The sequence below is a fragment of the Mustela erminea genome, chromosome 18, assembly GCF_009829155.1.
Source record: "Mustela erminea isolate mMusErm1 chromosome 18, mMusErm1.Pri, whole genome shotgun sequence".
Taxonomy (NCBI): domain Eukaryota; kingdom Metazoa; phylum Chordata; class Mammalia; order Carnivora; family Mustelidae; genus Mustela; species Mustela erminea.
The window spans coordinates 8550895-8611894 of record NC_045631.1 but is presented as its reverse complement, the minus strand read 5'-3'; the positions used below and the strand labels follow the sequence as shown (position 1 = coordinate 8611894).

The following is a 61000-nucleotide window of genomic DNA, read 5'->3' as shown; positions in this document are numbered from 1 at the left end:
CTTTTATGTTAACAGGTAAGACAAAAATGAAAATGTGTGTTGGAACTTCACTCAACAGCATGAATGACTTCCAAAATGATTCTTGTGACTAAGGTTGGAGACACATTATTCCTGTCCTCATAGGACTCATAGTCTCATGGGAGAGAAGACATATAAAGACATATGACAATGGGATAATGACTCTGATGGAAACAGAAGGAAAGGGAGCCCCATGGGAGCCTATCGCTTCCCACTTGATCAGGAGGGCACAGCAAAAATGTAATGCTGGGCATGTCATTTAACCTCTAGGATCACAGTTCTTCACCTGCTAAACAAGAGAGCTAGAAGATGGTATTTAAACTTGGCTGAGTCTATGTACCTTTGGATCTCTGGATGTACTCCCAACAAGATGTGCCCTGCAATATTATGCTATGAGAAAGTCTATTCAGTTCAAAAAGCTGATGGTGATACACACCTACAAATAGCTTAGTAACAAAAGCAAAACATAACAGTGACAGCTGATATCACCTTACTAGGGTTGTAAATGATAAAATTCTCAACGGATGCATCATACGCTCAATCAAGTTTCCCAATCAGTCCTCTGTGAAGCACTCTTCTGTAAATATGAGTGTTGTATTCTGTACGTTAAGTCAACATGGATCTTATTTCCTGTTATAGGTTAACATTGCTGTTTCCAAAAGTACTGATAATCAGCACGGCACTCAAGGAAAATACAGCCATTGACATGGATGTCACGAATTTGAATGAAACGATGTGCATCTGTTTCTGAGTAATTTCTGAGAACCAATGATAAAGAATACATTTTAAGGGGCGCCTGGGTGGCTCAGTGGGTTAAGCCGCTGCCTTCGGCTCAGGTCATGATCTCAGGGTCCTGGGATCGAGTCCCACATCGGGCTCTCTGCTCAGCAGGGAGCCCGCTTCCTCCTCTCTCTCTCTGCTTGCCTCTCTGCCTACTTGTGATCTCTGCCTGTCAAATAAATAAATAAATAAATAAAAATCTTAAAAAAAAAGGAATACATTTTAAGAATTTACATTATTCTCGAATTTTAGACTGCAATTTAGAGCTTACATTATTCTATAATTTAGAGTCTCACATTTTTACAATGCAATATTTTCAGTTTCCCCATATAAATTGCCATAAAACAGAATTATGGAATAAAAAGGCCTTAGAAAGAGTGGGCAGATTAGAGAGAGCTGACTATAAAGGCAATGCTATTTTATTATCCTAAACCTTTTCCCTCTACTCCCCCTACACTCATACCCCCATATCCCTATTTTACCTCTCCTCTTCTGTCCTTTCATCAGTTTTCGAGAGCTACCCTTTGACTCCTCCTTCCCATTCCCCACACTCCTAGCAGGATACTTAGATGGTGAGCTTCTAAGGAGCTTCTAAGGATACTTAGATTCTCCCTTCTAGGTGGTATCAAAATTATTTTGCCAGCCTTATTAAAGGTGTGATCCTAGAAAAGCTGACTTTAATGCCTCCCAGCAGGGAACCTGTGCCCCGGGTAATCCTTCAAAGCTACTTCTTTGTGGTTGGTCTTGTGTTTCTGATACATGACTTACTTTAAGCTTATTTCTTTATCATATAGAGGCAAAGAGCATAGAAATTAAAGCCAGACAGACACGGATTCAGAGTATGGCTCTTCCTCTTGTTGTCTGTGTGGCCTTGGGCAAGCCACCCTACATCTCCAAACCTACGTTGCTTCATCTAGAAAACAGAAATAAAAATAACCTATGCCTTACTGCTAGTAAGAGAAATGAATGAGTTTATGAATGTAAAGCCCTACCTAGCATAAGATAAGGTATATGGCACAGAGTGAGAGGTCATTAAATATTAACTATGATTATTACTGCAGCCCAGTAGTGGGGTGTGTGTGTGTGTGTGTGTGTGTGTGTGTGTGTGTGTGTGCACGCGCGTGCGCGCGCAGATACAAGGCACACTGTCTAGGGAGCGAGGCCAAAACATTAGTAAATGAATATAGCATCAAGTGGATTCTACCATACTTGCCACACAAACTAACAAGATAGAGAAGAAAAGATTAGTTCTGATGAGCAAAATATGTAATGTTTTGGAGGTAGCGTTTCTCCTTAGCATCAAACAATGAGTAGCACGTATATAGGCAAAGATGGGAAGAAGGGAGCTCTGGATTGAGGGGACAGTCTGAGCACATCATCAATGCAGAAAAATTACGGGGTGTTCTTGGAGGCCCACTTGGAGAAGGGAAAGCTGGGGCAGAGGTGTGCTCACCTATGTTTGGGGTCGTGGAGGGGAGGGGGAGGGTTGGAGAGCTCCCCCACATTTCTTCTTTCCCAACTTGGTGCTGTTTTAGGGCAGGGACCTTGTGTTATTTGTTCCCTGCTATTCAGTGCCTGGCACATGGTAGCAGGCACTTACTAAGTAATGGCTGAATGAATGAAGGAGAGATTTCTAGCCTGTGCTTTTATCACAGCCAGAAATGGGGAAGCAGAGGGACAAAGGGGCATCAATGTTTTACTTTAAACATTGTGTCCCTGTTTCACCTAAAGAGATTTTGCTGAAGATTATGGAACATAATTTGGACAGGCAAGGTGTTTGTCAGTTCCAAGAATGTCACCCTGGAAGGTGGTAGCAACAGGCTGTCCTGCACAGAGCATGTCAAATCAGGCTGGGACACTGGGTCAGAGATGTAGACATGGGAGCTAACAACACAGATACAGAATTTGACTCCTTGGACTCTGCACAAAAAAAATCTATGCAGAGGTCATGATCATATCCCAGTTATTAGGGACTTGACAGCGTAAGGAAGAGAGGTAGAGGTCAATGACTTGATGATGCAGGAAAGCTTCGTGCCTTAATTCAGTAACAACAATGGTTGGAGTATGTGGGGAGATGGAGGGGAAGTTCTCTAGGGAGTAAGAGAAGTGAAAGATGCTGGAGAGTTAAAGGAAATATTTGAGTTATCTGAATGGCGGGATGCAATGTGGTTCTGAGTGAGCATTAATGGGAAAATCCCCTTTGTCTAAGGATGAAGACATAAGTGAGAGAAGAGATGGGAGGTAGTCAGGTGTGGAGGAGAGACAGGATAGTGAGGCGTGGAGGGGGAGAAGGGGTGGTCAGGTGTGGAGGGGGGATGGGATGGTCAGGTATGAAGGGGGAAACAAGGTAGTCAGCTACAGAGGATGATGACTTGGTCTTCCTATAGCTGGAGGCTAAGTGTTCCACTCACCACGAGTCTTGGGCATTTAGGGTTGAAATGGGAGTCTTAGAAGGGTTGGTCCTTTGTGAACTTAGAAGATGCTAGAGCTCAGCAAGGAGATTTCTGGGGAGTATCATCAAAGCTTAGACTTGGATGCTGAAAGGTTAGGCTTAGAATGTGAATGGCATTGCTGTGTTGTGAGCAGCACACTTCTAGTCTGGGAGGAGGCATGGAGGAAGCAGGCTGTGTGCATGAGTCCACCCTGCGAATGGAGCTGGAGGGTGGGGGTTGGGGGCCAAAGATGATAGGGCTACGCTGGTTTCTCATGAGGAAGACAAAGTGGGAAGGGGCTGACAGCATCCTGAATAAGGACTGATGGAAGCCCCACAGAGATTGGAGCCAGAGGTTTGGTGAAATAGGGCAGGGCAATGAAAATATAGCACATACAAATTATAATAAAAGAGGCAAACTCTGTTTTGTGGCTTCTTTACTTCCAAACACTTGATGATCTTCTATCCCATCAGTCATCACAGATTTGCTCCTTTATTTAACAGATATAGATCATGCCCCTGACTTGCAGCAGATACAGAGATGGAGAGAAACAGACTCGTCCCTGAACTCATGAAGCTACTGACAACTGTGAGGTTGATTAGCAGAGTGCACACTGCTTTGCTATATTCTCTTTATAAAGAGGGACAAATAAGCATCATAGGAGCTCTCCATTGTAAAATAAAGCTGACGGGGGTGGGGGACAACTAACCTCTTCATTCTGTCAAAGACTCGATGATCATATAAAAATTTTAGGGGGAGGGCATCTGGATTATTATTATTTTTTTTTTCATTTCATGCTTTATTTCCTTACTATATATTTTTTTAATTTAAATTAATTTTTTATTTTTTATAAACATATATTTTTATCCCCAGGGGTACAGGTCTGTGAATCACCAGGTTTACACACTTCACAGCACTCACCAAAGCACATACCCTCCCCAATGTCCATAATCCCACCCCCTTCTCCCAAACCCCCTCCCCCCAGCAACCCTCAGTTTGTTTTGTGAGATTAAGAGTCACTTATGGTTTGTCTCCCTCCCAATCCCATCTTGTTTTGGATTATTTTTTTAAATCATGAAATTCTTTCTGTGGAGACTAGAGCTGACCAATGTAACCAGAAATTTTGATCGGAAGGTTTTAAAATTTCACTGGCTCTATGGGTCATTCAAAGAACCAAATTGTGCTATAATTTCATCTATTTATTTGTAGATAGGACATTGAATGAATTTGATATTCAGTAAGCAGTGATATTGGGCATTTTGACATGTGCCAAGCACAAAGACACACAAGTATGTCATCTCTAACAGGCAGTTAAATTTGTTCTAGGACTGTTGAAGACCTTTTGGCTGGTAGCATTTTCAGGTAGGGCTCCCTCCCACCCCAGTCAAAGCATAGCTGAAGTACAGTGTTATGTTAGTTTTAGGTGTATAACATGGCAAATGGACAATTCTTTTTTTTTTTTAATTTTATTTATTTATTTGACACAGAGAGAGATCACAAGTAGGCAGAGAGAGAGAGGAGGAAGCAGGCTTCCTGCTGAGCAGAGAGCCTGATGCGGGACTCGATCCCAGGACCCTGAGATCATGACCTGAGCCGAAGGCAGAGGCTCAACCCACTGAGCCACCCAGGTGCCCCGGCAAATGGACAATTCTATATATTATGCAATGCTCACCATGTGAAGCGTAGATACCATCTGTCATCTCTACCAAGTTACTACTATACAAAGCATATATGTACTTTACACTCCTGTGACTCATTTATTTTGGATCTGGAAGATTGTACCTCTGAATCCCCTTCACATATTTTACCCATTTCCCTGCCCCCTCTCCTCTGGTAACCACCAGTCTGTTCTCTGCATTTATGAGTCTGTTTGTTTTTGTTGGTTTGGAAATAAGTCAGACGGAGAAAGACAAATGCCATATGATTTCACTTACATGTGAAATCTAAAAACCAAAACAAATGTACCAGTACCATTTTAGACCCATGGTAGCATTTACCAAGTCTACAGCCTACTGCCCCATCCAGAATTCTGAGAATTAATACAAAATATACACTGTGCTTGAGAAGAAGGAATTTTAAAAAAGGTATCTGAAGGTAAAATGTTTGCGAGGCCAGAAATAGAAAGAGTTGCTGGTAAGCAGCATAGGAGAACAGAAGGACTGGGTTGGGGAGCCCTGGTGCCCTGGTGGGGTCTGTGAGCCTAAACTTGGCCTGTTTAGTCCTGTGGCCAGGCTAAAGAGCAGCTTCTGATCATCGGATATTGTCTGCGGTTTTCCAGCGTGGGGAAAATATTCTGGGCTTGTCTCCATTGCTGAGGTGCCATGTTGCTTAAAATAAACTCTTGTGGTGGCACCCCATCCCTGCTTTTCTAGTTCAGGTTCCTATGAGTTAAGTTAATGTGAGTTAGCCTCTAATAAACTTGGAAAGGAGACGGAAACACTTTTCTGCATTGACAAAGCTGAGGTCCCTAACCTTTAGTCACATCACAAAGGTCTACTAGGGGCCAATCTGATGGTGCTTTATCCTGCTATCACCCTTTGGTGGAGTGTCACACAGGGGTTCCCAGACCACCCAAGACTGATCAACTGAGGGCTGTATTTTCTTTAGCGCTAAGAGTAACTCCATGGTCTCCCTGTTCACCCATTAAGACTGTTGTCTTGTGGAAAGAGTACCTTGAAGCCAGACAGATCTAAATTTTAGTAGTGGTTCTGCCACTTTCTGTTTGGGTGACCTTGCCTATGCCAGTTAACTTCTCCAAACTTGCATTTTTTCCCGTGTAAATCATAAATTCCTACCACACGGTTGTGAGGAAATTGCAAGGGTGAACAGTGATGTATGGGAGACAGGTGACCCAGTCCCCGGATGAACTAGTGGAGGCCTCTGTTTACGGAAATATTTGCCAAAGAGAGAGAGTGAGGGAAACCCCAAATCTTTTCTTTAGAGTGAGGAAGGAGGGGAGGGTCACTAGACAATGCCACCATGGGAGAAGTCCAGCTGGGCAGAAGACAGGTGTAGATGTGGAGGCTTGCCTGCTGTCCTGCACCTAGAATGGGCCACCAAGCCCTCTGCCACTGAAGTTTCCATTCAGGTGCCCCAGGAGAGGCGGGGTATCACCGTGGCCCCTCCCTTGGGTTGCACTACCCCCCACCCCGTCCCACCCCCAGCTCCGCGATCTAGCAGTTCTCCCCCGAGCCGTGGTTACTAGACGCGAGAGCGTCCATGGCAACCGCCTGCAGCTGGGTTTCCCTCCGTTCCTCCCACTCCCGCCTCCCGCCTCCCGCCTCCCATCGGCCAATGGGCTCCCGGCGAGCCGGCAGGGGGGGCGTTGAGTGGTCCACGGGCGCTGACGTCACAGGTGGGGAAGGCGGGGCCAGGACCGGAGGGTCGGGGTCCCAGCCACCAAGGGCGGTAGGTGGGGGACTGCCACCCTTCCCGCTCACCTCCCCTTCCCCGCCCCTCGCCCGCAGCCGCTGACAGGTGAGTGGTCTGGTCGGCTCCTGCCTGCCGCTGAGACGACCCCTGCAGCGTCCCCTTCCCCAGTGAAGCCCCAACGTCTGACCTCAGAATTCGGGGTGAAGTCGTGGTAACCTTGGAATTCCTCTCCCCAGTCTGCACTTCCCTGCCCCCACCCTTCAAAATAGGGACCGCACAGACCCACGGGCACCTGCTACCCACCGCCCCCCTCCCGCCCCCGCCCCATGCCTGATGCTTGTTGTCAAGGACTGAGAAGTTATTTCCAAATGCGGAACCAGCAAAGGGGCGTCCGACCCCCGACCCTGTGCTCACTCGTGCAATTTCTTATATCGGTGAGCGGTGCTGTGCTTTGCCAGCGCAGCGCTGGGTACGGCCTCCTCCGCTAGGTTTTCAAGGGCCGCCCAGGGGAGGGCCGTCCCACCGCCAGGCTGTTCCCGGGCATTCCTGAGATTCTGATCAGGGCAGGTGCTCCCTCTTGGCCTGCGGCCAGTTCTCTTCTGCTCTGACCCTGAAGCTCTTAACTTGTGTTTGGACCTTTTAGACCAAACCCCTTTATGTTTCCTCCCTGGATGCTTATGATGGTGTAGATAAATATTTCAGAAACGCATAATATTACTTGTTTGGCCACCGTGAAAACAAGCGAGCAAATTGTTTCACTAATAGACAAAGTGTTCCGAGGGTTCTGATAAAATATTCTACTCTTTTTTTTTAAATTAAGATTTTATTTTCTTATTTGACAGAGATTACAAGTAGGCAGAGAGGCAGGCAGAGAGAGAGAGGGAAGCAGGCTCCCGGTTTAGCAGAGAGCCTGATGTGGGGCTCGATCCCAGGACTCTGAGATCATGACCTGAGCCAAGGCAGAGAGGCTTAACCCACTGAGCCACCCAGGCCCCCCGCCCCACTCTTTTCTTTTTAAAGTGAAATATTTTCTGCAATAAGTAGAGTGTTCAAGCATCCATGCTTCACTTAAATAAACAAGCTAACAACTTTACAGTCGTGGATGAGACCTCCCTCCTATGCATCCCTTGGGAATCTTTCCCAGCAATACCCACCTACCAGAACTTGCTGTTTACTTACATTCTGTATATTCGTAGACCGTTTCTACTTACGTATTTGTTCAAAAACGAATATACAGTGTTGTTTTCAAAGTTTATATAATGGGGTCGTGCTCTAGGTCATTCATTTTAACTGCTGTGTGATAATGATTGTATGAACTTAACACAAATGATGTATGCCTGCTCCTCTTGATAGACTTTTAGACTGTTTCCTTTTAGAAACCCTTAGAAACATTCTTGTACATTCTTCTCCATTCTTTGGTACATACTTGAGTTTCTCTACGTATATCAAAAGGTTGCATTGCTGAGACATAGGGAATGTGCTTTTTCAGCTTTTTTTGTTAGATGCTGCCACATAGATCTTCAATATATGTTAATTTATATTTCCAGTCTCAGTGAAGAGGGTTCTATATTATACATTTTTTTTGGAAAGAAGGAATTAACTTAATGACCCAAAATATAAGATGTTGCCATGCTATTGTCTTCTAATCAGTCTTTCTGAATGACTTCTAAGATGGCTGGCTGGAGCTTCTTATTTATTTATTTACTTATTTATTCATATTTAATATATGCATAAAGATAAATTGCTTAAATGTTAAAATCTGATATAATTTTTTAAAAATCATCTGCTTGTTAATGTACTGGGGGCAGTGTTTTATTTTTGCCCCAGTTTGGAACTGTGAGTAATTTGGTGGATATAACCAAAAGAGCTAAGGGGGTTTGTATGTGATCATTTAAGCCTATCCTGGTCACTTATCTGAGGCAGAATGTGGAGAAATTAATGGAAATTTGTTCCTGTCATGTCTTCTGCACAAAATGATCCACAGGTTTTTATACCTTAAAATATTTATGATTTTAAAGCCTTGCCTAAATATGCTAATAAAATATGTTTATCCTACTTGAGGTCATCTTCTGGTTTATAAGTAAGACTTCCCAGTACCTACAGTCTTTGTGTTATTGATTATATTTTTAGCATGTTAATATTTATAGAAGACAATTATAGAATTTTTTTCCAGTAGGTAAGTAACTATTGACTCCACATTAAATAAATACACTGTATTTGACTTCATTTCTTAAAATGTTTTTTGGTTCATGCCGAAAGTATAATAGAAAAACAATTGCATAATTTAGGGTATGAATTTTTCCACAGCTATTTTCAGTCATTTTTCCAAAGAATTTGTTCAGTTTGCTGGCAAATAGGAGACATTTATAGCATCAGTTAATGATCTTAGTATGTGCTTCCTGAGCCCTGTCAAGATGTGACTGAGTTAGAATTTAGAGAATGATTTAAATGTTGTAAAAGTCACATCATCAAAGTAAGCCATAGTTTTTTTTTTTTTTACAGTGGTTTTAAAATTGTATATTATATTTTCTTTTTTTTTTTAAAAAAAAAACTCCTCCTTAAAACTTTGGTAGAATTCGTGAACAAACCCATTTAGTCCTGAAGTTTTCTTTGAGGGAAGATTTTAAGCTAGAGACTCAGCTCCTTTAAGTACTACAGGGCTACTCAAGTCATCAATTTCTTCTTTAGTAAATTTTGGGTGTTTGTCTTTTTAAAGAATTTTGTATATTTCATCTCTGTTGTCAAATTTCTTGGTGTAAAGTTGTTAGTAACATTGTTTTTATTAACTGTTTAATGTTTGCCGGGGGTCTGTGTCAATATCTCTTTTTCTTTCCTAGTATTAGTCATTTATGTCCTCTCTTTTTATCTTGATCAGTCTGGTGAGAGGTCTATCAGTTTTATTGTTAGAGTTTCGCTGCTTCCCCCCCCGCCCCATTTGTCCATTTTCTATTTCATTGACTCTTCTCTTTTTATTATTTATTTCCTTCTACTTTGGCCTTACTTTGCTCTCCCCCCACCCCCAATGCCCCACACCTTGCCATCAAGAATAAAGTGGAGATCATTGATTTTATTTTATTTTAAAAAATTTTAAAATATTTTATTTATTTATTTGAGAGAGAGAGAGCAGAATGACACAGAGAGCATGAGCAGGGTTGGAAGGGCAGAGAGAGATGGAGAATCAGGCTCCTTGCTGAGCAAGGATGTGGGACTTGATCCCAGGATCCTGGGGTGATGACCTTAGCTGAAAGCAGATGCTTAACCAACTGAGCCTCCCAGGTGTCCCAAGATCATTGATTTTAGCTAATTTTCTAGTGTAAGCATCGAAAGCTATACACTTCTGCCTAAACACTATTTTAGCTGCATCTTACAATTTTGATATGCTCTGTTTTTATTCTCATTCGGTTCCAAATGTTTTCTAATTTTTCTTCATTGACTTAGAGGATATTTAGAAGTATGTTGTTTAGAGGTGCATGGGTGGCTCAGTCAGTTGAGCATTCTGCTCCTTTTTTTTTTTTTTTTTTTAAGATTTTACTTATTTATTTGACAGCGAGAGAGAGAGAACACAAACAGGTAGAGTGAGAGAGGGAGAAGCAGGCTTCCCATTGAGCAGGGAGCCCGATGTGGGGCTCCATCCCAGGACCCTGAGATCATGACCTGAGCTGAAGGCAGACGCTTAACCACTGAGCCACCCAGGCACCCCTAGCATTCTACTCCTGATGTTGGCTCAGATTTTGATCTCAGGGTAATGGGTTCAAGCTCCACATTGGGCTCCATGCTGGGTGTGGAGCCTACTTAGAAAAAAGTGTGCTGTTTAATTTCTTGCTATTTGAGAATTTTCCAAATATCTTTCTATTTTTGATTTCTAATTTAGTTTGATATAGTCAGTGAACATATTCTGTATCATTTCAGTATTTTATGTTTATTGAGAACTTGTTTAAGGGTCAGTATATGGTTTACCTTGTTAAACATTCTCTATGTAGTTGGAAATTGTATGTAATTGCTGTTTAAAAATATTTTTCTTTCAGTTTTATTGAGATAAATTAACATATAACGTGTATGAGTTTAAAATGTACAGCATAATATCTTACATATATTGTGAAATGGCTACCGCAATAAGTTTAGTTAACATCTGTCATCTCATATAGATACAAAAGAATCTGCTGTTTTGAGTGGTGTGTAGATATAAATTAGGTCCAGTTAGTTGTATTATTCAAATAGCCTATTTATTACCAATTTTGTATTTGTTCTAACAATTACTGACAGAGGTGTGTTGAAATATCTGCTATAGCTGTGGGTCTATTTCTCATTTTAGTTCTGCCAGTTTTTGCTTTATGTGTTTAATATTCTATTGGTGGTTACCTAGACATTGAATATCATTAAAGCTCCTTGATTAATCCTTTTATCCCTATTTCCCTCTTTATTTGTGATGGTATTTATTGTCCTGAAATCTGTTTGGTTTGTTATTAATATAGCCACTTCAATATTCTTTTGATTTGTATTTACATGGTGTGCCTTTTCCATTCTTTTGGTTTTAACTTATCTATGTTTTACATTTAAAATGGATTTTTTGAGATGGCATATCATTCAATATTGCTTTTTAAAAACCAGCTTAAAAATCTGTGCCTTGGGGGCGCCTGGGTGGCTCAGTGGGTTAAAGCCTCTGCCTTCAGCTCAGGTCATGATCCCAGGGTCCTGGGATCGAGCCCCGCATTGGGCTCTCTGCTCCGCAGGGAGCCTGCTTCCTCCCCCCTCTCTCTCTGCCTGCCTTTCTGCCTACTTGTGGTCTCTCTCTCTCTGTCAAATAAATAAAATCTTAAAAAAAATCTGTTCCTTTTGACTGTTTAAACCATTTATTATAAATATAATTATCAGTGTGATTTGGTTTGTGTCTACCATCTTGCTGCTTGATTTTGTCTTACTTTTGTCTTTTTTCTCTTGGATTATGTGTCTTTGTCGGTCTTCTATTTTTCCCTTCTCCTCTTAGCTGATTAGCTTTAATTCTGTTTTGAATCTGTTTGGTCTCAGGACCCCTTTGTACTCAAACAACCTCATGTTGAGTATCTCAAAGAATTTTATGTGGATTGCATCCCCTGATATTTACTATATTAGAAATTAAAATCAGTTAGAATATCAATTCTTTTAAAAATAAGCATTACAACCCATTATATAGTAACCTAAATATTTTATTAAAAAGCTATGTTTTTGAAACAAAGCATATCTAGTGAGAAGAGTAGCATCATTTTATATATGTGGTAAACTTCTTTGATTTCTGTCTTAGCAGCTGGGTTATCTGATCTACTGTATTTAGTCTATTGTGATATCACATATCATGCCACCTCTGGAAAACTCCATTGTAAATTTGTGAGAGAATCAGAGTGAAAAAGGAAAACAGCATATGAGCATTTCTATCAAAATAATGTTGACCTTGTCACTCCTGAGAAGGTTTAGACTTCTGGGTTCATGGGTTCTGGGTCATATCTTGAAGAACTAATGTTCTACAGTTTACAATATGCATTTTTAAACTTGTTGCAGTATATGTTTAAACAATATTATTCCATTCTAGTTGTGATCCTAGAATAATACATTGCCTTTTCAGCTCTCCATCATTTGTGCTATCATGATCATAAAATTTACTTCTATTTTTACTATAAACTCCACAATAATTTTTTATTATTTCACTTACACAACCATCTTTTAAAGAAATTTATAAGTTAGAAAAGAATATTTTTTATATTAGCACACATACCATTTCTAGCACTTTGTTTCTTTGTGTAGATCCAAGTCTCCATCTGGTATAATTTCTTTTTGCCTGAAGAATTTCTTTGAACAATTCCTTTAGTGCTGTTCTGTTGCTGATGAATAATCTTGGCTTTTATTTTTATGAAAAAATTTTATTCCACCTTCATCTTTGAAAAATACTTTCACTGGATATACAATTCTAGGTTACATTTTTCCTCAGCTGTTTAAAGATGGTGTTTGTCTTTTGGCTTGCACAACTTTTTTTTTTTTTAAGACTTTATTTATTTATTTGACAGAGAGAGAAAGAGAGATCACAGGCAGAGAGGCAGGCAGAGGGGGGAGGGGGAAGCAGGCTTCCTGCTGAACAGAGAGCCCGATGTGGGGTTCGATCCCAGGACCCTGAGACCATAACCCGAGGCGAAGGTAGAGCCTAAACACACTGAACCATGCAGGCGCCCCTGGCTTGCACAGTTTTTGACAAGAATTCTGCACTAATTCTTACCTTTGTTCCTTTCTATGTAATGTGTATTTTTGCTCTGATTTTAAGTTTTTCTCCTTATTGCTGGTTTTCAGCAATTTAATTATGATGATCCTTGAGGTGATGATGGTGATGGTGATGATAGTGGTAGTAGTGTGAGCACACATGTATGTTGGGTGTGTGTTTATCTTCTTGGAGTGTTTGGAGCTTCTTAGACCTAGGGATTTATAGTTTTCATCAAATTTGGAAAATATGCAGCCATTATTTCTTCAAATATTTTTGTCTCCCTCCCCTTTCTATATGACTGACACCCCAAATATGTGATGTTAGTTTATTTGATATTGTGCCTATATTACTGAGGATTTTCTCTCTCTCTCTTTTTTTTTCAGTTAGAGAAAGTCTGTGCTTTGGTTTAGTTATATTTAAACTCACTAATCTTTATTTCCCCAGTGTCTATCCTGCATCTAGTAAAATTGTTATAGTATATACTGTATATACTATACTATATATACAGTATATATATATATATACTCTTTCCATACTGTATATACTATACTATATATACTATATATACAGTATATACTGTATAAGTATATGTTGTGTGTTTCATTCCTAAAGTTACATTGATTCTTTTTTAAAGATCTTGTTCTTGTTTTACCTTCATTATATTCCTGTTTTCCTTTAAATACTTGTACATTGTTTGCTTGTTCCATCAAATCTTTCCTGTTGTAGTCAACAGTTTTTCCTAATTATGTGTCAGAATTTTTTCTGCTACTTGGCATGTCTGGTAATATTGATTGAATGCTGGACATTGTGATATTACATATTTGAATGTCCTGATGTTGTCAGGCAATTAAATTACTTGTGGATTAATTTGATCTCTTTGAGGCCTCTTTTTAAGCTTTGATGGGATGAATCTTTAGTACTTTCACTCTGGAGATAGGTCAGCCTTATCTCTAATGTGTGGCTCCTCTGGGGTCGCCATGGGATGCTCTAGGTAATCACCAACAACTTTCCACTCTGACTGGTCTGAGTTCAAAATGTCTCTCCATCCACTCTAGAAATAGAACCCTGCCATCATTTTTTGCCAAAGTTCATGTAGTATCCCTTGATCTACGTGCAGCCTATTGCACAGCAAAGATGCAAGTGGACCCCTATATAGATTTAGGGAGCTATTTTTCTACATAGTTTGCTTTATTCTGGAATCCTGTTTTCACAACTTCCAACTGTCCCAGCTTCCTAAAATTCTGATCTTCTCCTCAACTCACAAAGTTGCCAGAATCCGTTCAGTTTTCACCTGTTTTTCCTGTAATCTGGAAATTGCCTCCAGCCAGAATGCCAGGACAATCAGACGGCTTGCCTTATTTGTTTCTCTTTTCTCAGAGATCAGAGTCTTGTCCTGTTTATTGTCCAAGACAGGTGTTTCATATATTTTGTCTAGTGTTTTAGATGTAAGAGGTTAAGTCTAGTTTTTATTACTCTATCATGGTTGGAGTCAGAAGTCTATTTTGATTTTTTAAGTATTTCTTAGGCCATGATACCCTCGGTTTCCTTGACCAATAATGACCCAAAATATAAGATGTTGCTGTGCTTTTGTCTTCTAATCAGCCTTCCTGAACGATTTATAAGATGGCTGGCTGCAGCTAGAACTTCCATTGTGCAACTATATAGAACATTGTGTCTTATGTAGAATATTGTCTCCATGTGAAACTTATGGCCACACACCAGGAGCTCTACATCTGAGAGATGTATCTGGAGTTTTATGCTTCAGATTCCAGATTTTAAATTATATCCCATCCCTAATTAAAAGATATATCAGTGGAAACTTTTGTAAGCTATATTGAATTTCTCAATCTGTCTCCTCTGGTTTATGAACTTCTGCGTTTCATAAATCACCACTCATAGTAGATGACTCATGATTTGATAAACATGGGTTTAGATGCTTCAACATAATAGGTGTTGGGTAAACATATGTGGTAACTCTACACTTAGAATTCCTTGATTGAAGGACCAAATGATTCGCTAGCTTTTACTGTCAAGAATTAAGAAAATCCAAGTAAGAGTGGCCCAAAGCCCACTTGAAGTTTCTTGCTGAAAGAAAACTGACAAGATTATTTCCAGATTTGACTGGAGAAGAGGTTAGAACTGAAAGTAGCCATGAAGACCCTAAGGTATCAAGTTGCTTTGAATTTACTTTTTTGAAAAACAGTGTTTAACTTTCAAACTGAGGGGAAGAACTGCAAGTGATTATTAAGGTTTCTTTTTTACCACCATACTCCTAAGCTTGGCCAGTACAAGGTATCTGGGGACTGAGGGAGGGAAGAATTAGGAAGAGGTGGCGAGCTAGGGTTGTGTGGGCCACCACCATGGCGTGGGCAGCTGTCCCACCGCATGTGGAATGAGTGTGTTTCAATCTAACCACAGTTCTACAAATAGATTATTTTGTGGCTTGGGGACCAAAGGCCTCAAGACATAGCTATTTAAATAATCATCAAATGATTTTTTTTTTCTGAGGTGGTTATAGAATTGGATCTGATTTATTTTTCCTTTTCAATAAATGGATCCATAGACATTAGCAACTAAACAGAATGATGTTTACATGCTGAAAAGTATGTCATAGGCTGTGACATCTTGACTTTCTGAGCTAATAATAACCAAAAGTTCCAGACAATAGAATACTTTCAACTGGTAAAAAAGATGAAGTGGATCTGTATGTTCTAACAGGGGGAGAGATCAGAAATATATATTTTCAAAATGCATGTTCTAAATAATACATATAATATTAAGGTATTTCAATATTTGTATTTAAAAAGCTCTGTTCATACGTATAAATGGTATATAAGTAGCATTTTTAAGATAGCCTTAAAAATGATACATATGTTGGTATATAATAGGAAATATCTGGACAGAAACAACTACTAATGAATAGTTGTTCAGTGTTCAAAGGGTTCACCTTTGGGGGGGATGAATATTTATCTTTTATTTTGTATATACTTTTGGCCTAGTAGTTTATTTATCATTATTTTTTAAAGATTTTATTTATTTGACCGAGAGAGAGATCAGGCAGAGAGAGAGAAGGAAGAAAGAGAGGGGGAAGCAGGCTCCCCACTGAGCAGAGAGCCTGATGCGGGGCTCGATCCCAGAACCGTGGGATCATGACCTGAGCCGAAGGCAGAGGCTTAACCCACTGAGCCACCCAGGGGCCTCTGGCCTAGTAGTTTAAAAAGCTCACATTTATTGAACATTTATTTTGAGCCCAGAACTATGATAAGCATTCCAAAAACATAGCATTGTCTTACTTAGCCCTCCTAACTGCCCTAGAGTGTCTATACTGGAGGTGCCTAGAGGTGGCAAGTTGCCAAGAGAAGGGAGCCAAGTATTTGCCTTGAGGTATGTTTGCATACCAAGCACACTATTGTTATACCAGTTTTGTGCTCATTTGGGATGACTTGGTAGGGGAAATGCTGCCAAGTAACACCTTGCTATTACTACCTCTCATAATCAGAGAAGTAAGTACTACTATATTATTCCCAATTTAGAGATGAGAAAATTGAGGCACAAATAGGTTAAGTAATTTGCCCAATGCCTCACAGCTAGTAAATAACAGAGGCAAGATATGCATCCCTGTTAAAATGCGTACTTTAGGCTCTTAGATTTGTTACAAGATAATTACATAAATTTAAATAATGATTTTTTAAAAATTCAGAAATTCAAGTGGCCAATCTAAAAAAATGTAATTTTTAGTATATTCTGGAAACAGAGATGGGAAAAAATATTTTTGGAACATATTATCACTGGTAAAGGTGGATATCAAATTAGAACAAATACCTAATATGTTAGGGAGTACTGCTACTAAAAGTCAAATGTGGCTTTCATTTGTAAATTTTTACCAAAGATTAATTTATGTGACTGTTTGTTTTTATACACCCTCCCCGCCCCCAACAGGAGAGATTTACAAATAGTGTTTGAGCATCATGGAGCCTTTAGGTTCTACATTAACGGCAACTTATGCCCACCCTAGACCAACACCAACCAACTTTCTACCAGCCATCAGTACCATGGCATCAAGCTATAGGGACCGCTTCCCCCACTACAATTTAACCCACACCTTGAGCCTTCCTTGGAGACCAAGCACATACTACAAAGTAGCCTCCAACTTGCCGACCTTGGGTCCGTACTGCACCAGATCTCAGAAGGTGTGCGAGAGTACCATGCTTCCCTTTGTTTCCAATAGAACCACTCTCTTCACAAGGTATACTCCTGATGATTGGTACAGGTCCAATTTGACCAACTATCTAGAATCCAACACTTCCCGACATAATTCAGAGAGACTAAGGGTAGATACATCTCGCCTGATTCAAGACAAATATCAGCAAACAAGAAAAACTCAAGCAGACTCCACCCAAAATTTGGGAGAACGAGTCAATGACATAGGATTTTGGAAATCTGAAATCACTCATGAGTTGGATGCAATGATTGGAGAGACAAATGAACTCACTGATGTTAAGAAAAAATTGGAGAGGGCTTTGATGGAGACAGAAGCCCCTCTTCAGGTAAATATAAGACCTTATGATAAAAGACACTGGATATTTATATGATTATAATCCACTGGTTGAATTACTGTGGTTATTATCTGTTGAATTATGTTTCACTTCACCTATAGAAGCCAACCTCCTATCAGTACATCTGTAACTACTTCCAGGAGTTGGAAAAACCATGACCAGCTTTATACATCCTACAGAACAACCATTTAAGTAGAATGAATTCTGAGTGCAAAGCAAAAAAGGTTGAACAGAGAGACACCCTTATAGTGAGAATGGCATCTTTCCATTTCTTTAAAAGGCTCTTGGGCATCGCTGTCCCTGGATTATTGTATATAATACTTGAGGGGAAAAAGTACTAGTCTTTTAATCTTTTAATCTGTGTCATGAAATGCCTCCTGTGTATATGTTATGATATCTTTTTAGAGCACAGTGAAATGATCAAGGAGACCACCTTAGGAGGTGGGGTGAGTTTGATTGAATAGAGTAATGGGCATGAGGTTAAGCCAGGTGTTGCAGTCATGGAGGTAGCATGTTAGTTTGTTGCTGGCCTCTGGCCACCTCTCACCCCACTGAGTGTGTGATGTGTGGGGGGAGCTCCAACCCCACTCTACCCACCACCATTGAAAGAAGACATTCTATAGTTGAAGATGAACAAATTACAGAAATTATTTCAGAAGGTATCTATATATTGATGAGGCAAACACCATTTTTCTTCATGTTTGTATGATACTTCCCATGTGATAAGCATTTGCAGTGGTCTTCATTATCACATCTGTAGCAGAAGAGTTTAGAGAATTAAGCAACTAGAAGTCTAGTGGGTTGAAGAGTTTGTTGAAGATCCCTGTGCATTGTTCCTTCTTATTATGCAACCCCACCCCTTCCCCCCACAAAACACAAGCACATGTAAGTACACACAACCACCAGAAATTCCAAGAAAGGACTTCTCAAATGATGTCCTTTTATATTAACTCACCATGAGATGTTTTCCAGGATCAGAAACCCTTCCATACTTTCTTCATGCTCTGGCTTATTTTGAGGAATCCTGGGCTGATCTGCACCCCATCTTACCTGCCCCACTTTAGAGTATCCTTAAAATGATAGCCACTTACGCTCCAAATTTCAGGGGGACATCCTGTTTCTTCCTTTTATTACTCCTTTCAGTGTGATGGATCTAATTTGTATTTTTTTCTGCAATTCTTGTCCAAATATTCTTCTGTGTTCAAATATTTACTATCAGCACAGTGTAGGAAGGTCCTGATTAAAATTAGAATTAGTCAGATAAACAGATACATTTCAAGAGGGAAAATCCAGGTGATCAACTAATATAAGAAAAAAAGTGTTAAAATTCCATAATAGAAATGAAAAATCAATGAAATATCCATCTTTGGCCTATCATATTTGCAATGGTGGAAACTGATGACATCTAGAGTGGCCAAAGTGAAGAAGATGCTGGTAAGTTGCTGGTAAGAAGTTGCTGGTAAGATGAGTAGAATCCTACTAGACCTAGGGTTAGTAGGAATTTACAAAAAGCAGTTTAGCAATATACATGAAAATAATCAGAGTTCCCCGTCAACCTATTAATTCATTTTCTTGTAAATGTGAATTTTTACTATTAAAAATATACATTCATTCAAAGATTTTGTTCAATAATATGATGTCCAGATTACAGTGTACATACTATTACATTTTATGCTGAAAACATTAACATTATATGGTCATTCCAAGTCATGAAATAGTCTTTGAAAAAAGATTTGTAACTTTTGTATAATGTTCTTTCATAATTGATTGTTAGCGATCCAAGCTGTTTTCCACTTGAGTCATTAGCATACTTTGTCTCAGGGACTATTTTACGACTGGAGCCTACCATTTAATGTCAGTCCTAAAAAAGCACAATATAAAATTGTAAAGGACATTATAACCTCTGTTTTGTTATAAACAACAAAGAAAACAGTGATAGGAATATGGCTAAATCATTTTCTACTTTTCTCTGTTTTTTCTTTTTAATGGATAAAGCACATTATTTTTGTAATTAGGAAAATAATAAATGGTACTTAAAAGTAATCACTTGGATTTTTGGCTACACTAATATTTTGGCTTCTTCAAGGATAATAATTTGTTTCTTTCTCACTCTTCTCAGTAGAAAATATTTGAAAATAATATCCTGTAGGCTGTGTTTCAGGATATTATTTCTGTAGCAGAAATTATAATTTTCTCAGAAGTTAATTTGTAGGAACTAAGTCAATGCCAAATGCCTGATTTTGTCACCTTTCCAAATTAAAATTTTTTCCCAAACCACTTTGAAGGGTGAACTCTACCTCTTAACTAGCAATTAGGATTTACTTAGTTGTTATGGTGGGTCTCATGCTGGATTTTGGACAAAATGGCTTGAAAAGTTGGTAAGTTGGTATTGGGACTATCTATTGTTTTAGGAACAGATCCTTAGAACTTCTCATCACTGATTTTAGTTACTTTGTATTAGTGTTTTCCATTATTTGTGTATCTGTAGGTAGCCCGAGAATGTCTATTTCATCGAGAGAAGAGAATGGGGATCGATCTGGTTCACGATGAAGTGGAAACTGAATTGTTGACGGTGAGTATGGTCAACAACAAGAAATGTAGTTGCAAACATGTGCTTAATGTGTAGAAACAAACAAACGAAATTTGTGTTAGATGAAGCCATTTATAAGAAGTTGCATTGTAGTATCAATATGTTTATATTGAGATACAATATAGTATCAAATGTTTAGAGAATTTAAAAAAGATTTTTTGGGGTTATAAAAGTAATAGATGTTCATTGAGAGAATTCAAAAGATACAGACTAGGATAAAGAAAGATAAAAATCACCTGAATTTCGGTTAGACAGAAATCACTGTTAACTTTGGAGAATTTCAGTTTATTCAGAGAATTTCAGAGAATTTCTTTTTATTAATCATACTTAGACACCACCCAACTTAAAGACACACAAATATGTCTTCAAGATTAGAATTATACTGTATACATAATTTGTGTGGTGCTTTTTTTGATGGATAAATGCTCAATGAGGTTTATTCTTAAATACAGTTGTGGGGAAGGCAGCCCCATTCTTTTTAAAGAGTTAGTTTTTTTAGAGCAGTTTTAGAACTACAACAAAATTGAGAGTAAGGCATAGAGATTTCCCTTATAGCCCCTACTATAAGGGAATATATAACCTCCCCCATTACCAACAGCCCCCACCATTGATGAACCTATCTTGATACATCACTGTCATCAAATCTGGAGTGGGGATTAGTTATTGGTATTAAAAATATTCCCCAGATAATTTTAATGAACAACTGGAGTTCAGAAGCACTATGAAATATTGTTGGTAGGAATTAATAAAGACGTAAATGAATGGACAAATCATGTGTGTGTATTCGAAGGCTTAAATAGTGTTATGGTAGCAGTACTTCTCAACATGGACCACAGATTCAACAGAATCCTTGTCAAACTCTCAGCTGACTGCTTTGTAAAAATTGGCAAGCTGATCCTGAAATTCACATGGAAATTCAAGGGATTCAGAATAGCCAAACTAATATTGAAAAAGAAGAAATTCAGAGGACCTACACTTCTTAATTTTAAAAACTTACTACAAAGCTATAACACGTGAGACAGTAGTACTGGCAATAAAGATAGGCATGCAGACCAATGGAATAGAATTTGAGAATCCAGAAATAAACCCTCCCTTTTACAATCAATTCATCTTCAACAAGGGTGCCAACATGAGTCAATGGGAAAGAAATGCTTTCATGAACAGTGATGGGACAGTTGGATGTCTGTGTGCAAGAGACTGAAGTTGGACTCCTACGTCACACTGAATATAAAAAATTGAATATAAGTGGATCAAAGACTTAAATATAAGAGCTACAATTGTAAAACTCTTAGACGAAAACATAGGCATAAATATTGGTGACACTGAGGTCAGCAATCATTTCATAAATCTGACACCAAAAACACAAATACAGACAATGTAAGAAAAAAGAGATCAAATGATCATCATCAAAAGGGCAAACTTTGATGCTTTAAAGAACGTCATCAACAAAGTGAAAAGACAGTCCATAGAATAGAAGAAAAATCTTCTCAAATTGTATATCTGATAAGGTTATCTATAATATATAAATAACTCTAAAAATTAAAGATAAAAAACCCCAAATAACCCAACAAAAACTAGGCAAAGGATCTGAACAGAGTTCTCCAAAGTGAATATGCACATGGCCAATAAACACAGTAAAAAATGCTCATTATTAGTTCACCAGGGAGATGCAAATAAAACCACAATGGAATACTACCTCACCCCCACCCCAGGATGTCTATACTCAGAAGCACAAATAATAAGAGGTGTTGGTGAGGATATGCTGGTGGAGAGGTAAAATGATATACCTGTTTTGGAAAATCGTTAAAGATAGAGTGGCCATATGATTCAGTAGTTCTACTCCTATGTATCTGCCCAAGAGGAAAAAAAAAAGGACATGCCTACACAAGAACTTATACATGAATGTCCATAGCATTATCCATACAGCCATTTAGAAACAACACAAATGTCCGTCAACTTCTGAGTGATATATAAAATGTGGTATAGCCATACAATAGAATGTTATTTAACCATAAAAAGATCATAAAACATTCTACTACATGGATGATCCTTGAAAATTTATGCTAAGTGAAGAAGTCAGCCACAAAGGACTGCACATTGCAGGATTCTGTTTCCGTGAAATGTCTGGATTTAGGAAGTCTATAGAGACTGAGTAGAATAGTGGTTGCCTAGGAGAAACAGGCTCTGGAGATTGGAAACTGGGTAACAGTGTAGGGGTACGTTGTTTCTTTGGGGTGTAATGAGGCTGTTCTACCATTGGTTCTGGTGATGGTTTTATATACTAAAAAACCATTGAATTGTACAAATACATGAGCTCTATAATATATGAATTATATCAATAAATCTATTTTTTAAACAACCACCACCACCACCACCACTGCTTTAGAGGTTTGATATTTTTCTAGACCAGTAGCAGAGGTTACTTTATCTCAAAATAACTAAATCTACAGTTAAAGTAATGGTTTGTCAACTGAAAGATGCTTGATCATTGCCAATTAATTCAAGTAATGAGTGTATCCTTAGCTTACTCAAAGTAGTGATATTAGCATATCTTTTCATTTAAACAACACTGGTCTAATTTTTTGGAATAACTCAATAAACATTGGCAAAAAAAGAACTAGCCTTAAAAGGCCTATCGTTGAAGAAGGTGGCCGCATTGAAATATTTTCTCATGAATTCTCTTGGCTTTTACATTCAGTCAGTGATATTCCACCAAATTCTCACAGAATGGCTTCTCTTGGGGAATTGATCAGGTCCTCCTAGACCAGGCTAACTCCTTTTTTGGTCCTCCTAGACCAGGCTAACTCCTTGAACTTTTTAAAGCCAAATGAATCTTGTATACAGATTAATAGATAAATTATTGCTGGAGACAATTCCAAAGGTCTTTGTTGTAGGCATTCCCTATTTCCATGAACCCTTCCAAATTTATCAATATTTTTTATAGCAAGAGTTTCATTAAATGCATTTTTCCCCCATTAAAGTCCAGATATTCCCACTACATGCATCGTGTATATGTAGTATAAAAGCTCACTAGGATTTTGGGCATTAAGTAGTATTTTCCAAGCAGTATTCCACTCATCCTTTGGCAACACCTTAGCGAACTAGGTACACACACCACCATCCCCCCCACCAAGCTGTAGAGAAAGACGAAGACTGAACAACACTAAAACAAAGACTGATTGCACAACTCACTATGAAAATGTACAAAAAAGCTTCGCTACCTGTAAGGGCAGGTGGAACCTTGATGACAACACGAGGTGGGAATGTGGTTTTTCACTTCATTAATTCAGAGGATCAAAGAATGAGTCGGTAGAGTTATCGCTGAAATGAATTCCAGGCATACTTAATATTTTTATGTGAAACAATAAAAGAATAAGAAGACTATATAGTTGAGCAGTAATCGATATTGGAGTGGAGAAGACCTTTATAATCAAATTAGCAAAAGTGGAGACCAAAAGGGGATACTTAATAAATTTGACAGCATAGAAATCTTGGCTGTCTAAATATCAAACTCATGATGCAAAAATATAAAGGCAAGGTAGAAACTGTTTAAAAATGTACATATATTTTTATATTGTATATATTGAGCAGTAATCGATATTGGAGTGGAGAAGACCTTTATAATCAAATTAGCAAAAGTGGAGACCAAAAGGGGATACTTAATAAATTTGACAGCATAGAAATCTTGGCTGTCTAAATATCAAACTCATGATGCAAAAATATAAAGGCAAGGTAGAAACTGTTTAAAAATGTACATATATTTTTATATTGTATATATTTATATCTACATTGATGACATCCATGATGGAAAAGATTGAATTTCAAATATAAGAATCCTTATAAAGTAGTAAGAAAAAAAACAACAGAAAAAGCGAAGAAGCAGGTTAATTCGCAAAAGAAGAAAGTCAAACGAGGAGCCAATACCCAGTTAAAATATTAACCTGCCAATTTCAGGAGGTTTGTTGTTTGGGGGAGGGGTCCTATCACACTGGCAAAAATGGAGGGGATTTGGTAGTGATCACTTAGTAGGTGAGGAGAGGAAGTGTACTCTCATTTATTGTTGTAAATGGGTACAACTTCTCTGAAGGACATTTGGCCGTATTCGTCAAAACCTTGGAAAAAACCATGCCTTTGGTGGCATCTAAACATTTACTGAAGTGGTTCATCATGGTGTGTTTTAATGTCATGGGAAAATGTTCAGGTTTAAAAATGAAAAGGTGGGGGCCCTGGGGCGCCTCAGTTGGTTAAACGTCCCACTCATGATCTCAGCTCCGGTCGTGATCTCAGGGTCGTGAGGTGGAGCCCAGATGGGCTTGCACTCAGCAGGGAGTCCTCTTGAGATTCTCTTTCCCTCTTTCCTTCAGCCCCTGCTGGGACTGCTCTCTCTAAATAAAATAAAATTAAAAAAAAATAAATAAAATCTTAAAATAAATAAAAATAAACAAGATGAAAAGGCAGGCCACAAAACGGTATGCATAGTGTGATTGCTCTGTGTTTGAAAAGTGAAAACAGTGACCATGTGCACTTTCTAAACATCAGAGGGAAGAGAAGACTGTTTACTTAAAACGTCTCTGACACAACACATGCTATGTCATAGTATATATCCTGGAGGCATCAGAATGCCCCGTGTGTGGTCGAGTAGAGGGGTACACAGCGGGGTTTGTGAGTGTAGGAGCTGAGCTGCCAGGCACAGGCAACAGAGAGAGGGCTGGCCTCCCAGTGTGGAAGTCAAGTTTCCACTTGGACCAAAGAGCTGGGTCTGTTGAGGATATATGCATTGCCAGAGGGAAGTCCCTTTTTGGCAGCCCCTTTCCCTCCCCAGTTTACTTTGTTTTGGAAGAATAGCTACTATAAAAGAAGATTGCATCAAGTTCAGCCTTGCACATCACCAGAATTTATTTATTACCTTATTGTTAGACTGTTTGTGTTAAGGGTCAGAGATAAAAACAAATCCTACAGTTTTACTCCTGTCCCAACTTGTTCCATAATATAATTTTCTTATAGCCCTAGAAAGGGGTGAACCTCAGTCTGATGTTTAGATTGCAGGACCATGAGGGCATAGAGGTAAGTAAGTGGGTGTAAAAATTGTTTTATTGTCTTACTTGACGTTTTTTTCCAGGAACAGTTTTCCTTTGCTGATGTTTTGTTACATTGTTGGCTTTGGATGTTATACCCAATGATGAAAACATTAATGTGTATGTGTGTGTTTTTTTTCAATCGAGTAGGAGGTTGATATTATTCTGTGTTGTCAAGAAAGGATGAAGCTGCATTTGGATAAGGCCATTGCTCAACTTGCGTAAGACTTTTCAATGTGTATACCTTTTAAAATCTGTCTCAAAATTGTGTTTTTGTGTCTTCCACTCAAATTTCTCTTAGCTTCCTAGGTAAGGATTTCTTATATATAGATACACATACACACTCACACACACACACACACACACATACATACACACATACACACGTGCACATACACATTTTTATTTGGAGGTTAACATGAGTTCTTGGAGTGCTTGCTTTAACTTTTTAGCTAGAGATGTAGTTTTGAGGGCTGCCTGGGTGCTCAGCTGGTTAAACATCAGACTCTTAGTTTCAGCTCAGGTCGCAATCTCAGTGTCGTAAGATCGAGCCCCAACAGGGGCTTCGTGCTCAGCATGGAGTTTGCTTGTGATTCCCTTGCCCTCTGCCTCGCCCCCGAATTGCGTGTGCACACACTCTTTCTCAAATCAATCAGTAAATAAAATCTTAAAAAATAATTTTGAGATGCTACAGAATTTCTGCCCTAACTTGGAGTACGGCTAAGATTAATTTCTTTTCTTTCTTTCTTTCTTTTTTTTTTTTAAAGATTTTAATCTGAGAGCAAGAGTGAGAGGAGAGAGAGAGTGAGCATGCGTGGTGGGGGGGGGAGTAGAGGGATGGGGGAGAAACATACTCCCTGCTGAGCCTGAAGCCCAATACAGGACTCCATCCCAAGACCCTGGGATCATGACCCAAGCCGAAGGCAGTTGCTTAACCGAATGAGCCACCCAGGTGCCCTGGGTAAGATTTCTTTTAAACTCAAAAGACTTTCATTCTTTGAGGAGAGATTGATTTGTGTATATTCAGCCCAATAGCTGGAAAAGTAAAGAGTTGTGGCTCACTTTTATGATTATTTCCATAACTCCTTAAAGACTCAGCCTGATTTCCAGGGGACCCTGGTACCTGCTCCCTGGTGCTTTCGTTACACAGTGCAGTACTGTAACTCTTCACCCATCCTACTCTCCCAGAGTACAAATCCTTCTTTCCTTGGCAATAGTAGATAGTAGGTACTTAATATTTATGGTGGGGATTGGGGCGGGGAAGAATAATAATCAAAGGAAGGTCTTAAGCAAAGATAACAACTGTCAGCTTAGAAAACACATTGGTCGAGCCTCTTTCCCAACATGACTGGAAAGATGAATGTTCATCTGGTTATGGCCGTGGAAGTAGCATCAAAATGTCACCGGAAGGAAAGGATGCTTCTGCTTATACCGATGCTGTCAAGGATAAGATGTGAGAGAGACCCTAAAAGGAATAAGAGTTATAGAGGTATCAGTTTTGCTTGCTTTGCTTGCCCACTGTGTCCCACCAGATTGATGCTCTGCAGTTCGGTGAGGTTTAGCTGGCTGGGACCTCTCCCTCACTGTGATTGGAAGGGCTCTTTACTCTAGAAATGTTGGGTAGAAGATTAGTTAAGAATGACTGACTACACATGGTTTGGTTCACTACCATTTACCTGAGCTATAAATACAAGGCAGTGTTGTTTTGGTATTACTTTTTGGCTTCTGCTCCCTAGAAATCACAGAACCACAGTTTTTAGCATGGTTCACAGAATAGTGTCTGTTCTGTTTTCTTTGGGTCCAGTTCCCAATCTTATTTTCTTGTGTAACTTAAAATCTGCAGCTCATCCTCCACGTTCTTCACTCTTCTTGCCCAGATTGTTCCGCTGTGGAACAGCCACATCCTCATATCAGTCTCTGCTACAAACTGCCTCATTTCCAGCCCTATTTAGGTCTTTGCAGAAAGTTCTTCCTCCATGTATGCACTTGTGTAGAACCTTTGTTGGTGAGCCTTTAAAGACCTGGGTTTTCATTTAATACACAGTGGATAAAATGCCTACCTCATTTCCTGGGGTGGTTTCTCCAGAATTTATGGGATCCTTAACATGGTCATTGGGCTTGGTCCAAGGAAGGTGATGGGAGGAGGTTGTTCAATGCTATTTGCTTTGGAACACACAACGAAGGCCTCAGTTTGGACCTCAGCTGAAAATAGAATGTCATTAGGCACCAACATGGTAGCCAAGATTTTTCCCATTTTGGGCTCTAAGACAGGCGGGTGGGGTACTGCCTCAAGCACCTTCTTTAAGGAAGTTCTGAGGTTAGGTCAGAGGAGGTCTTGTATCAGCCCAAGAGAGGAAGGGTAGGGGGCATCTTGGTCCCAGACCCAGAAGTGAGAAAGGCCTTTAATCCCAGAGTTTCAACACAATAACCTGAGATGGGAGCCTGAACACAGAATGGCAAGAGGAGGCAGCTTTCTCATCTTTCATGTCTTGCATGTTTTTTAGAATTCACAAAAATTATTTTTCAGGATTCACAAAACACAGGCTACTGGCATGCTGCTGTCCTCATTTCTATTTCACACAAAAAGATGAGCTCTGGTAGGTCAAGCACTTACCTAAATGTATGAGCTAAGCTAAGGGGAAGCTGCAGCTGGAATTAATCTATTCTATTCAATGTAGGCTTTACCAAGTGGCTCCAAAATGGACCATTGGACCAAAATGGTCCAATGCCAAGACGATTTTGGGTGCCAGGAACACTGAACTAATTATCATCTGGTTGTCCTGATTTTTCAAATACTATCTGTATGCTAATGATCCCCCAGTTTTTATTTCCATCCCAGACCTGTCTCCCAAATTCCAACAACCTCCTTGGTATCTACACTTGGATGTTTAATGAATGCTCAAGCTCAGTGTGTTGGCTGCACTTCTGTCTTCTCCCCATCCTACTTGCTCACCTCTGTTGATGGAATTCTGTTATTCCAATTACTCAGCTTCACCTCTCCTCCACCCCTTCATGTTTAATCTCCTAGGGATGTCTCTCAGCTCTCTTAAAACTTACTGGATCTGAACACTTGCTACCTCCTTCATTGTTATCCTCTTGGTCCAAGCCATTATTATCTCTCACCTGGGTAACTGTGGAAGGAGGGAGGCTGTATGTAAATATCTCAGAACTTCTTGGGGGAACTGCACTCAAAGAATGGAGGAATTAGCGTTTAGAAGCAGAAAAAGAAGAAGGAAAGAGAGGCACTGATGTGGACAGATCACTTTAAACCAGGGTCCAGCCTGGAACAGTGTTTGTGTTAGGAAGACAGGTCTCAGCCTTGGGGTTCCAGATACCTGCCCTCTGTTTATCTATACCTCTTCTCCCCCAAATCCCACCACACATGATGGGAGGGGCAGTGTGGATAGGGTTCTAATTAATCACATGTATGGACATCTCCAGGGAAGGCTCCTTTTAATTAGGAAGCTGAACATTGTGTGAAAAGAGGAGAGACCCAGACAGCAGTAGTGGGTGGGTCCCAGCACAGAAGGGCCAATTACTCTTCCTCATATCAAATTATTTCCTAAACCTGAAGCTCCATTTCCTCACTCTCTGTTACAGAGCTAACAGAGCTTCCCAGCACGAGCTGGAGAAGGACCTGAGTGATAAGCAGGCAGCTTTCAGAATCGATGATAAATGCCACCATCTGCGAAACACATCGGATGGTGTCAGCTACTTTCGCGGTGTGGAGAGGGTTGATGCGACGTAAGTTGGGCTCCAACTACCTCTATGATTTCAATGTCATTTAATTCATTCTCTCTCCCTTCAAAATGACGTAGCTTACAGGTTAAAACGGAAAATGTGGGAAGATGTGGGGAAGATGAAAGATATACCCTACTTTGGATCAGTCTTTAGTAAGCATGTGTATTCCTCAGCCAGGCACTTGCCTTCTCTTTTATTTTGTAGAAGAATATTTGCTGTTTACACTTATTGTGGGGAGCACTGAGTACTGTATAGAATTGTGGAATCACTTTGTACAAAGTAATAGGACGTTGTAAGTCAAACTTACCTCAAAAATAAATATTTAAAAAGCTCAAAAAAAAAGGGTGAAAATTTGTTATTTGTATTTCTAACTATGAAGATAACAGCTACTTGAAACAGAAAAGCCTAGAAAACACAAATAAATGTAAAGAAAAGAAGGCATTGCCAATGGGCTGGATGCCCTGGATTCCATGGGGTAAAAGTTGAAAAACAACTTCACGTTTTATTACCACCGCTTGTTAAACCAGTGGTTTCTTTGCTAGGCCCCTGGATGCAATCTTGAGTTAATGGTCTTTTTCCAGCCATTCCCTTAAAAATTAAACTTGATTGACTGAGGTGAAATTCACCTACACACTAAAATGCATTTGGTCCAAGCGTACATTTTGGTGAGTTTTGACAAATTTCTGTGCCCATGTAACCAGACCAGGGTCAAGATAAAGAATACTTTTGTCACCTCAAAGAGTTCCTATGTTCTCCTTCCCAAGCTAACACCCTTTTCAAATGACCCCCACATGGATTCCCTATTGTGGGGCTGGTCACCCCCAAAGCAGCCCCATCTCTTATTGCTCCTGTACTAGGAGCAGCATGTGTCAACTTTGATTTTTAGATTCTTCAAGTGTGAATCAGATTCAAACCGTATGTCCTAAGCAGTCTGCTTGAAATGCCCCTTACTTGGGTTGAGGTGAGCAGGAATCATCATCATCTTCTCCTTCTGGGGAAGGAGATGTGCTGAGATCAAACCAGACACTCTGAGCACCTTGCCTTCCATCAAGGGCCTTCTCTATTTCCAGCATGAATTTTTAGCCATTTCTCGTGGAATGTCAAGGTATGGAGCATGTAGTGTGTTATTTTTGGTCATTGAGGCCTGAGATAACACCTTCAGTCAACAGTAAGATTCTTCTTTGATATTCCATCATGTCAACAAAGAAATGCCACCTGTAAACCCACCATGCCCAATGTCAACTATTAGTCCTTCCAATATGGTTCTGCACACATAGAGATTTTTATTTTTATTTATTTTTATTTTTTAAAGATTTTATTTATTTATTTGACAGAGATCACAAGTAGGCAGAGAGGCAGGCAGAGAGAGAGGAGGAAGCAAGTTCTCTGCTGAGCTGAGAGCCTGACATGGGGCTTGATCCCAGGACCCTGGGATCATGACCTGAGCTGGAGAAAGAGGCTTTAACCCACTGAGCCACCCAGGCGCCTGAGATTTGTATTTTTAAAGAGTGGCATTACAGACATACTGTTTGTATAGTCTGTGTGGCTTTTCATTTCCTGATATATCAAAAACACTGTGAAAATACTCTACAACACAAGTTTGCGTGCTTTATGAATTACCTTACTTAAATGTACCATAATCTATCGCTTCTCGGTCTTTTGGCCAAGATCAAGTGAAATGTACCATAATCTACTCAACTTTTTCTTTACTTTTGGACACTTGGACTGTTTTCAGTTTTTTACGATAGTCCTCAATATTGCTGAAAATTAATATCCTCATTGTATCCATTTTTGGCAGCATTAATTCTTTATGATAAATTTCTATATTACTTGCTTTGGCAGCTCCATATGCTAACATTGGAATGATGCAGAGAAGATGAGCATGGGTCTTGGGCAAGGATGTCACACAAATTCACAAAGCACTCCTTATTTTTAGTCCTAGAGATGTAAAGTAGAGCTTCGTGACAATAGTTAATGATACCATGTTGTGAATTCGAAAGTTATTAAGAGAGTAGACCGTAACAGTTTTCATTTGAAGAAAAAATAACTAACTCTGTATGGTGTTGGATGTTAATGACATTTATTGTGATAATCAATTCGCAATGTTGACATGTGTCAAATTATTATGTTGTGCACCTACCTGAAATTAATGCAATGTTATATGCCAATTATATCTCAGTAAAAAATTTCCGTAAATGGAATTTCTGGGTTATACACATGTGTTAGGGTCTTGGTGTATGTTGTCCTCCAGCATGGTTCTACCAATCCCACGTTCCTGCCTGCAGGAGAGAAACCTTTTTAAAAATATGCTCACCAGAAAATTATCATTCTCGACAGTCTTTGCTATTCTGATGAAGGGTCCTTAGTATGTTGCTGTTTTTTTCAGTACTCCTTTGATTACTCCTGAGTTTGGATATTTTCTCATATGCTTCTCAGGCCAGTGAGACACATTTCTTATGAGCCACAATACCCATATCCTTCACCCATTCTCCCCAATCCTTGCTTCCCTCCCTACCAATTGGGCAGGGGACTTAGTGTGTGCCCTGGATTTACAGAAACTAAGCAGAAATATAAGGAACAATTAAGAAAAGTTTTAAATAAGCTTTCCTCTGATGTTTACATTTTATTCAATAAACCAGGATTCAGTGATAGGGGGTTTCCCCTTTCACAAAATGAATGATCACCTAGAGACTGTCCAGGCTGATTCATCATTGTCACCATTGTAAGGTTCTACTTTTTCTTCTTCTTCTTTTTTTCCCCACAGGGTCTCAGTGCCCGAGTCCTGGGCCAAATTTACAGATGACAATATTCTCCGTTCCCAAAGTGAACGAGCAGCCTCTGCCAAGCTAAGAGACGACATTCAAAACCTCTTGGTTGTGACTGCCAATGAGATGTGGAATCAATTCAACAAAGTGAACTTGTCTTTCACCAATCGCATTGCTGAGACCGCAGATGCTAAAAATAAGATTCAGATTCACTTAGCGAAGGTAAATCAAGTGCCGGTGGTACCCCTTAGCTGACCCAGAAAGATAGAGCAGGGGGCTCTGGGACCACAAATCTCTCACCACTCCCGGAGAGACGCCGTAAGATGTATGGCCTCCTGACCATACAGACTAAGAAAAATTAAAAACAGTACAAAGTACACCATTTATTTTAGCCAGGTAACCAGGTGTCAAAATGAAATTGGAATCCACTGGTTTTTGGAATACAAAGAATGCACTATGCACTGAAAGGTTCCTAGAATTTAATAGAAACAAAAATATTATGATTAATGTTTAATGAATCACTGTATGTAGCTAGGAAGTGAATTCATTATTAGAACATATGGTAGGAATGTTTTCTGTTAAATTATTTCAGGTCCTTTCTCTGGAATACAAAACCAAATACAGGAAACTATTAGGTGGTTCAAAGTGTTTTTGACATTGAACTTTTTAAAGTCCTCTAAGCATAAACATTTTACAATGACAATAAAATGAAGGATTTAAGCAGGATTTGAGTGTTTCAAGATAAACAAAGAGAACTCTTTCTTTATTGAGCATTGGTCTTAGAGCTTTTATTATTTCTGTGGATTTATGCTACCTATAGGCTTTCACTTCTTATTTTAAGAACCTGACACAGCCATGTGTGCTGGAAGGCACCATTATTATCCAATTGAGGGAAACCTTATTTTCTCAGACTGCAGCAATTTAAGTTCCCTTCTCATGATGTCTTCTTTGGGCAGCAAATATTTATTGGGCCAGACAGTGTGCTACCTTCTGTGAAGGGCAGAGAGAAGTGTAATATGCAGTTTGGGTCCCAGGAAGCTTATATTCATGATGCGCATACATAGGAAAAGCTCATGAACAATTAATAACAATAGAAAATTACAAATTGCGATTGCCAGATAACAGATGCAGAAAGTGTCATTGGGGTTTGGAGAAAGAGGGGAACATTCAGGTGGGGTGATGTCTCGAACGAAGACTTGGGAGGGAGCCAGTCAGAGGTTGAGTTGGGATCTGTCATGTGGCCTGGCAGAGAAGTTTGCGAGGGGAGCCTGGAGCCACACTGTACAGGACATTGGTGGGAAGGTAGTCACTGGGCAGTATAAGGCAATTTTGAAGGCCTCTAGAAGGATAACCTGATGGAGTCCCTTTGTTCAAGAAATTTGTATTTAATTTTGCATTAGTTCCCTGGGACTATCCCAACAAAGCACTACAGACTGGGTGGCATAAACAACACAATTCATAAAAAACAGAATTCTGGAGCCTAGAATTCCCAAGATCAAGGTGTCAGCAGGGCTGGTCTCTTCTGAGGTCTATCTCCTTGACTTGAGATGGCCATCTTCTCCCATTGTCTTCACTTGTTCTTCCCTCCATGCATGTCTCTGTCCTGATCTCCCCTTCTTATAAGGACAACAGTCCTTTTGCACTAGGACCTACACCAATGACCTCATTTTAGCATAATTACCTCTTTCAAAGGCTCCACCTCCAAATGCAATTACATCCTAAGATACCAGGGGTTAAGACTTCAACACAGGAACTTACTTGGGGGTGGAGAAGAAGATAGCATTCAGGCCAGAACTGCTACATTTGAAGTACGGTGCTGGGTAGCTTTGGGGTAAGCACACGGAACAACACACTGGCCTTGCCATCTTGCATCGTAGAGCCAGACGGGACATGAAAGTAGAAAAGATCAGAAAGGTGCAGAAAGAACTCCTCAGTTAAAACATTAAATGTAGCCAAAGGAAGCGTTATATCCACTGATGAGAGACAGGGATGGCTTCACGGGACAGGGAACCCTGAGAGCAGCTTTGGTGATAGGAACAGTGCAATGATCTTCAACAGGTTGTTGAATGCTTGGGAGGGAGGTCAAAGCTTAAGTGACAGATTTCAGGGCTCCTGGATTGCACAAGTGCCGAATCTGTGAGGTTTCATGAGAGCTCTGCAGGGGAGAAAGGACAGAGCAGAGAAGTGGCTCAAGACAGAGCCTTGTACTGGGAAGTGGTGAGGGGCAGCTATAAGGAGATGCAAGGAATTAGGACAGCGGTTGGCCAGAGAAGACAAACAGGGCAAGGGTTTCAAGGAGAAGGAGTCGTTGGGGAGGGTTATTGTCAACTTTGAAAGTACAGTTTCACGAGGGCCACTGGGTCTTGGAGTACAGGGGTCACCTCAAGGGAGTTGGTCAAAGTACAGGGAGTGAGCAGGACCACTGTGCAATGCACATAGCTGGGCCTGTGAGCCGGGGGCAGGAAGGCACCAAGGTCATAGAAGAAACAAGAGTTGTCCGAGCATAGGCAAGGAGACCAGGAAGGGATCCGGGTTTATGCAGTTAGGGGGACCCTCCTTTAAGAAAAAAGAACATAAAAGGAGGACTCCAAATCTGCTTTGTGGTCCTTTCTTGCAAGTGAGACCCTGAGAAACTTGAACTTGATTTGCTTCAAGTCAAGTCCTCCACTAGCAGGAAAACATCTCTGTGACACTTGTAAGAAGATGAAGAGGCAGGACATACTGATGTGAGGAGGGATGCAAGGGCCACTCGAATCTCTGGGCCTCCCCCTTTTTCAGAGTTACGCACATGTGTGTGCTGGTAAATATTTAATAATAGTGATCTGGGAGTTGTGGGTGGGAAGAAGGCTCCAATTTGTCAAATTTGCTCATTTCTGTGGTGTGACTACTCTCCATCTGGCAGATTTCACCTGGAGTTAGGAAGAGACACACACATTCAGCTCTCCAGAGATTCCCAGGGACAGGGCTGGGAGGGAGCAAGGCCCTCAGAGAATCCACCTCCCTCTAGGAGTGGGCAAGGCAGGCCTCAGGCCTCAAATTGCAAGAGGCCTCAAGCATTTGCTTCTCTTCCTACAGACCCTGCAGGAGATCTTCCAGACTGAAATGACCATAGAATCCATCAAGAAGGCCATCAAGGACAAGTCTGCCTTCCTGAAGGTGGCTCAGACCAGACTGGACGAGCGCACAAGGAGACCGAACATAGAGCTCTGCCGGGACATGGCTCAGCTACGGTGAGACGGCAGTGGGCCCTGGGCAGGAGGGGCAAGCTCGGGGTGCTCTTTGGGGCCACCCACCAGCCCCATGGTGGCTCCATACTCTTTATGAAGGTCCTCCTTTCTGCTTTCACACCGGTCATATGGAAGAACCCAGTAACAGTCATTGTGTAGGATCCTTCTTCGGAAGTGTTAATAATTATTAATAACGGGCATGGACTTTCGGTTGGGGAGGACAGTTAAGTTCTGGAGATGGATGCCGGTGATAGGCGCACCACACTTCAAAGGTACTTAATGTCACCGAACTGCACACTTAAAAACAGTCGAGGTGGTAAATTTTTTGTGTTATGTACATTTTACCACAATTTTTTAAAAAAAGGAAATGATATCAATACTAGATACAAAAAAAAGTGATAATGAATGTGAAGCTTCATTCAGTGGGACCACTCACAATCTGCACTTCCCTGGGATCTGGAGTTTCCAGAATGTCTCTTAAAAGCAGCAGCATGCATTGCTTGCTGTGTGATTTTCAAGGCCTGGGACTTGGTCTCGGGAAAGGGAGTCCTAGTTCCACAGGCCCCTTTCTATTTGTTCTCACCCATTGGTTCTCACTGGCCTTTTTTGGCATTTAGTATCTACTCTCCCCATTAAGACCACCCTCGTGGTTTCCTAGTCACTTCAGTTTGTTCTCAGTATAAGTAGAAAAGACCTGGGCTTCATCAAGCACATCCCCCATATACAAGGCTGGCAAAACTCTCATGCCGCCATTTATCTACCCAACACTAGGCATCTTTTCTTATGATGATGATTTAAACTTTGAGCATTCCTTTTAGGATGGGCTCATCAGGAACTGGGCAAAGCTCTTTTCCCCCTCCTACATTCTGGCTTCATTTCCAATTTCCCAATACCTGCCAGCTTGCCTTTTCTTTGTGGAGTTCTCCCTGGCTTTTCTCAGGTCATGAAATGGTCTCTGCAGAATCAAATCAAATTTATAGCAACTGGAGGGACAAAGGGGCCACACTCGAACTCCAAATTCTTTTCTGGTGCTGTGGGGAGATGCCACTAGTCTCGTCTCCTGCCTGGTTCCTTGTTGGGATTCCTTTGTCATCACAAGGGGTTGATCCTGGGGATTAAATGGCTTTGAGCCCTGCCAAGGAAGCAAGTGTGGATTTCTGGGAGGGTAAGGGAGATGGTTGCGAGGCCAACGACTATGAAGACAAGAAAGACAGTGAAATGGCATGAGAAGAGTAGGTGATTATGCATGGCTCTCATTCTGGGCTGAGCCCTGTCCTCAGCCCCTTACACTACCTCATTCAGTATCTGCATTTCACAAATAAGGAAACGGAGGCAGACGCGGGTTGCATGATGTGGTAAGTAAAGGCACCGTTTGAGCCCTTGCCTGCCTCACTATTCAACCAATCAAAACGTCTGTGTGGGAAGTTTCTGCTCCCATCTTTATACTCATACGGTCCTTTTATCATTCCCCCATTGGGCGGCCGAGCCCATCCCACTTCCTCAATGCCCTAAAGGAGCGAGTCAACAAAGCAGGTACTGTATCTCCATCTCTTTCTCATAGAGGATGAAACTCAGGGTCACAGAGGCGACCTTTACAGCAAAACCCCCTACCTGTACCCATGCATGTTGTCTGTGTTGCATGCTAAGAAGCATGTTTGAGCATATATGCCAATGGATTAGCTGCCTTTTTCCTGGTAGATCTGCTGTCTGGGCCATAGCCATATGAGTGTGCACCCAGGCTGGCCACACATTTCCCCAAGTGGGTTCCAGAGAACCCCTTTTCCTACCCAGTCCATTCATTATTTAGGATTACCTCTCCTCCCCTCCAGAGGCCCATCTATGGTGTCCATGTGCTTCTGAAGATTGTGGCAGTGAGTACCCGGCCATCTGGCCGGTTAGGAATGGATCACGAATTGTGGCTTTCTGCAAATCTTACGAGGGGTAGCTGAGCAAAGTTGCATTCTCTGAAAGTTTCCGAGGAATCACCAGAAGTAGAGACGGAAATCTATCAGTTGTTCAGCCTGGCATCAGACAAGCCCAGGGCTGCTTTTTAAAAGGGTTTTGAGCAGTGGTCTAATTTGACGTTGGAGTTACCGGACAATGAGGCATTGAAGGTTGCTACACAGAAACGGAATGATTTTTACTTTTCTCCCCCCTTCAGAGCTACACAGAATTTACGTTCCCTTTGCTTCCCATAGAATCCATACTATGTCCATTTCCACTGCTCCTTTACTGACTTTAGTAGAAAAACTTCCTTTTGTTTCTGTAAGGATTTCTCATCCAAGTATCATTGCCAAAAAGACCACAGACTCAGGGAAGCAAGGACAGAGAAAAACGGCAGTTTTCATTTTGAGACTTTTATTTTCATTTACAGTGTTCCAAACACGTTCTTTCAAAAGTAACTCTAAACATTTTTGGCTCTTGGTGGCAGGCCAGACCAGGTTCTGCTTTGCTTCAATAATCTTGGTACATTTAGAAAAACAAAAAAATGACGGTAGCTTTATTTGTATTTGAATGCAAAATGTTTTTTCAGTTCTGTAATTTCCCCCCAAAATGAGCGGTTTCAGCAGAACGGCTCTCTGTGATCTGCCAAGAACAAGGAAGCCGAGGCAGAGCGGGGGCCTTCAAAGATGGGTGAGAGTGTGTTTCTAAAGGCACAAATCGAGGGAAGTCCAGGACCTCCCAGCCCTATTCACGCAGCAACGGGAGGCAAGGGAACTAGCTGCCTGCATTTTCTGGATCTTGAATTTCCTTCCCCTCTCCGCTCCCCTCAAAAAGTTAAAATTAAAAATAATCATTGATCTATCAACATCTGTATTTTCAAAAGTTCCCTCCCAGATAAATTTTCCACTAGGCTAGTGTTTGTCAGCTAGGAGTAAGGACTCATAGATCATTGTGCTCCATTTCCTGCCTATGGGTTTGGGGCTCCTTCTGAAGCCTTCTTACCAGGGCAAGGCAAAGTGAGAGGGGGGCGGGGCGCGATTTGACACCCCCTCCCCCCACCCTTGGTCAACCCCCCCCCCCCCCCCCCCGCACGGTTGCCACAACCTCCCCACTATTTTATACCCTGGGATCTTTCCAAGAGACTTTTCTTTTTAATCCACCTTGAAGGAAGCAACCACAGAAAGGAGCTTTTAGATCGGTTCTCAGATTTTGTGTTTACCCATCCGAGACCAAAGGGAACTTCGGGCACAGTAGGTTTCAGTTCCTTCCTCCGCCCCATGGAAAGCCTTTGTATTTTCCTTCCAAGATGAAGGGAGATGCGCTGTGTGTTGTTGCTTCTGTGAGTCTTTTGTGAGCGCCTTTCCCCTTGGGGGCTGCGTGCATGTGTCTTGAGCGAGGACCCCTCCAGCAGGTGTATCTCAGGAAGAGGGCACGCCCAGAGGTGGGCTCCACAGAGCAGTCCACGGACGTTTCTAGACCATCATAGTCTGATCGCTGCGTTGTCCGAGCCAGATACGTTGGCCCTGTTGCCCTGTTGCGGTGTTGGTCACTAAAGGTCAAAGGGAGCTTAAGTCCCTCCAAACTGTGTTTCCTTTTTGTAAAATATTTACCTCATTATCTCCCTGATTTTAAAAGTAGCATCTGTTCATGATAGGAAAAAAACAAAGCAAAACAAAACAGGAAAAATAAAAAAAATAAAACCCATCTTCGATTCGTTGTGCCGTGGAGGGATAACGAGGGTTAGCATTTTGTTGTACGTGACACCAGGCATGTTTTTGTTTTGTTTTGTTTTTGTTTTTGTTTTTTTTTATAAATTAATTTATTTATTTTCAGAAAAACAGTATTCATTATTTTTTCACCACACCCAGTGCTCCATGCAATCCGTGCCCAGGCATGTTAACAAAATTGTGATCACACTGCCTTTGGGATTTTCTAACCTCACTTTTCCTTCCTGCCTTCCTTCCTTCCTTTCTCTCTCTCTCCCTTCCTCTCCCTCTCCCTTTCTTTCTTTTTAAAAAACTACTTATTTATTTGAGAAAGAGAGAGTGAGAGAACATGGGTGCATGCGCAGGGGAGGGGAGTGGAGAGGAGGACAGGGGAGGGGCAGTGGGACAAGCAGATCCCTGCTGAGCAGGAAGCCCTACTGGGGTTCACTCCCAGGACCCTGAGATCAGGAGCTGAGACAAGTCACACACTCAGCTGGCTGAGGCACCCAGGCGCCCCTATCTTGACTTTTTCAGTCAACATCATATTGTGAGTTTCTTCTCTTTTTTCCAAAGTGTTGCTTGCCTGGTTTCCATCATGTGGCTAGAGCGTAGGTTATCATTGGGTATGAATGCTGTTTCCTCTTGTTTTCTCATACTGTGACTCAACACAAGGTAACACGGCGAAGGAATTATTCCTTTATTCTTTGATGTCAAACGTTCCACAGTATTTTCCCCTGCAAGTTGTCTTGTTCAGTTTCACAAGATCGAGATGGAGCTGATGTTAAAATGAATTCAAGGAATATACAGCTCTCTGTGGAGTCCAAAGTGAGAACCCCCTTCTCTACCCTCTAGTCTCCCCTCCACTCAGACGAAACTGCAGCTTGTCAATTGGTGCATCTCCTTAAAATTGTGTCTTTACGAAGAAGAGAGCACGGAGGGTTTGGGGTAGAAAAATTTCTCTTTGGTGCCACTTTAATATTGCGTGAGCGCCCACTTTGTGCTGGGCACTACACAGGTCTTCTGGTGGGTTTGCCCCGATTTTGCAACTCGAAACCCGGGATGTCCAGTAAAATTTGAGTTTCAGGTAAACAGTGAATGGTTTTCAATACAGATAGATCCCAAATATCCAGAGACGGAGAGTAGAATGGTTATTGCCGGGGGCCATGGGGTATTAGTTTTTCATGAGGACTGAGTTTCAGTTTTGCAAGATCAGTATTGTGGATGGTTGTTGGTGGTGATGGCCCAACAGTGTGAGCGGAGGGAACGGAGGAAAGGCTGTTGGAACTGTGCGCCCAGAAATGTTTAAGACAGTAAATTCTCTATTGTCTGTCTTTGATCACAATTAGAAAATATTTATACTAAAACAATTACACATGGATCTGAAATTCAAATTTAACTGTGCTTCCTGTATATTAATCTGGTTTCCTTACACGGTGGGGATTACAATTAGAAATGGTCTTACCAGGGCGCCTGAGTGGCTCAGTGGGTTAAGCCTCTGCCTTCGGCTCAGGACATGATCTCAGGGTCCTGGGATCGAGCCCTGCATCGGGCTCTCTGCTCAGCAGGGAACTTGCTTCCCCCTCTCTCTCTGCCTGCTTCTCTGCCTACTTGTGATCTCCCTCTCTCTGTCAAATTAAAAAAAATATAATAATAAATAAATAAAATCTAGAAATGGTCTTACCCAAGGGGGTCCTGGATGCTGACGCCAACATGTGGGGTCTCTGCTTCTACCCTTTGCTTGCAGGGAGCTGACACGGTGGGGGCAGGAAATGGGACAAAGTTCCTTATTACGGCCAGTGAGACTCCTTATTTCCTTCTTAGCTTCCTGGATAACCATGCAAAGCTTATAAACACATGTGGGCCGCGTGCCTATGGAGACAGCAGGCAGTTCATGGGTCTCTTGGCTCAGTTTCCTTGTCTGCGAAACAAGGAAGCTGGGCTTGATGACCTCTCACATTTATTTTCCAGCTGCAGAGTTCTGTGAAGCCAGACAGTTGCCTGGGTATAATAATGATTTTAACATGACTTGGAAATTTTTCTATAATGGTGAAATCCCTTTCTATCCTTAGGGACCCACATATCTTTATGTGGTCATCGTTGCTATTCTCTTTACATTACTGTATGCTTTATTTTTTTTTAATTTTTATTTTTTTAAAGTAGGCTCCATGCCCAAAGTGGGGCTTGAACTCATGACCCTAAGTTTCAGAGTTTCATGCTCTACTGAATGAGCTGGCCAGGCGCTCCTGTATTACTGTATATTTTAATTAATTCCATGCACTTCCAGTCTGTTGATAAATGAATTCTCAAATAAAATAACCTTAATATTGAGTCAATTTGATAATTACAATTTGATAAATTTGGAGTTGTGTTTTCAGTTGACTGGTGTTAGGTAGGGGAGCAGCATGGTAATTAAAAGCAGCCGATGGACAGTTCCATGCAAAGCTCTAAATTCCTTATACCTCAGTTTTGTCATCTATAAAATGGGGATAATCATAATATCTACTTCATGGTGTTATTATGAGGATTAAATTGATCATGTAAAGTACTGAGTATCGTAAATACATACATATTTATATATATATACTACATGTATAATGTGTATATATATACTAAAGTAGTTAATAAGTGTGTTGCTATTATTACTATTAAATTATTATTGTCTTTTTATAAACTGTTTCCTAATTTTTTTCTCAAGTGACCACATGGTCATCTCTCCACAATATATTTGGTCAAATCAGTGGGTAAAGGAGAACCTGCTTAATTGCTCCCTAGGAAGGGAAGGCTTTCTAAATATAAACACAATGGAAGAAATCACAAAGAAAAAGAAAGATTTGGCTTACTGTAAAAAATTGAAATCTTACATATAATAAAAACATAATAACTACAATTAAAAAGGCAAAAAATAAATTAGGGAAAAACATTTGCCAGAAGCAAAACAGAAGCCCCCCCCACCCCAAATCAATATGCCTATTATGGAAAGCGCTCTTTGCAAGTGAGTCAGATAAATAGTAATAAATCAGTAGAAAAGGAGCAAAGGAGAGACGCAGTTCACAGAAGAAATGACGCAAGCAACAAGACCAATAGACACTTTAAAGGTTTGCTAATAATCAGAGAAAGGAAAATTGAAACCATATTGACTAATATAATTGGAGGAGATGCTATATGTTTTTTCATGAAATGAATTTTTTCTTTTGTCTTCATGAAAAAATGTGCCTTTAAAAAAAAATCATCACAAGGTAATTAGAACTACAACCCGTTACACCCTCCATGGAGCTGATTTCAAGCCTTATCCTGTTCTATTTCATTTTCGACAATTACAAATATATTCAGTCTGGGAACTTGAGGCATTGCCTTAGGAGGTTCCTGGGGGACAGGGGCATTAAAATTTCAGGAATGCCCCATTCGCTAACCCTTCCCACTGCCATTGTGCTGAACTCTAGCCCCTGAGTAAACTTGGGTGTCCCCTTCTTCCTAACAATGAAAACGGTTTCGATGATTAAAAAATATAAGGAAATCCAGCAAAACTTTGATTTTTCCGATTTGTACTATTTTTTAAAAAGTCACGTTTATAAGTTTTTCCTTTTTATTTTTATTTTTATTTTTTTTAAAGATTTTATTTATTTATCTGACAGACAGAGATCACAAGTAGGCAGAGAGGCAGGCAGAGAGAGAGAGAGGAGGAAGCAGGCTCCCTGCTGAGCAGAGAGCCCGATCCCAGGACCCTGAGATCATGACCTGAGCCGAAGGCAGAGGCTTAATCCACTGAGCCACCCAGGCACCCAGGTTTTCCCTTTAAAAAAAAAAAAAATTTAATGTGTGTGTGTGTGTGTGTGTGTGTGTGTATGAAAACTTGGTGGTAAATTTGATGGTGTCCCTAAAATATGCTTAGTTTGCCGTTCGGATTCTGGGCGTTGTTATTGGGAGTGGCACTGGCCTGATTCTAGAACACCAAGGAAGCCCAAGTATTGCTTCCTCTGCTCATTTGTTCTGACACTGGGATGACCCCTGTGCTGCTGGGGGCTCCCTGTGCACTCAGCCTAGCAGCCACCTTCCGACAGGAGTTCAGTAACCCTGCAGGCCCTCAAATCAGCCCATAACCAGCCTCCAGAGTGTGTGATTTCCACTGACCTAACCTGGTGCTTCTTTCCTCACGCAGCCTTGTTAACGAGGTGTACGAGGTGGACGACACCATCCAGACCTTGCAGCAGCGTCTGAGGGACGCGGAGGACACCCTACAGTCGCTGGTCCACACCAAGGCCACCCTGGAGCATGACCTGGCGGTCAAAGCCAACTCCCTCTACATTGACCAGGAAAAATGCATGAGCATGCGCAAGACCTTCCCCAACACCCTCCGGCTGGTGGGTTTCTGTTAGAGGGCCCCGCCAGGAGCCGGCAAAGTGGAACCACAGCCCTGCTGCAGCTAATTTAAACGGAATGCTAATATTGTCACTTATTAAAGGATTGTGTTGATAGAAAGGTACCAACGTGCTGTCTCAGAGAGTCTTTTGTCTATGTCCAAACCTTCATTTTCTACTATGTACTAGACTTCTGAGCTGTGGGAAGAATATAAAGAAATATAATCAATCTGATAGAGAAAGTTAAAAAAAAAGATTATTTGTATTATTCTTGTTGTTGCCTGTGTAACATGAATGGGCTGGAATGGAGAAATGTATTTCCTCTAGGTAGGTGGTGGGGGCAGGTATCCCGAATAAGGTGGATTTTCAGTTCTGTCTGGAAGGAAACCCAGAGGAAAGGAGAAATGCCCTTGGGTATGTGGTGGTTGGGGTAGTCTGAGCAAAAACAAGGGTGGAAAAACGCACAGGGGATTTGGAACGATAGTAAGGAGACTGGTTTGACTGTGATTCATAATTCCAGGTGTATAATGTGGGGAGGTCTTTATCTCCAGGTCAAGGAGTTGAAGGGAGCTGACAGACCTCTCTGAGCAGGTCTGTATGAAATTGTGATCGGGCAACGATATCAGGGTGATAGCAGTAGAAACAAAGAAAGGAGAAATACAAAACATATTCTAACCAGTCAACAGGGCTTGGTAACTCTTTCCATGGGAACGGAGTGCAAAGGGGTCCAGAATGGCAGAGGCGTTGACCCTAGATGAGTTGCAAAATGGGACATTGCTTAAATTCCAGGAAGCCCTGTGGTATCCCAGGCGTTTTTGTTTAAAATAACTTTTTCTTTATTATAAATGAAAAACATTTGCATGACATATTTTGGAAATGAAAACACACACACACCAACTCCTAAGAGGCACATGTTATCACAATACCCAGAAATGATCACTGAGGTCTGTCAACATTTTCTTTAGTGTGCTCTCAATTCCTTTGCTTAGACTCTCTGTGTATATGTATAATATTTATCTACACATGTGGGTAATAGGTAATGTTTATGGTTATTTCCATATATAAATATGTCATTGGCTGTTTATCCACAACATCATTTTTGAAAATCTTGCTTTCCACCTCCAAAACCCAATGTGTTTTGCTTGTGGGAACTTGAGAAAATACAGACACAGAAAAAGGAAAATAAATGTCTCTATTTTTCTAAACTAGGTACTTTGATATGTATAGATTTTTATTTCTGTACTTATACACTGGTTTCCTCTCAAAAATCAGAATCATTCCGAATAAAGTAGCTAGTACTTTTAAAACGCCTATGTGTCTGATACCGTTCTCAGTACCTCATTCACCTCAGCCCATTTATGCTTCTGCACTGAATCCTACTTATACTTTTGATGTCATTAAATATCTTTTCACAACTTCATTCTAATGGCTTTTTGACGTACCATTGCAAGGAAGTTCTAGAATGTTCTATAACAATTTGGGGGGGAAAAAGCTTTTATGGGGTGTTGTCATTTTGCCCTCCTGAGAGTTGTGTTACTCTGCACTCCTGCCAACAGTCTATGAGAGGGTGAGTCTTTCTGCATTTTTGATAACTTGTTGTGTGTGTTTTTTTTAACCATTTAATAGTATAAAAATGGTCTTAATTGCTTTAACAACTTGTTCTTTGGACACCAGTGATGTAGAGCACTGTTCCCTGAGTCCTTGAATTTTTTCTGCTAATTGCTTGTTTTTGTTATTTTCCTATTTCCCCTAAGCAGGAAGGGGAATTTTCTTCTTCTTTTTTTTTTAATCTTTTTTTTTTTTCCATTTTTTGTGAGAGTTCTCCGTATATCAATCATAGGACACTTTCACCATAGGTACTGAACATGGGTTCTTTATATGGCACTCGCTTTTACATTTTGTTTATGGTTTTTAAAGTACGGAGGGTGAAGTGTACAAATGTTTCCCTTATGATTTATTTATGCCTTTGGAGTTACACCGGGGAAGCTCTTCTTCATCTTGAGATTATTTACTTGTAATTTCTTCTAATTCCTCTAGTGTTTTCTGAACCATTTGGAGTTCAACCTGATAGGATGTTGACAGCATTTTGGTTTTGAATCCTTTGATGCAGAAATCCCGAGATGGGAAGGTGGGATTACTGGAGGGAAAGGCTTTCTGTCTGTCTCCTACTTGTCACTTAGGTGCAGCCCCCTCTCGCCCATTAGCTAGTTAGCATCTCTCTGTCTGTCCTCTAACTGCTGTTGATTAACCCCAAACCCCATCTCTCTCTCTCTCTCTGTTTCTTAAAAGTTTCTCAGACCTTGATTAGTCAACTTCATGAAACATCTCAAAATGCTAGAAAAGTTGACTTAAGCATGGTGAGCTTGGACTGGAGATAGTTTTGCCGTCTCAATATATCATTTTAGAAATCAAATTGTAGGTTTTGGTCCTCCTGTCGCTTCTAATGGAACAAAGATCTTTAAGGGCCACTCAAGCACTTAGGCCACGGGGGCAATTAAGTGTTGATGGTCATCGCTTTTAGACGACAGTAAGAATAAACATAAATTCCACATGTCTCTAAGTTGTTGTATGTTTCGGGGAAAATCTTGCCAACTTTTTCCATGAATTGTTACCTTTTTTAAAGACTGTATGCCTGCGGAGTTTTTTTCCCTTAAACATATGTTGCCGGCATAGCAAGAATGTGATGGGAAGAAAACGCAGTTCAGACACAGAAAAAGCCAGTTTTCTTGTTATTTCGGTAACCTGTGGGCAAGACTAAGTTCCACAAATAAACATTCTGTTGCTTGTCTTAAATGTTGTGACCGCTTCATGAGTGTAAATATTCTAATGCTGAAATCCACGAACAGCTAAGAAACACAAAGCGTGATCTTGTTTGAGAATCACACGACTGCAAATATCAACACGGGATGTGGCTTTATATACTCAATCCCCAAGTATCTCTAATAGTATGTGGCTTTAAGAAGGGCTGTTGGACCGTCAAAGGCTTCCACCTCCCCAAGCATCATTCAGATTTAGAAATGCGCGTAACTGCCCCAAATAGCCAAGTCACCTATAATTTTAGTAATGTCCATTTATGCTTCCGGGGAAGTGTTTTCATAAACACCTCACCTGGCACTTTTGAGTCTTGAGTTCATGCTGTAAATAGCTGAGGTGGGGTCTGGTTTTAGGTTATAATTTTTGCTTTGCTCCGAAAGCAGGGATGGAGTCCTTCCCTTTGTACGTCAGGGCTGGCTCAAGGCACACAGGAGGGGGTGGAGTGGCTGGTCATTGTCAGCATCCACTCTGCTAGCCCTGACCCTTCAACTGTTCCCAGCAATGCTGGGTTCGCCCTTGGCGTGATTGCCAAGACCAGCCTTCTGTGCAGAGTGCTCTGATGGTATTTTTGGAACCCTATATATTCATGCATTCATGGGAAAAAGAGACAATATTTAATTTCTTCACCAGAGCTGGATAATCGTTTCACCTTGCAGACCAGCTCCAGACCTTGGTAGTGTGTATTTATTGAGTGTTGAGTTGAGAAGGATTTGAGGCCCCGAGTGAGCTTGGACAGGTAAGAATCTAGAGGTGCCCTAGAAGACTATTGTCTGCAAGGGGTCCGGGGCAGAGAAGAGGCAGCACGAATACAGTTAGCTTTTCTCTAAGTTGTTCTGAATTCTCTTCAGCTCAAATCTTTCTCTGTCAACATCTAGAGGTTTCTGTTTTGTGATCCATGACTCATTCCCTCCGGACCCTGTTATTGCTAATTTTGCTGGGCGCTAATAGAAGTCCCTTTCTTCTCCGCCTTTTTCCTTTTAGAAAAAGGACCTTCTAAAGAGCTCCCCAGGACTAAAATGCAACTCTGGTGTCTTCATGGCACAGTGAGGAGGGAGCTTGTTGGGGTAGAGGGAGCATTTTACTGCTGCTATGAGTGCTATCTCGTTGTGTATGGATGGACAGAGCTGTGGGAACCAAACAAATTCCTCCTTTTTCTCAGTTATTTTTTCCTCCTCCCTGTAAGGGGAAGTGATAACTTTGAACTAAGTTTCAAGGCTCTTGTCTCAGGTATTTTAGGTCTTCAGTCACTCGCATAAGGAATGCTTTTCCGACTCCCCCGACCCCTATCAAACGGTCCTCTGCTTGCCTGAGAACCTGCTCTTTATGGAAACCTATGCCTTCACTGATAACAAAAATTGTTATATGTTTTAGGGGGTATCCAATTTATTTGCAACAAGCTGATCCATTCCACCTTTCAACCCCAGGCCACTTGATGTGTGTCGCAAAGATGGAGGCTCTTTAAGAGAGATGAGGTCAGGCAACCTGAGGGGAAAATAATAAGCCAGGGCCACAGTCAAGACTTAAAAGCACCATCTATATCACAGAATGAAAGATTAAAGCATTGATACATTTATTTATTTATTTATTTATTTATTTATTATTTATTTATAAAGATTTATTTGTTTATTTGAGAGAGAGAGAACATGTACATAAGGAGAGGGAGAGACAGAGAGAGAAATGCTCAAACAGACTCCCCTCTGAGTGCAGAGCCCGACTCGGGACTCAACCCCAGGATCCTGAGATCATGGATCATGACCTGAGCTGAAACCAAGAGTCAGATGCTCAACTGACTGTGCCACCTAGGTGCCCCAAAGCATTGACACTTTAAAATAATGCTGGAAGGGGCAACCAACATTCTCAGTTTCCTAAAAGGTAGATGTAGTAGACATTTCTCAGGATCTTGGGAGAAAATAACCATACCTCCAAGTAGTCATGACTTTGCAAAGTCCTCTCATCTCCTTGACTATGGGCTGACTTTCTGATCACCTGACCCAACAGACTGCAGTGTAAAACTGTGCCAATTCTTGGCCAAAGCCTTGAGAAGACCTGGAAGCTTCTGTTTTTATGCTCCTGAGACCTAGTTGCCATGTAAGAAGTGTGACTGCCCTGAGATCACCATGTTGTGAAAGAGCCCAAACAGCCACATGGGGAGGCTCGTGTGGAAAAGGACTTCGGCCAATAGCCGCAGATGGGCTCCTGGGGAGGCCACATCAGCTGCGAGTCATATGAATGAGACCATTTGGAATCTTCCTGCCTTCCCAGTGCTTCTGCTGACCCCATGGGAGGCAGGACTGCCCAACCAACCTACAGAATCATAAGAAATAATTAACTGTTGTCTTGAACTACTAAGTTCTTGGATAATTTTGAGGATTCAAGTTTCTTGAGTTGCTCATCATAATCGCCACAATCTCATGAGACAGTTATTGCCACCCTGCAGGTGGGGAAACTGAGACTCAGAGAGGTTGCATAACCCCACAGTTGTTAAGCAACTAGTCTGAGGTTACTCAGATAGAAATGCTGGATTGAGTGTTCAATCCCCTTATCTGACACTGGGATATGAGGTCTTAGCCACTATTTTATACCGTTAGAGGGTCTCTAGATTGTTCTTCTCAGCAATAACAACAACAACAACAAAATGTTTAAAATGATGGCACTTTTGGGTTTAGAATTGAGGACAGAGGCATTGAAGAAGATTTAATTTGGGAAAGTTTGCTTAAAAGTAAAGCATGAGTGACATCCAACCTCTGGGTTGATGATCATCTCTTGATATTGATACATGTAATGATAATGGTGATAATCAACTCATGCTGTGTAGAAGAACTTTATAAATATTATTTCACAATCACAGCTGTTCTCTAAGGTGCACACATTTAACTATACACATTAAAAAAATGAGAAAATTGAGACTGAGGCAAGTAGAGTAATCCAGAGTCAAGCCACTCGTAAGCTCCAGAGTCAGGATCTGAACTCAGATAGGCTCTCTTCCAAACATCACTAGGCATCAGGGTAATACAAATCAAAACCACAATAAGATACCACTTCACACCAGTCAGAATGGCTAAAAGAAACAACTTATGAAACAAAAGATGTTGGTGAGACTGGGGAGAAAGGAGAGCCCTCTTACACTGTTGGTGGGAATGCAGCCTTGTGCAGCCACTCTGGAAAACAGAAGTTAAAAATAGAGCTACCTTATGACCCAGCAATGGCACTATTAGGTAATTATCCAAAGGATACCAACAGTGATTTTAAGGGGCACCTGTACCCCAATGTTTATAGCAGCAATGTCCACAATAGCCAAACTATGGAAAGAGCTCAGATGTGCATCGATAAATAAATGAATAAAGAAGATGTGGCTATATATTATAGATGTGGCTATATATATATATATGTGTGTGTGTGTATATATATATATATATACATATATATATGACATAAAATACATAATTATATACAACAAATGGAATATTACTCAGCCATCAAAAAGAATTAAATCTTTCCATTCACAATTGACATGGATGGAATTAGAGGGTATTAGGCACGGTAAAATCAGGCAGTCAGAGAAAGACAAATATTATTTCACTCATATGTGGAATTTAAGAAACAAAACAGATGAACGTAGGGTAAGGGAAGGAAAAATAAAATAAGATGAAAACAGAGAGGGAGACAACTCATAAAAGACTCTTAACTATTGGAAAGAAACTGAGGGCTAGAGGGAGTTGGGTGGGGAGATGGGGTAACTGGGTGATGGGCATAAAGGAGGGCATTTGATGTAATGAGCACTGGGTGTTATATGCAACTGATGAATTACTAAATTTTTACCCCTGAAACTAATAATACAGATATGTTAACTAAATTGAATTTAAATAAAAAATTGAAAAAAAAATCACTGATACATTACTACATTGCCTCTTTCTAAACACTTTAGAATGAATTAGACATTCTCAAAGTTGTAGGTTTTTTAAAAAAATATTTTACAACCAATGTGCTTTTTTCCCCCAAAGATGTTCATGAGGATATATTCTGAGCAGTCTCATTAACACAATAAATTAATTTTACCGTAGTCTTTCAAAGTCTTAACTCTAAACTTCCTTGATTCTATCTTTAAGTAGAATTTAAGGATGATAACTGGGTGTATACTCTGTTTTTTTCAGATAGAAGGAAAAAAATATCTGACAGTTCAATAGAAGGTACTCAGTTTTAGAAATCAAGTTCTCCTTCACTCAACCTCTCTTGGAAATCTGTCAGCAATAACCATAGACACTGATGGGTTGTATGATTGTCTTCTATGTGCTGGGTCTTGCCAGTTTATTTTTCTTAAAGAACATTCAGTCCTGGATGGGAATTGATTGTGTTTAGTGACCACATACACCAGCCTTTTGGTGCTAGTTAACTAAAATAATTTCTTTCCCATATGTGTGCATTTTATGTTTTCATCTGAGATTGAGTTATAGCTACAAAATTAGCTCCCTAACTTCCTCTAGAGAGAAAAGAGAATTCAGAACTAGATCTCTTCTGTTGTTAGGTTGGTTTGGAATCTCTTCATCCCACCATAGTTCTCAACATATTTGTTTGCTCATATGGAGCTCAGTAGACACAGGAACATATTAATAAGATGAGTAGTAAGTACTGTGGTGTGATAATGTTAGGTAATGTAGAAAGGAGTTTAATTATGACATAGAGAGAGTAATTGATAAAAAGTCTCAATCTAGAAGCACAGAGATACCTAGTAATATTTTCAGAATCATCCTTGTTCTGGTTAATTGGTATTCAGGATGAGTAACTACCAACATAGAGGGTAGAAGTTCTGAGGTGTTTATTGTTCATGCTTCAAGAAGAGAAGGATAATGTTTATCTCTTGAGGAGGAGAATTCTCAAAGGCTCTGGGATGAGAGAGACCTATCATGGTAAAATAATGACTATCCCTATTGGACAGTTTCATGATAGGATGATCTCCTCCAGCTACATTAGACAGAAAGAAACACAGAACCTTCTCAACTTATGATGGGTTTACATCCTGATAACCCATTATAAGTTGAAAATATTGTCAGAAAAGGCATACACCTAACCTACCATGCACCATAGCTTAGCCTATCCTACCTTAAATGTGTTTAGAACATTTACATTAACTTACAGTTGGGCAGAATCATCTAATGCAAAGCCTATTTTGTAATAAAATGTTGAATATCTCATGTAATTAATTGAATACACTGAAAGTGAAACACAGAATGGATACATGGGTACAGAATGGTTGTAAGAATGGTTGCCTGACTGGGACCTTCAGGTTGTCACTGCTCAGCATCACGAGAGAGGATTGTACCCCATATCACCAGCTTGGGAAAAGATCCAAATTCAAAATTTGAAATATGATTTCTCCCAAATGCTTATTGCACCATCATAAAGTTGAAAAATCGTAAGTCAAACCGTCTTAAGTAGGAGACCGTCTGTATAGGGTATTGAAAGTTTTCTAGGGTCACTGGTAAAGCTAAAGAAACAGATTCTTGGCTGATTTCCTGAATTACTCCCAAACCACGTCGCTAAACTAGGCCACCAAAGAAGATGCCTTTTATTGGTTGGAAAATCTCTCATTGAGTTGAGAAGCCACCACTAACTGCTACTATATCTAGCACTATTTCTGTTGGGATCAGAAAGGCACCTCTGCTAAATCAGGAAGAGGTGAACACAGCTACCAACTCCAAAAACATGACCTCTGTCATCCACAGGAACAAATCTCATGCTTCGAGTCCTTCCTCTCTTCCTATGGAGCTGAATTCCAAAGGCCAGTCTCACACTACAGCCTATTCAACATGACCCCAATCACATCCAGAGCCTGAGCAGCAAGATGGTCTGGGAAATGGAGTTTTTTGTTGTTTGTTTTGTTTTTTCAAAAAAGACTTTGGCCTCTACAGTATGGTAGGGAATATTTTCAGAAGGTTTGCATAGGTATCGAGGGAGCCAAACCCACCATCCAAACTAAAATTGTGCAAGGATGGCAAGAGATTGTTTGACTTGTAACAACTGACTCTGATTAGGAGTTTGGACTTGGTTTTGAAGAGAGCTCACATTCAAATATTAATAATTGTAAATTCATTCAAATGTATAGTGGTTTTGAATGAATGCAATTGTTAAAGAAGAAGAGAAAGGGAGCCACTTGCTGAAGGTATGGCTAGACATACAGGAGAGTTCCCTTTGATTTGCTTTTTGCTTAAAACTTGCATATTACACTCATTTGAGGTTCTTCACATTATAAAGTGATTACTGGTAAGAGTTTTGTCCCTGCTTTACAGAAAAAAATACTGAGGACCAGTCACCCACCCGGGGCATGCTTCTGAGCTAATGTCAAATAGCTATCTGACTTGTTTTATCGTCTACCTACGTGAAGAGTGTGTTGAAGACAGAGAAATCATTAGTTTCCATAAGAAAGTATTCTAGCAAGAATTAGGCTAAGATAGAGCTTCCATGTTGGGAAAACAACAGAGAACTAGCCTGGAACTCGAGAGTTAGCCTGGAGTAAACTGCAGAGTGCACGCTCAGTCTAAAAGAGGGAGGCCCTGTCCTGTTCTGCCTCATTATTGCCACGCAGGAAGGTGGCCTCATGGAGCTGGAGATTCTGCACCTCTCTGTTGCAGTGATTCAAATCCTAGCAAGAGTTGGGAGTATTTCTTTTGGAGAGATGAGAGAGGGCAAGCCTACAATAGTACTATACCTTCCCATGCTTATTTACAAAACAGCCTAACAATAAATTGTGGGGTGGGGTGGTAACTCTGATTTAGAACTGGAGCTTAGGTTTATTATTCATACTATAAATTATAGTGCTGATGACCACAGTGAGATGAACCAAAGCCTTGAAATTCAAGAATGCGCCAGTGGGGACAGACAACCTCAAGTAGTTTTAGTTTATCATACCAGTATACAGTCCAGTAGAAAAATAGGAGATTGTGTTGAAGACCATTTAGGGGAACCAAGACCTAGAAAGTAACTTTAAGCATACCGAGCTATTACACATCAAGAGACAGGACCTAACTTAGAGTGCAATATGCAAATACACATATTTCCACATCTGCACAAGTGGTATAATGGTATATAGTTTAATTCCATTTATGAAAAATAAAAGGAGCTTGACATTCTCTAGTGGTAAGTTTGAGATGGCAACAGGGCAACCAGAGGGAGAGGTACATATGGGCTATACATAGCGAAGGACTTTGTACAAGTTCCAGCCTGATCATTTTGAAGGATCTGGTAGCAAATATTCTTGCATGACCTTAGGAATTAAACCAGTCAACGAAATCAATCCAGTGACGAAAAGCTAGGTAAAGTCAGTTATGACTGATATAATGAAGGCAGCTGTTTATTTTTAACACTTAAACTATATATATATATCAATTTATATTTATATAACTACATATGTATTTAGTTATAGTTTTTTTTAAAGATTTTATTTATTTGACAGACAGACATCACAAGCAGGCAGAGAGGCAGAGAGAGAGGGGGGAACAGGCTCACCGCGGAGCAGAGAGCCTGATGCGGGGCTTGATCCTAGTACCCTGGGATCATGACCCGAGCTGAAGGCAGAGGATTTAACCCACTGAGCCACCCAGGCACCCCCAGATATAGTTTTAGAGATATAATTATATTATATATTTTTATTATATATATGTGTTTATTTATTTTTGTTTAGGAATTCTAATCTTTAAGGATTTAAGTTCTAAATTTTGTATAGCCATGGCAATGCAGCACAGGATTTATATTTTAATCACAAAATTATATGATAACATAGAAATATGTTATCCTTTAAAAATAATGAAACCTTACCAGTGAGGCTAAATTCTCCTTTGACCACTGTGTCTAGTCCCAGCCTCTCTCTCCTTAGAGGAAAATACTGTGATTGCTTTGGTAAGATAGTGTCATGTTTTTAACTGTAAAGACTATGTAGTTTGGCTCTTTGGAAACCATTACTATGTTCCTTCGGTGCAGAGGTTAAAACCCATTAGGACTCTTTTTTAAAACCCCATAGGACCTTAAGAAATATGCTAATTAATTCTCCCTCTGAAACTAATAATACACTATATATTAATTAATTGAATTTAGGATTAGACTGACAATCAGATACTCATACCCAGAACTAAGTTAGTTATGAGAATTTATGAGAGGACTTGGACCTTGGTAGGGTTTCTTGAAGTTGTGACATTTAACCAACTATCTGGAAGGTAAGAAATCAATATGCAAAGTGGTGGGGATGAAAGAGGCCCCCCCCAGGCGTTTTCTAGGTAGAAAGAATCACCATTTATTTATTTTTAACATCTTAATTAAATTTTATTTTTTTCAGTGTTCCAAGAGTCATTGTATTAAGGAGGGCACGTATTGCATGGACCACACCCAGTGGGACCACACCTAGTGTTCACCCATCCTTCCACCCCCTCCCCACTAAAACTCTCAGTTTGTTTCTCAGAGTCCACAGTCTCTCATGCTTCATCTCCCTCTCTGATTTACCCCAATTCACTTTTCCTTTCCTTCTCCGTGTTATTCCTTATGCTCCACAAGTAAGTGAAACCATATGATAATTGACTCTTTCTGCTTGACTTATTTCACTCAGCCTAATCTCCTCCAGTCCTGTCCATGTTGATACAGAAGTCGGGTATTCATCCTTTCTGATGGAGGCAGAATACTCCATTGCATATATGGACCATATCTTCTTTATCCATTTGTCTGTTGAAGGGCATCTTGGCTCTTTCCACTGTTTGGTGATTGTGGCCATTGCTGCTATGAACACTGGGGTACATATGGCCCTTCTTTTCACTACATCTCACCTTTTAAAAACCTGGAAAGTTGAGGAGGTTATATAGAGGTGTTAGATACCAATAGGACTGGCTTCATGGGCGAGATACCTGTCAGCCACTCAGGGCCCTAGGCTCAGGAAGGACTCATGCTTGGTTTATGCTCTCCCGTCAATATTCTGAAATTCTTAGAAAGTTTTGAATGGGGAGCCCTGCATTTTCATTTTTCACCAAGACCTATAAAGTATGTAGGTAGCTGGCTGTGGGAGTTTGATCTTGATTTCACTTGTCGTATATAGCCATGGAAGGGTTTTAGGTGAGAAGAGACACATCTTGATTTTTGAAAGACCACTCTGGTTGTGATATGAAGAATGGAAGAATGGACACTATTATCACCCTCTAGGAACTTATAGTATGGCTGGTAAAACCAAATATGGCCAAGGGTTATTATTAAAGGTAATATGTTATAGAAATATATTGAAGAGGATCCTGGGAAGGTCATTTCCTTGGGAGGAAGGTCATTTAATAAAGTCTCTATGTTGGGAAAAGTTATCATCTCCTTCATGGCTCCTCCCAATTTTCTCTGAGCTAAACACCACCCAGTACTTTTTTGGCTCTTCACCTCGAGGCTCAATTTCTTAGTCAAGAAACTTAACGATCTGAATAATCACCATTTCCTATTGGGGGCCTCACAGTAGCTTTTGGAATTGTCTTTTATCTTCAGCTTAATCCTAAAGACTCCCATAGAAGGTGGGGCTTCTTTCCCTTCTTCCTTCCTATCATTCAGTGAGTCCAGATAACTCCCAGAGGATTATGATGAGGTTTTTCAGTTGTTTATCTGAATCTCCACTAATCTAATTCTTCAGATGCATGGGAGTCCATCCCAGAGACACTTGGCTATCTCTTCCACTTAATGCAGCTGTGTTTCTGTTGTCAGTGAAGCTTCTGTTCTAGGCATTTCCCATAAATACTATTTTGTGATCTTATTGCCAACCATACCAACTCTCTTGTGATGTTTTATCTATCAGCCCTGTGCAATAACATTTTTGACAATGATGGAAATATTCTATATCTTCTCTGTCCAAAATGGTAGCAACCAGCCACATATGGCTATTGAACACTGATTAGAGTTCTACATGAAAATTTAGGCCACCAAAGCACAGGAATGCTATTTAGTAGTGCAACTCCAGATATAAACCTGGGTCTTCTGTTTCTTGTATATCTTTTCTATATACCACGATGGGTGGTCTTAACAAGCACTTATTTGCAAAGTTTTATAGACCATCTGTTGAGTGTGTTAAGTATTGGAAAGACACAAATAAATAAGACAGCTCCATTCGTCAAAAGGGGGTTAGCAATAAGGAGAGAGAATCACTTTGTTGGCCTCTAAGAGCAAAGAAGAAGGGGGAGAGGCCCTGTGTTCATCTTCAGGAGTCCAGAGATGTTACCATGACTGTTGCACAAGATGGGTTGAGTTCTGTCTCTGTGCTGGATACACAAGTTTCTTGATCACTGAAGGTCCTTTAGTGCTTGGCACACACAAGATACCGGTGGTCAATTTCATCTGCTAAGCCATTCCAAGGTCGTTGGGTTTGGTGACAGTGAGGCTTAGTAATTTACTTAAACCCACACAACTACCAAGAGGCTGAGTCTGGATTGAAATCTAGATCCCTTTGACCCCAGTATTAGTCAGGATAGCGAGGGTACCGATGTTGCAAACACAGTTTGTTCACTGATTCTGATGGTCTTGAGTGCCAGGTTAAGAAATTCGGATTTGATCCATTGGCAGCAGTTATCCAGAGAATCTTTTAATGAACTTCTCAGTGGAAGCTACTGAAGAAGCAGGAAGTAAGAAGAACAAGCCAGTAGCAGTGTCAGAGGGGAAAAATGGGAGGGCTTCAAGAAAAACCATGTGTCAAGGTTTTGTGTCTTAGGGGCTGCTTTCTCTCACATCCAGATGTTTTAGAGGTGCCGAGGACAGTGATAGCATGGGAACCTCAGGGACCAGAGTTGTTCTGGAAGTCCACTGGAAGGTCAGCAGCTCATTTTTAGGTCCAGATATTGTTGACAGAAAGATCATGGACTGAGCTGCAGAAAGGTCCAGGTTGTTCCTGAAGAACACAGAGCAAACCACAGCATGCAGCATGGTCTTTGGAATCGAGGGAGAGTGAAGTTAAGTAACTTGAGCAAGGCCAGCCAGCCAGTCTTGGAAGAGAAGTGTGTAGGGGAACTACAAGAAGAACAAAGAGACAGGGAAGTCACCTCAGAAAAGACAGAGGAGGTCCAGAATGTGGCAGTGGCAAGAGAGGAGAAAGGAGTCCAGGCTGTGTGTTGATTGGGTGTAACGTTATGTAAGGGGTTGTGAGAGGTTGATGATCAGAAATAGACCTGAAGGACATGAGGGAGGTCGCTGATAACTTTTAATAGTCCTCTTTGGGGAGCACAGTGTGACCAGATAACACAGGAATTTAAGGGAAAGAGGACTATGTTCTATGGGTAGCAGGGGTTGACCGGCAGTGAAAGGAAGGACAGAAAAACAACAACTGGAAAAACACAAGGAATTCAATGCAAGTCTTTTCAAGATAGAAAAAAAGCATGTTCACATTTGGGAGCAAAGGGAAAGAAGCCAGCAGAGAGAATGAGAAATTAAAAGATATTGGAAGAGTCATACTGCACGTAGATCTCTCAACATGGTTTTTAAAAAAAAAAAATCTTTCAGCCATTCTTACTTGTTTATTATTCCTGAAGCAGTATTTTCTTCAATATTTAATTATTTATTTTAAGAGAGAGAGAGAGTGAGTGAGCATGGGGTGGGGTGCAGGGGAAGGGAGAGAATCTTGAGAATCTCAAGCAAATTCCACCCTAAGTGTAGAGCCTATGGTGGGGCTCTATCTCATGACCTTGAGATCATGACCTGAGCCAAAATCAAGAGTCAGATGTTTAACCTACTAAGCCACCAGGTATCCCATCTTGAAGCAATATTTTTTAGCAATAGTAATTGGAAGTGGGATAAGCAGACAGATCAATGAAATAGAAAGTCCAAAGTAGCCATATATACATATGGATCTAACAAAATCAATACTTCATAATAGTAGGAGAAAAAATGGATTATTCAAGAACTGGTTATCTGCAAAAAAAATTTTTAGGTTGTAATTTCATGTGATATACTGACATAAGTTCTAGCTGTTTATGGAGTTTTAAAAACTATGAAAACACAGGGGAACCTGGGTTGCCCAGCTTAAGTGCTGACTCTTGATTTCTGCTCAGGTCATAATCCCAGGGTTGTGAGATTGAGCCCTGCATTGGGCACTGTGCTCAGCACAGAGTCTGCTTGTCCCTCTCCCTCTGTTTCTGCACCCACCTGCTTGTACTCTCTCTCTCAAATAAATAAATAAAATCTTTAAAAAATAAAATCTTAAAAAATAAAGATCATGAAAGTACTAAAAGAAAATGTACATAAATTTAATAGTAATCTAAGCATATCAAAAGCATAAAATTCTAACTCACAGCTATTAGACCAATGAAACTAGAAGCAAATTCTAGGTGGTTCTGATAGAAAGGATCTGAGGTAGAGCTAACTCTTTCGTTCTCTCTGAACCTATTCAAATATCCAGAAGTATAAGAGTATATTAAACTCTGAAGCTGGGAGGTAGCAGTGAGTGGTCCCTATGGCATTTTTTAGTGAACTTGGGATTTTTCAAATTGGAATTTTTCAAATTCTGTGACATCATTTGGTTACAGTTTTAAAATATCATCTACTCAATAACATCATGTATTTCTTCCTCTGGTAATTGGAGAAAATCATCAAATATCAGGAAGAAGTGAAATTCTTTCCAATTAAGTTATTTGCACCAAGTGTCCATCTCTTTAAGAATCCTCGAGACTGCTGCGTATATAGGTAAGTTATGCCACATGTCACATAGGCAAATCACTTGACATCACTGAAATGGCCTTAATTGACATTAGCAGTGTCATGAAATAAGGCTTAAAAAAACAAAACAAAACAAAACCCAAAACCACACAACTTAGTCCTAATTTCAAGTACTCATTTGAGTCCCTTTAATCCAATACAATCTGTGTAGAAAATTTTAAAAAATCTTATATTCCCTGCCAACACCTTCAGACCACGTGCTGAAATAGGCACCACTCAATTTCAGTGTCCAATGTGATTGGACAGTGCATTTCCTGTATTATTGCATGGTGTTTAGTAAACACAACACCGAGAAGACTGACCTTTAGGAACAACTTCTTTGACTTTGGTGGCAACTCCCTTCCTTGATGCCTACTTAGCCAGTGTTCCATGTACCTGGTACGCACATTTTCCAATCCTCACCATGACTCACAAAATAATTGTTAACTAAAATAAACATCTCTTCCCCTGTACCATAGTTTCCAACAGAAGAACGTCACCAGCTAAACACCTCTTCTCCTGTACCATAGTTTCCAACAGAAGAACGTCACCAGCTAAACACCTCTTCTCCTGTACCATAGTTTCCAACAGAAGAACGTCACCAGCTAAACACCTCTTCTCCTGTACCATAGTTTCCAACAGAAGAACGTCACCAGCTAAACACCTCTTCTCCTGTACCATAGTTTCCAACAGAAGAACGTCACCAGCTAAACACCTCTTCTCCTGTACCATAGTTTCCAACAGAAGACCGTCACCAGCTAAACACCTCTTCTCCTGTACCATAGTTTCCAACAGAAGAACGTCACCAGCTAAACACCTCTTCTCCTGTACCATAGTTTCCAACAGAAGAACGTCACCAGCTAAACACCTCTTCTCCTGTACCATAGTTTCCAACAGAAGAACGTCACCAGCTAAACACCTCTTCTCCTGTACCATAGTTTCCAACAGAAGAACGTCACCAGCTAAACACCTCTTCTCCTGTACCATAGTTTCCAACAGAAGACCGTCACCAGCTAAACACCTCTTCTCCTGTACCATAGTTTCCAACAGAGAAACGTCACCAGTCTCTGCTTCCCTGAACACGTCACTCATATTTGAAGAGTGAGTTCAAGTGTTGGTACGTCGGTGGTTTAATCCAACCACAAACTAAAACAAACACAGGCCTTCCTACTGCCCTTCATGACGTTGTTCTTCCATACTACATGTTGTTAATACGCAACTTCCCTCAACTATGTCCACTGCTTAAAGATGTCCAAAACTATGCATCACTTCAAATGAGCTCAGCTATGCTGTCGGGACAAATGAGCCCCAAATCTCACCCAGCAAAGTTCAGGTCTGGTGCGTGTCCACTGAAGGCAGTGTTGCGTGTCTTCCTCACTCTGCGATCCAGGCTGGTGGGACAACCACTCCTGGAACACGGACAGTGCCTCATGTGGTAGGGGGAGAGAGAACATGGCAAATCGCACACTGGCTTTTAAAGTTATTTTTCCACTCTCGTTTCTCTGACTAAAGCAGGTCACATGGCCATGCCTCTCTTCAAAGACAGCAGGGAGATGTGGTGCTTTCATGCACACAGAAGACAAAGACCTGGAAATAGGTAGTGAACGGTACTAATGACTTCCACATGCTTATTTGACTTCCTTGCCAAGCCTAAATGTGTCAAAAGCTATGAAACTGGTTTCCCAAACTTCAGGAAAATATTTTGACTCAAACCTGTTTATGCTTTGGAGAAGGCATTGAATGTTAGCTTTGAAGTTTTAAGTTCTTAGATAAAAAAATATTCAGTTTACAACTGGAAAGTGATATCTTCCACTTGTTCTAGAAAAAAAAAATTTCTCAATAGGTTTGTGAAAAAGGGCACTGTTGGAAAATGATGCAAAATCTTAGTTTCCTGTTCAACAGAATTCCTAAGCAGATAAATCGTTGCAGAGTAGAAACAGGTAAGTTCCTCGGTCAAGTGTAATCTTTAATTTATTGTTTTATATTTCTAAGAAATCTCTACACCCAGTATGGGGCTCAAACTCATGACCTGAATATGAAGAGTCATATACTCTACCGACTGAGTCAGCCAGGCGCCTCCAGTGAAATCTGATTTTAAAATTCATTGTCAGGTTTCCCCTTTAAGTCTTTAGTCGGGGGTTATTTGTGAGAGATCTGCTAGCCTATCCCTTGTTTTAGCACATGCAGCTTCACAGTCTATATTTAAGTTAGGCTGGAATCCTCTTTCCTGTTTATATTTATGATTTTATTTTGAGCTGTAGTATTTATATTACTATTTTCATGACACTCTTACTAACAAGCTACTTTTAAGTCATTGATTCTTTTTTGTGAACTGGGGATTTAAAACAGCAGGCAGGCAATAACAACAACAAAAAGATTAAAAAAAAAAAAAAAAACAGCCCCAAAGGGTAATGTGCAAAGAAAATAAAATCAAGCGCTTACATGAATTAGGTAGACCTCATTTTACGGGATGGACATATTTAGTACAAGTTGACTTTAAAACAATTCTCATTTTCTGCAGTCTTCAGCAGGAAATGTTTTCCCATCGGGTGTTTGGGTCAGGAAGATAATTTTCCAGCAAATTAAGTTTAGAGTATTTCTGGGTAAGGTATTTAGATGAGGGGTAACTCATGTGCCCTGGAGAGACTGTATTTGGGTGACTTGTGAAAACAATATAAGCAGAACTGTGTATCCTCAGAGACAGATAAAAGTAGAAAATCT

The 61000-nt window shown here is 40.4% G+C and overlaps 1 protein-coding gene and 1 non-coding gene across 3 annotated transcripts; both read left to right on the top strand.

The window, feature by feature from the left end:
* The first annotated feature begins 6568 nt into the window (after positions 1-6568).
* Positions 6569-44154, top strand: TEKT3 (tektin 3). 2 transcript variants are annotated; one of them, XM_032321982.1, is made up of 8 exons: positions 6569-6707; positions 16765-17372; positions 19870-19953; positions 25197-25267; positions 28647-28790; positions 31552-31774; positions 34628-34782; positions 42586-44153. In XM_032321982.1, the coding sequence occupies exons 2-8, from the start codon at positions 16794-16796 to the stop codon at positions 42800-42802; spliced, it is 1473 nt and encodes a 490-aa protein (XP_032177873.1). In that variant the 5' UTR covers positions 6569-6707; positions 16765-16793; the 3' UTR covers positions 42803-44153. The 2 variants fall into 2 exon arrangements, with proteins under 2 accessions (XP_032177873.1, XP_032177874.1); XM_032321983.1 differs by lacking the exon at positions 6569-6707 and adding an exon at positions 14819-14990 and having other exon boundaries at positions 42586-44154.
* LOC116578579 lies at positions 30616-30721 on the top strand. The gene has a single exon (XR_004280950.1). It is a non-coding gene; the product is annotated as a U6 spliceosomal RNA (small nuclear RNA).
* Positions 44155-61000: the final 16846 nt, after the last annotated feature.

What these genes read in the sequence shown, in the direction of transcription:
- TEKT3 (XM_032321983.1), top strand. Translation starts at nt 16,794, where the DNA reads ATGGAGCCTTTAGGTTCTACATTAACGGCAACTTATGCCCACCCTAGA. An exon ending in TGGAAACTGAATTGTTGACG is followed by an intron (nt 19,954 to 25,196) that starts GTGAGTATGGTC and finishes TCAATCGAGTAG; the next exon opens with GAGGTTGATATTATTCTGTG. An exon ending in AAGGCCATTGCTCAACTTGC is followed by an intron (nt 25,268 to 28,646) that starts GTAAGACTTTTC and finishes TCTCTGTTACAG; the next exon opens with AGCTAACAGAGCTTCCCAGC.